Genomic DNA, 60,000 nt, shown 5'->3' on the forward strand with positions numbered 1-60,000 from the left:
AATCTCCCTTTTACTCATTTTAATCTCCCGGCGAATATGCCATAAAAACGATTAAGAAACTTTGGCTGGTACATCCATTTATCCGGATTTGTTGCTCAGGGCCGGATGTAGTCAGGTGATTGAGGTGGATGATTGAGGGGTCGATTAATCGCTCCCATAGGGTCCTGTGAAGCTGAGATTTAATGGGTCCATTTAGCAATAGTTGTAGTCTGTTGGTATGATACGTCCCTGAGGGGGAGGTGTGTGTGTCTGTGTGTGTGTGTGAGACGCACACGCACCCGGACACACACACACACACACACACACACACACACACACACACACACACACACACACACACACGCACGCACACACACACACACACACACACACACACACACACACACACACACACACACACACTCATTCATTTCTCCTCATTAGCGTAATATGAACCCCAAAATTCAATCTAGCGAATCGCTTGTTTTCCCGACTATCAGCGGGGCGGCTCTGGCTTTGGTCTGGGAGTGGTTAGAGAAGAGAGGTAAGGGGGGGATGCAGAAGAGAGGGGGGAGAGGGGAGAAGAGAGTGACTTGGAGCCATAGAGGGGAGAGGGAGTGTGTGTGTCCCCTCCCACCTCCCCCTATCTCCCATGTGACCTGAGTCTCCTCCTTGTGGTAACTCTTGAATTTATTTATACATTATTTCATTAATTCAACTTCTAAGGTGTTTAGACAAGTGGGAGTATTTCTGACCTTACTGGGCTGCCTGGGAGAAGTTGTGATGATTGTTGAGTTACCTGGGAGTACTTATGATGCTTGATGAGTTACCTGGGAGTATTTATGATGCTTGATGAGTCACTCGGGTCATTTCCTTCCCTTGTATCAGCTAATGAGTGGTTCAAGTGACCTGGAGAGGCAACCAGGCTTTCCCAGGTCACCAGATGGAAATGTTGTCAGAGATGACCTGAGTGTGCCCATTCCCCCCTTCAATCCCTCCCCCTTTCAACCCCTCCTTACCCCCCTTTTCCCCTCCATGGCTTGGTGAGGGGAGAAAATAGTTTAAGGGGAGATAGTGGCGCGTAGAGAAGGCGTATATATATATATATATATATATATATATATATATATATATATATATATATATATATATATATATATATATATATATATATATTCCACGTTGAGGGAGTGGACTTAAGGTATGGGAGAAGCAGTGGGGGTTATCAGGTCGTTGGTCGTTATAGGTCGTAGTCATCAGGTCTGATTGACCAGACCACGCACTAGAAGGTGAAGGGACGACGACGTTTCGGTCCGTCCTGGACCGTTCTCAAGTCGATTGTCCTTGAGAATAGTCCAGGACGGACCGAAACGTCGTCGTCCTCTCACCTTCTAGTGTGTGGTCTGGTTAAACTACTTCAGCCACGTTATTGTGACTCATCGCAGTCATCAGGGCCAGAAATCATCAAACATCTACGAAACTCATACATTTTTCTCCAATCATGGCGACTTGATTTACATATAGTAAACAGTTTATTATAAACAGTTATTATTGTTTTAAACAATCTCTGCTCCTCTACTACTCCTCCTCCTCCTTCCTGCCTCTCTTAGTATCCACACTCGGCCTCGGGGGCCTCGTAGCCTGGTGGATAGCGCGCAGGACTCGTAATTCTGTGGCGCGGGTTCGATTCCCGCACGAGGCAGAAACAAATGGGCAAAGTTTCTTTCACCCTAAGTGCCCCTGTTACCTAGCAGTAAATAGGTACCTGGGAGTTAGTCAGCTGTCACGGGCTGCTTCGTGGTGTGTGTGTGTGTGTGGTGTGGGGAAAAAAAAAAAGTAGTTAGTAAACAGTTGATTGACAGTTGAGAGGCGGGCCGAAAGAGCAAAGCTCAACCCCCGCAAAAACACAACTAGTAAACACAACTAGTAAACACACTTCGGTGCTTGATTGGGACAAGATGTACAGGTTTCGTAACTGGAAGCGTAAGTGTGATGCATCTTGCTATTATGTAAATCTTGTGTGATGAATCTTGAGACTGTCAATCACCAGAGATGCATTTATGACTATGATGTGACTCTTGACACATTCTCTCATGGCACGTGATATGACACGGGTGTCAAGCGTGCCAGGGCTGGGAGCCAGTGGGTGCCACAAGGGCTAACAAGCAGTCTGTGGTTCGAGGCACTATAGAGGTGTCTGTGTGTCATATTTATAAAATCATGATTTTTATCCCTATTTCCTATTTTTATCTCTGTTGCTCATTCCTTTTATTTTCTCCTTAATAAGAAAATGGAGAATATCTCCATTCTTCTCTCTCTCATCATTTCTTCCTTTAATCTCTACTTTCCCCTATCTCTCTTTCTCTCTCCCTCTCTCTTTCCCTCCCTCTCACTTTCCTTCACTCTCTCTCCCTATCCATCCCCATATTGCTCCCTCCCTCCCTATCTTCTTCCATCTCCCCCTTCTCGTCTGCCCTCCCTCCCTCACCCCCTCCCTCACCTCTCCCTCACCCCTCCCTCCCTACTGTTCCACGGGCACGTGACGCCTCAGCTCTCTGAAAGATGATCGTCGTCCCCTCAAATTTCCCCTCCCTGGGGACCCACTAATTGCCCTTGTCCAAACAATCGTCTAGTCTGGTCGCCTCACACGCCCCTCTCCCCCCCCCATGCCTCTTTCCCCTCACTTCCATCTACCCTCATACCCATCTACCCTCATACCCATCTATCCTCATTGAGATCTACCCCTCATGCCCCCCCCCCTTTTCCCTGACATTCATCTACTATCTTTGTTTTTTTCTACCATATTTTTTCCCCTCTTCTAAACTTGTATCCCCTTTTCCTTTCATTTTCCCTTGTACCTTCTTCACTACCGCCCCCTTCGAATTCTGCCCTCAGTCTGGTCCCCTTCTCTTTACTGTGTCTTCTGCTTTCTGCCCCTTCACATTCCCTCTCTCCATACCTTCCCCTCACCCTCTCTCACTTCCCTCAATCGCCTTCCTGCTCTCTCTCTCTCTCTCTCTCTCTCTCCCCTTCTTAACCCCTTTCACACATCATCGTCTCTCTTTATTCCCCCTCTTTTCGAATCTTATCACTCCTCCCCTTACACGACTATGTTCCCCTTGGTCTGTTCCCCTCAGTTTCTCACAGCCCTGGTGCTGCTGATAATAGGGAACCTCCGTGTGTGTGTGTGTGTGTGTGTGTGTGTGTGTGTGTGTGTGTGTGTGTGTGTGTGTGTGTGTGTGTGTGTGTGTGTGTGTGTGTGTCGGAGGGGTAGAGGGGTGTAGTGTGTGTGTACATGTCTACTCCTCTGCTCCTCTACTACTACTACTTCTCCTCCCTGCCCCTCTTAGTATCAACACAACCCCTCCCCCTCAGAAAAAAACCCTTCCCTCACTTTAAAAAAAAACCTCTTTAACATTTCTCCATCATCATGATAAATGCCCCAATTTTTGAGTGTTTAACTCCATTATGGGGCGGGCAATAACTCAGTTGGTCTTTCCTTCCCAGTCTCATGGTGATAAATCAGGAGCAGGACCTTGCTACAGGGTCGGCCTTGGGTCAGTATTGGTGGAGAGAGAGAGAGAGAGAGAGAGAGAGAGAGAGAGAGAGAGAGAGAGAGAGAGAGAGAGAGAGAGAGAGAGAGAGAGAGAGAGAGAGAGAGAGAGAGAGAGAGTTGAATCACTCATAATCATACAGTCAGCTGACCGGTTAACACAACAAAGATCGCAGTTTTCCTAAGAATCCGAAGAGAAATCCGGATTCAAGTCGGAGCGCCTCTGCACGAAGGGACCTGTTCGTGAGCGGCCGACTCCAGGAGCAGATTTAGTGCCATTGATCGAGTGAAAAACACAGAGAGAGAAGCCGGCAATCACCAGATGAAATGTTATACGAACCTAGTCTCTCTCTCTCTCTCTCTCTCTCTCTCTCTCTCTCTCTCTCTCTCTCTCTCTCTCTCTCTCTCTCTCTCTCTCTCTCTCTCTCTCTCTCTCTCGTGTGTGTGTTTGTGTTTCCCTAGTGTAGTTGTTTTTCCCTAGTGCAGTTGTTTTTCCCTAGTGTAATTGCCCCCTCCCCAGTTACACACACAGTGTGATTTTTTCCACACTCTGAAAAAGTTCAGAGGTATGCCACTAGGCTAGTCCCAGAACTAAAAGTTACGAGGAAATGCTGCGTGAAATGCACCTCACGACACTGGAAGACAGAGGAGTAAGGGGAGACATGATCACTACCTACAAAATTCTCAGAGGTATTGACAGGGTTGATAAGGATAAACTGTTTAACACGTGTGCTACGCGAACAAGGGGACACAGGTGGAGACTGAGTACCCACATGAGCCACAGGGACGTTAGAAAGAACTTTTTCAGTGTCAAAGTAGTTAACAGATGGAATGCATTAGGCAGTGATGTGGTGGAGGCTGACTCCATACACAGTTTCAAATGTAGATATGATAGAGCCCAGTAGGCTCATAAATCTGTACACCAGTTGAGAGGCGGGACCAAAAAGCCAGAGCTCAACCCCCGTAAGCACAACTAGGTGAGTATACACACTTAGGTGAGTATACACACTTATCCTGCACCCCCCCCCCCGCCACACACACACACACACACACACACACACACACACACACACACACACACACACACACACACACACACACACAGGCGGCACCCCACACAAGCGGATAAACTGAGGCCTCCCGCACAGCCTTCAATGGACATAGGGTGAATCCTCTATAAGAATTACGATGTTTACTGTAGTGATTTGTGACCCCCGTGATAGTACACCGCGGCAGAATAGAGCCGAACCACGGGGCGTAAAGGCCAAATATCTTGAATAAAAGGGCGAAAGGACAGCTGTACGTGAATAGACGAGGACTAGCTAGAGAAAACGGGGAGTTTGGATGTTAAAGGCTGGTGTGGGGGAGATAGATTACTGGTGGCAGCGGTGGGATTCGAGCGGCGGGATTGGAGCGATGGCGCAGGAAAGGAGATGGGTGGATTTAGTTATGTCCCCAACCTATTAATGTAACTTTAAGTCGTGGATATCACCAATAATATAACTACTACCACCACTAACACCACCCTCAGCACCACAATTCGATACAACCACCAGTACTACCACAGTCACTGGTACCACAACCACCACACTGACAGAACTGTGACAGGTGATCTATTACAGATATTGACGGGCTTATCCGTCCCCCAGCAACCTGTGTGTGTGTGTACCTGGCTGGAGAGGCTGACAGTGTTGAGTGTAAGCTCTTCAGGCCCGCCTCTTAGGCATTATCTCATTAACGCCATTCATTTTTCTTATTTTAAACTCGTTAGGAAGTGTTTCTGATTTTGGCCACTTTGTTGCATCTGGCCACTTTGTTGCATCCGGTCACTTTGTTGCATCCCAACTCACACGTATGAAGAGAAAGTGAGGATGTTTCCGTCGGACTTGAACCCTTATCAAGTCCTGGACCCCTTAACAAGTCCCGGACCCATAACAAGTCATCATCACTTGCCTGTCATTTCCGCGAGAGTGTGAGTCCGGTTATGAGCTTGAGCAGTGTAGTTGTCTTAAACCAATTCGCAGCTTGATATGAACGGTAGAGCGACGGTCTCGCTTCATGCAGGTCGGCGTTCAATCCCACGACCGTCCACAAGTTGTTGGGCACCATTCCTTTCCCCCGTCCCATCCCAAACCCTTATCCTGGCCCCTTCCAAGTGCTATATAGTCGTAATGGCATAGTGGTTTCTCATGATACTGCCCTTGCCATCCCAGGAATTATTAATTTACCTGCAGATGATCTCTAGAAGGGCGAACTGGCCAGTTGAAACGATAGTTTATCATCACTGTGGATGAGACTCGGAGGTGCACAAACAGACTGGACAGCGCGATAACTCACATCAATATGCAAGACACAGTGTGTAGAGAGATGACTTAATGGTCTTAAATATGGATACACGAAGGGGAAAAGGAAGAGTCCCCCCTCCTCTCTCTCTCTCTCTCTCTCTCTCTCTCTCTCTCTCTCTCTCTCTCTCTCTCTCTCTCTTACAGCCCCTATCTCCTGTTCTCCCTAACCTTCCGTTTTCTACGTGTTCGGACATGCACTCTGGTTCTTATGAAGGCTCATGCATATAAATGTTTAAACAGTGCTCATATTGTTGATCTTCTCTGTCTCTTTGACTCTGTGTGTCTCTGTGTCTCTCAGTCTTATTCTCTCTCTCTTTCTCTCTGTATCGTTGTTGGGGGGGTAGTTATGTGATGGTGATTTAGACACACAATGATGATTATTGCTCGTTTGGGAATTATTGTGCAGTATGAAATCCTGATAATTATGGTCGTTTTTATAGTGTCATGAAAATTGGGCAGCTCCCTATACGTACACACACACACACACACACACACACACACACACACACACACACACACACACACACACACACACAGAGTGTGTGTGTGTGTGATTTCAGTGTCAGAGTAGTTAGTAAATGGAATGCACTAGGAAGTGATGTGGTGGAGGCTGACTCCATACACAGTTTCAAATGTAGATATGATAGAGCCCAGTAGGCTCAGGAATCTGTACACCAGTTGATTGACGGTTGAGAGGCGGGCCAAAGAGCCAAAGCTCAACCCCCGCAAGCACAATTAGGTGAGTACACACACACACACACACTGCAGCGACTCAATCTATCAAATCTATCAATAAATTTACACCAATCCCAATGTAACAAATCAACCAATCCCAATGTAACAAATCAACCTGTCGGACGAATCAGTTAATAGACCACTCAAATCAACCAGTAAACTAAATTAATCACTAATTACATCACTACCATTTTCTAAACACCTTCCCATATATCTGATCTTAACTTCCAGCTCTGTTGTTTACTGAAAACATTTCTCAGTTTTTCTGAGAAATGTTTCTCATAAAAAAACTGACAAAGGTTTTCTGTTTTACATTAAACATTGTTTCTCAACATACCAATGGATGTTGAGATACAATGTTTATGTTTGCTTTTAGTTTTTCTAATTTATTAATTGAAAATACAATAATTTTGAATATTTCAGTCTAAAATAAGTTCTATTCACAGGAAATGTGATATATATAACATTAAAAATTAAATTTAAAACAAAATTAATTATCAGAATCAATAGAACAAATATGAATGAGAATACAAGGAAGTTTGGAATATCAATGAAAATAATATATAAAATACCCCAAAAAAACATATGAAAAAATCATTTTATGAGCTGTATTTTTTTTTCCACTCAGAACAATCTTTGGGAGCAACACACATCATCATCATCCATTAAACAATAGAACAGAGTCAGCCGCATCCTGGAATTAATATGTTGACGAAATGTTTCGTCAGGTCAGGAGCTGTGGTGGTGATAGTGATGAGGTCCAAGCACCACCGTTGGAATCACCATCACCACCACCTCTACCATCACTAGAATCACCACCACCACCACCTCTTCCATCACCAGAATCATCACCACCATCAAAAATCTGTCCCAAAATGTATAGGAAAAAATGTCCATGTTTACCAAAACTGGTCAAGTTGCTATTGAGTCCAACCAATCACAATATTCCGTCGCCCTAATTTCACGCACATGACACCCTTCTCGGCGTGTTTTCACCCCAAATTACCTGCGCCGCGTAAATAACAAAACATGGGTCAGGTCGGAAAGGTCAATACAGGTCAAAGGTAAATCAGTTTCCCATGGCTACAGGCAGAGGGCGAACGAGGCTTCCTATATGGCTTTAAAGAATCCGGTCACTATTCCCTTAAGCCAAACTGACACGGCTATCTCTCCCTGCCCTTTGACCTCGCCGTAACGAATGGTTCAAACGAGGTCAAGACCCCCTGTTTGACCCTCGGAATTTCACGCTCGATTTTCCAAATCCTTCGATAAGGTCGTTCAAGCGACTCGAATGGACCAAAGGAGATAACGACCTCTGTACACCATCATTTGACCTACAGAATTTCATGGTTTGATTCCATATACAGCGGCCAGGTGGAGGCTGTGAGATATTTGACTTTTAAAATAAATGAGTTTTGGAACATTACTCTGGCTTACTGCCAGACATCAATACGGGGACAAAGGCAATATTTATAAACTATTTCTAACTACCCAAACCCATATGACAAGCGATTCTTCAGGGATGACGTAGAAACAATTCATCTTTAAAAGGTTTCGGACACTAAATTGCCGAGAAAACGCGCTGCATATGAGCCAGATTCAATAACAATTCAGATGAACCCTAAACAGCTAACCACCGTCCAAGTGGTTAGGCACCATTCCTTTCCTTCGTCCCATCCCAAATCCTTATCCTGAATCCCTTCCAATTGTTATATAGTCGTAATGGCTCGGCACTCGCTCCTGATAGTTCCTTTCCCTTGACCAGCTAGCTAAGTAGACGTTCAACATAAGCATTAATGCGACAAAAAATGATGAGTTATGACTTAACTTAAAATCATAATGATTGAGAAACTACCAATCAAAACAAGAAAGGGCCCAATTACAGTCTTCACCACTAACAATCCTCCACTATACTGATCTAACCAAGAATAACAGTGCTACACAATTTTGAGCAAGTGTGATTTTGGCCTCAATCTTTTCCTTCAGTGTATACAAGGTCTTCTCTGATGTGCTGTTCAATCTCGTGTTTTCTAGATGGATGAGGTACATCCCTTGGAGGGGATATGTGGTGTGGAGTGTAGCACATCCTAGGATATGTCCGTGAGGTTTGTGTGCTGGACTGAGGTCAAGGAATGACACAGATTGAATAGTTATTGAAATAACATCTCCATCTTTGTTGAGTGTCTAGCCTATAATCAGCTCGCCAAAGATAGATGGCATTTATCCTATTTTATATAAATAACATTTTCTAAAACTTCTACATCTCGTTAGCTCTCTCTCTCTCTCTCTCCTTCCCCCCATACAATGATCTGCCTTACTACAACTTAACATTCAGAGTACAAATGAACACAATGAGAAATACGTTTCATACAATTTAGACCAGAGATATTGTCGATGGAAGGTATACGCTGGTAGTTGATTGTCTAAGTCACGTAAACAATCAATTCACGTGCTCCCTTTCCTATTCTGCGTGACAAGGATATTATATTTTGCGTTTTTGTGGAATGAGAAACCTCTCCCACATTTTGTCAGGTGAGACATGAGCCTTAAAACTATGATTCCATCTGGAAGGATTTATCATTGATTCTTTTACAGTATAATACTATTTGGGTTTTTTCTTAAGGTGAATTGGTTAATGACAAGTTTTTCAATTTGCATTATTTACAAGAGAATGTTTTTTTTATATATAAATTACACGGGCCAATTTTCAGTCTGATATTTAGATGAAAATACCAAATGGCCTTTATATATATATAGAGCTCACATGTAATGAGGCCAGCCAGGGAGCCAGGGACCCGGTCGGCCGAGCGGACAGCACGCTGGACTTGTGCTCCTGTGGTCCCGGGTTCGATCTCAAGCGCCGGCGAGAAACAATGGGCAGAGTTTCTTTCGACATATGCCCCTGTTACCTAGCAGTAAAATAGGTACCTGGGTGTTAGTCAGCTGTCACGGGCTGTTTCCTGGGAGTGGAGGCCTGGTCGAGGACCGGGTCGCGAGGACACTAAAAAGCCCCGAAATCATCTCAAGATAACCTCAAGAAGATAGCCACTGGATTCCTGTTAAACAGGATGGTTATAGTGGACACCTGATATACGCAGCTGATATACTCCTCATACTTACAGTGTGTAGTGTACTTAAACTTCCCTAACAACATTAATTAATAACAACAACTTATATAACAATTCAACTACTACTACTACTACTACTACTACTACTACTACTACTACTACTACTAATAATAATAATAATAATAATTCAATTTTTCTCTTCCTTTGACAGATAATAGGGACTGAGAAGAGGCAAGAACCTCCCTTTAAGACGGAAATCTTCAAAGTGAGAGAGAAACAATTTCCCTCGAAACAGGAAATTGATCCAGCAAGAGGGAAGACGCCATCTTGGTGCTGGTTGAAGGGGGGGAATGAGTGGGGAATGGAAGGGATTTACATGGGGGTAAGATGGGGGTAGCAGTGGAACATTGAAATTGAAATTGAAATAAGTTTATTTAGGTAAAATACACACAAAGGGATGAGGTAGCTCAAGCTATTCTCACCCCGTTCAGTACATCGTGTTAATACATACATAGACACACATCACAAACAAGAAACATATTACCAAACATTCCGAGAGATAAACATCTACATTTCCTTCCAAAGGAGAACGTGGGTGATTGGGGAATTGGGGGTGGGAGAGTCGTAGGGGTAGGAGGATTGTGAAGGAGATTTGAAGAGGGGTCACAGAATGAGATCAGCAATACTAAAATAACCGAAATATACAACGAAAGGAGACTAGACATAGCAGAAGTACTACACACAAAACACTTATGTCTTCATCAACAGCCAAGTCATACCTAAGTAGGAAACTCAATCTCAATGCCCAAAAGTGAAGTACAAGTTGACATCTACCTTTCTCATAGTTCTTATAGGTACTCAAAGAATAGAGTACCTATATAAGAGTACGAATTATATACCTAATTATAATATACCTAGGTATACGAGTATACCTATAGAGTATGAATTTGCTCTTCAGGAAATTACAAATATTTGTATAATATATATTATAATATTAGAAACAAAATCTCCTGAAACTTATGTTATCCCTTGCTATACTAAACAGATATCTTGACGATATCCTGATTTAAATTAAATGATCTTGGATAACCTGTACAGCAGGCAGCCTCAGCATGTGATCACATCATGGGTCAGGATCCTAAATAAAATTACAGGATAACAGGTGAGTTATCTTACCCCATGTAACGAAAACGCTTTTTCACCATATTATATCGATGGATATTACCTGACTTATCTATAGATACATCAAACGTGGGACCTCCGCTGGATGATATCTTCAAGAATTATGGATTTATCTAATAGAATATTTATAAGAGGGGCTAAAGGTTAGGCGTAAGATAACGAATAGAGCTTGGATGACGAGATGCAGATAACAGAGAAACGAAAGTTAATGTGGGGAACAATTTTGCATTACATGTATATGTATATAGGGGGGATACTACTTCTGGTTGTGTATGTAGGGTCTCTCGACCTCGAAGAAGAAGATATGCAGCACCCGTGGGAGCCTTGTGGGGCTCCAGCGTGATCTCTCATTTTCCTACCACCCGTTATGAATTTGTAATTATTTTAATCTTATTTTAAATTGTATTACACAGAATGGGTTACAGCGTTGGTTACAGACATTGTACAGAGTTAGTTGTCACAGGTTATCAAACTCCTCCAGCTGCTCAGATGGTGAACAGGAACCATGGTTGCAGTGTGCGTTTTCCCCCTCTGCATTGTATGGCTGCTTTAGGGTCTTCTGTTGTTTCGAAAAGCGTAGAACCCAAATCCTTCAAAAAATGAGGGGCACTTTTACCCCATGCGTGGAGTGTCTCTTGAGGCAATGGGGACAAAATTGTAATGGCGATCTAGTTCTCCTACCATTCTTCCAGGGGTTCATTGTAGTTCCGTCTGGGAGACAGACAGGCTCGTTAGAGTTACCGAGCATTTAGTGTGTACTCAGCTTGCGAGGGGTTGAGCTCTGGCTCTATGGTCCCGCCTCTCAACTGTCAATCAACTGGTGTACAGGTTCCTGAGTCTACTGGGCTCGTATCTACATTTGAAACTGTGTATGGAGTTAGTCTCCACCCCATTACTTCCTAATGCATTCCATTTGTCAACCACTCTGACACTAAAAAAGTTCTTTCTAATATCTCTGTGGCTCATTTGGGCACTCAGTTTCCACCTGTGTCCCCTAGTGCGTGTGCCCCTTGTATTAAATAACCTGTCTTTATCTACCTAATTTATCTATCTACTTTATCTACTTTGTGTGTGTGTGTGTGTGTGTGTGTGTGTGTGTGTGTGTGTGTGTGTGTGTGTGTGTGTGTGTGTGTGTGTGTGTGTGTGTGCCTTAGCAGAACACTTAGAAGTAATACTAATGAAACGCGTATCTAAAAAAACATACGATGAATAGTAGGAAGCGACGAAACCTAACACAAAATAAACGAAAAGATAAAGATAAGGAGTAGAAGAATGAGGAGGATAACGTGAAGTATTAGGAAGAATAAGAATAAGAAGAGAAGGATAAAGAGGAAGGAAGACAGAACAAAAGAGAGGAGTCTCAAGAGAAAAAAATTAATCCCCCCTAATATTGAGAGAGAGAGAGAGAGAGAGAGAGAGAGAGAGAGAGAGAGAGAGAGAGAGAGAGAGAGAGAGAGAGAGAGAGAGAGAGAGAGAGAGAGAGAGAGAGAGAGGGAAGAGGTGGAAAAGGTGTCTTTTATGGAGCTCCTAAGTACAAGGTTTAAAAATTCCAATTATGAGACCCTTGTATAGCCAGACTCAAACAGACGGGTTTACTGGAAACCATTATGGTCTACAGGGGAATATGATGTTGATCGTGAGGGTAATGGATTGGTAACACTAGCTCTCCCTCACACCCACCACCACCACCATCATCATCATCACTATACTCACACACCACCAGGGGTCACTATTCTCACCTCCACCACTGTATTCAACACACACCATCGACACTGTACTCACACACACACACACACAAACACTGTACACACACACACACCATATCAACACTATCATCACTATTCTTACACTACCACCATATTACTCACTATATAATACCCAGACAAGATAGAGAAATGTTTAAGTAATTTGCCCTCAATCAACTTAATAAAAATAGTCAAGAGTATTTATTTACAATAAAAAATATCACGACATTAATTTGTAAGTCCTTAAAAAAGAACTGAAGAAGGTTAACTCTAACTGCTTTGTTTCATAAGATAACTTTATTAATTACTAAAGACTACTAAAGATAAGCATATTACTTTACTACTTAATCATTAATTTGTCATCTATATATTAAGAATAGAACACTTTATGCAATCTGAGAAATGAGGAACATGGTGCATAATAGATGAGAGAGAGAGAGAGAGAGAGAGAGAGAGAGAGAGAGAGAGAGAGAGAGAGAGAGAGAGAGAGAGAGAGAGAGAGAGAGAGAGAGAGAGAGAGAGAGGTTATAACGCTATGTAATATGAGAGAGAATTATTGAGTACAAGTTAATTAATAATATGAAGTTTGGGGGAGTGTGTGTATGTACTTACCTACTTGTGCTTAAGGGGTGGGGTGGGGAGGGGGGATCGAACTTCGACTCTTTGGTCCCGCCTCTCAACTGTCAATTAACTGGTGAACAGGTTCCTGAGCCTATTGGGCTCGGTCATGTCTACATTTAAAACTGTGTATGGAGTCTGCCTCCACCACATCACTTCTTAATGCATTTCATTTGTTAACTAATCTGATTCGGAACAAAAATCTTGCCAATGTCTCTTTGACTCATTTGGGTAATTAGTTTCCGCCTGTTTGTCTTTGTATAATTACCACCCATGCTAAATGCTATCTTTATCTATCCTATCAATTATTCTGAGAATTTGGCATGTGGTAATCATGTTTCCTCTAACCCTTCTTTCTTGCAGCGACGTGAGGCTTAATTCATGTAGCATTTCCTTGTAACTCGTACCTCGTAGATCTGGAACTAGTTTGGTGGTGGTGTGTGTGTGTGTGTGTGTGTGTGTGTGTGTGTGTGTATTCACCTAGTTGTGCTTGCGGGGGTTGAGCTTTGCTCTTTCGGCCCGCCTCTCAACTGTCAATCAACTTGTTTACTAACTACTTTTTTTTTTTTTTCCACACCACACACACACACACACACACACCCCAGGAAGCAGCCCGTGACAGCTGACTAACTCCCAGGTACCTATTTTCTGCTAGGTAACAGGGGCATTTAGGGTGAAAGACACTTTGCCCATTTGTTTCTGCCTCGTGCGGGAATCGAACCCGCGCCACAGAATTACGAATCCTGCGCGCTATCCACCAGGCCCCTACGAGGCCCCTGTGTGTGTGTGTGTGTGTGTGTGTGTGTGTGTGTGTGTGTGTGTGTGTGTGTGTGTGTGTGTGTTAGGGGCGGTGGAAGGGGGTGGGAGTGGGGTAGGGAAGCCTGTGATATTTTGTATGCCTTCATGACTGCCAGTAATTAACTGTGCATACATGAGCACGCTTGCGGACTGCCTGCGGTGTGTGGTGGTTCTGTATTCCAGCCAGACGCGCATTAACTCTCTCTATGAGTCCCCCTCTCTCTTCTCTTCCCTTCCCTTTCTGCCTCTCTTCACCCTCTTCCATCCCACTCTCTCCCCATTTCTCTCTCCTCCCTTAAATACCTTCCCCTTTCCACTATCGACTATAGTCGACTTCGCTACAGAACTGAGAGTCGACTTCGCTACAGAACTGATAGTCGACTTCGCCACAGAACTGAGAGTCGACTTCGCCACAGAACTGATAGTCGACTTCGCTACAGAACTGGCTGCCCCTCATGGCTCATGGCTGCCTTAGGTCTGACCCCTTATCTCCAATCATCTTTTCTTCACTCTGTCTTCACTTTGACCCACTTACCATCGTTCTGTCTTCATTCTGACACACACACACCTACAATCACCTCTCTCTCTCTCTCTCTCTCTCTCTCTCTCTCTCTCTCTCTCTCTCTCTCTCTCTCTCTCTCTCTCTCTCTCTCTCTCTCTCTCTCTTGGGGCGACGCTCCCGAAAACCTACCAAGACAATGCTAAACCAACTTCCCGCCTGAGACTGACATCCTCTAACCTTAAAGTCGAAAAACTGCTTCTTATGTCTCGTGGAAAAGACCTTCTGGTACTGGGAGGCATTTGAATCGTGTTGATTTTTTGCATGCTATAGTTGGGGTCAATTTTCGACAAAGCTAAACTGGCGGGCTAATTACAATCGCCCTTGTTAATGCAAATTAAATCCATTGAGAGGATGGAAAAGAGGGGGGTGGAGGGGGGGTTGAAGAGGTGAAGGAGGAGGGGTGGGAGAGGAATGGAAGAGATGGGATAGGGAGGATGGGAAAGGAGGAAATAAGAGAACGGAATGAAGATGAAGGACCCTCGAACTATTTTTAACAGTGACTCGAAGAAGCTTAAACTAGGGTTAACCAGATTGTTGTGGATAGCTTCTTGTGAATTGTTCTTCAGCTGTTTTTGATCACAGACAGATATATATATATATATATATATATATATATATATATATATATATATATATATATATATATATATATATATATATATATATATATATATATATATCTTTCTCTCTGTCTCTCTCTCTCTTTCTCTCGCTCTGTCTCTCTCACAGAAAGTTTCTCAGAAGAAATAACATCCCCCTTCATTTTCCTCTAGTGAATAAGTTCCATTACATACTTCCCGAAGATCAATGTACCATTAAAGTTTAGTTTGTGCTTAATAGACCCTATTAGGAACAGCTTACTTCTTAATAGACACCATTAAAACCTGTCTGGAGGGGACTCGAGCCCATTAGACTGAAGTCCAAAGTTAACACAAGAAGGTTTTTTAACGTTAAATAGTTAAATGTAACAATTAAGCTGAGAAATAATTCCGTGGTCATTGAACCTTTATCTATTAATTATTTTCTCGTGTTAATGGGCTCCATTATGTTATTCGATGATTCAACGTGACTATTAGATCTTGCAGGAGAGCATTTAGAATCATTGAAATATTGTTAAAACGTTTTTGTCTTTAATGCACTAATAGTTACACATGACTAATAGATATAGCAGAGAGGGATCTAAATTCTGAGAGAGAGAGAGAGAGAGAGAGAGAGAGAGAGAGAGAGAGAGAGAGAGGGAGAGAGAGAGAGAGAGAGAGAGAGAGAGAGAGAGGGAGAGAGAGAGAGAGAGAGAGAGAGAGAGAGAGAGAGAGAGAGAGAGAGAGAGAGAGAGAGAGAGTAAGGTTTGACCTTTCTCACATCACTCTTACAGATATTCACCATCTCTCACACCTCCCTCACACTCTCTCTCTCTCTCTCTCTCTCTCTCTCTCTCTCTCTCTCTCTCTCTCTCTCTCACTTCCTGCCTACGATAGCCTGAAGGAAAGCTACGATACCTCTCAGTAATATCGTATATAATTTTGTCAGATCTCTTAAAATTACAACAAATATCGATAACAAGTTTCAGTCAAAGATTTAGGAAAGAAATAGTGAAGAGATTCTAATAATATTTAGGACAGCCTTGTTCGGGTGAGGAAGGGGTTCGTGGAGAGTGAAGGAAATGGGAGGGTAGGTAGGTTAGTGATGGGTAGGGTAAGTGGGTTGGGGAGGGTGCTGGGAGGGTAAGAGGGGGATGAGGGCGAGAAGGGAAGAGTGGGGGAGTGAGGTGGGGGTTGGAAAGAGGAAGAACACAACAGGGGGGTGACTATGTTAATGTCATTCCACTTAACCAAATGTGTAAGAATCGCCAGGTCGAAGTTGTTGATGGCTGAGTAGGCTTCCTGAACTTTCGACAACGGCTTACAACCTCTCCTATGCCTTCCTCTGCTATACCACCATCTGCTATTGAATCCCCTACCCTTGCAATGTCTTATTCTCTTTATTCTCACTATTTATTTAGATCTCTCCTTTCATCCCTTTCAACACATTGCTTTCCCATTTCTCTTTCCCCACCTTTCTTTCTCTCTCTCGTCATTTCACCTTCCATCCCCCAGGATGGGACAGGATGGGTATATGTTCCAGTCAACAGCTGGTGTGGGAGTACCGGTCAACAGCTGGTGTGGGAGTACCGGTCAACAGCTGGTGTGGGAGTACCGGTCAACAGCTGGTGTGGGAGTACCAGTCAACAGCTGGTGTGGGAGTACCGGTCAACAGCTGGTGTGGGAGTACCGGTCAACAGCTGGTGTGGGAGTACCGGTCAACAGCTGGTGTGGGAGTACCGGTCAACAGCTGGTGTGGGAGTACCGGTCAACAGCTGGTGTGGGAGTACCGGTAAACAGCTGGTGTGGGAGTACCAGTCAACAGCTGGTGTGGGAGTACCGGTCAACAGCTGGTGTGGGAGTACCGGTCAACAGCTGGTGTGGGAGTACCGGTCAACAGCTGGTGTGGGAGTACCGGTCAACAGCTGGTGTGGGAGTACCGGTCAACAGCTGGTGTGGGAGTACCGGTAAACAGCTGGTGTGGGAGTACCGGAATGAACCATAGGAGCGGGGCGGGGCGCCGTGGGGTGACCAGACGCTGTCATACTGCTGAGTGTGGTGATAGTGGTGATTGTGGTGGTGGTGATAGTGGTGATTGTAGTGGTGGTGGTGGTTACCCACAATACCGACTGCCTTGTTGTACCTGTTGCGTTCTAATTTAACTTTCCCAGGCCTCGAATTGACTCGTCTGGCCATGAACATTGTGGATGGAGGTGGCTTCTACAACTTGTTCTTTCAGTGCACTCTGCTTGTTGGCCACTCGTTCAGGGTTCGAGTATTTCCTTACATTCCTTTGATTTATTCCCGTTTCCAGCATCCACCAGCGTCCTTGAGGTTATCTTGAGGTTATCTTGAGGTTATCTTGAGGTTATCTTGAGATGATTTCGGGGCTTTTTAGTGTCCCCGCGGCCCGGTCCTCGACCAGGCCTCCACCCCCCAGGAAGCAGCCCGTCACAGCTGACTAACACCCAGGTACCTATTTTACTGCTAGGTAACAGGGGCATTCAGGGTGAAAGAAACTTTGCCCATTTGTTTCTGCCTCGTGCGGAAATCGAACCCGCGCCACAGAATTACGAGTCCTGCGCGCTATCCACCAGGCTACGAGGCCACCGTAGCCACCTATCTTGAGGTTATCTTGAGATGATTTCGGGGCTTTAGTGTCCCCGCGGCCCGGTCCTCGACCAGGCCTCCACCCCCAGGAAGCAGCCCGTGACAGCTGACTAACACCCAGGTACCTATTTTACTGCTAGGTAACAGGGGCATAGGGTGAAAGAAACTCTGCCCATTGTTTCTCGCCGGCGCCCGGGATCGAACCGAGGACCACAGGATCACAAGTCCAGCGTGCTGTCCGCTCGGCCGACCGGCTCCCCTGTTGTCCTACTTTCTCTTAATGTAAAAAAAAAGAGGCTGTCATTGTTCTCCTTCTCTATTTTCCTCAGTAACTTGTATGTTGTGAGCCCAACCATTTGGACTGGACGGTAGAGTGACGGTCTTGCTTCATTCAGGTCGGCGTTCAATCCCCGACTGTCCAAGTGGTTGGGCACCATTCCTTCCCTCCCTGTCCCATCCCAAGTCCTTATCCTGGCCTCTTCCAAGTGCTATATAGTCGTAATGGCTTGGCGCTTTCCAGCTAACAATTCCCTTATATGTTGTGATACATTTTTGTTAAATAGTTTGTAATGCTAAATGCTGCATATACCAGGATTGGACAAACACAGGCCGTATAGATTACGTTGAAATAGTGCCTATTTAGACATTTAAACGGTTTCTAATGGTTTCTATTTTCTGCCATGTACTGCCGCAGTTGCCTTGTTGATGTGTCTCTGGTGATAGTGGTGGAATTATGTCCGCTCTTATATATATTTGTCTCTTTCCGATCCCTATAGTTGCATTCCCCTTAAGTGTAGAATCTTCTTGGTCTCCTCTTCTTGTCACCTTCACTACCTTACAATAGATAGGATTGAACTCTAGCAGCCATTTCTCTGCCCACTCTTGGAATTGGCAAAGGTCTTCCTGCAGTCGTTCTTGGTTCTTTACATTGCATTTTCAGCTTTGAGTCGTCTGCTAACATTGGCATGTACGACCATTTCTCCTTCAGGTGGGTAGGTCGTTCACGTGAGTCAGGAATAGTTGTGGTGAAAGGAGCGAGCCTTTGAGGACTCCTTGATCGACACCTCCCTCACTCTTGACTGTCTCACCTGTTCTCTGTTGTGCCTCTCTAATATGCTTAGTTTTCTGTATGTTTCTTCTTTGATTCTTTAACGTCATCTCTATACCTTTATCTCACACCACCTCCTTATATACAAGAGTTTACATTCTTGTAAAGCCACTATTACGCGTAGCGTTTCGGGCAAGGTCCTTAACCCTAATTTCCCCGGAATACGACCCGCCGAATCGTTTAACAACCAGGTACCCATTCACTGCTGGGTGAACAGAGGCTACAGTTAAGGATTGGCGCCCGGTCAATCCTCCCCGGCCAGGATTCGAACCCAAGGCAAGGCGCTTGCGAAACGCCAGGCGAGTGTCTTACCACTGCGCCACGGAGACCCTTCTTGAGCGGAATGATCTGCTCGGTTGCAACTGCACAAGTTCGGGCTATGTGTTCCGGCATCTAGTTTGTTGTCCCCCCTTTCCCAATTCTCCTGGTATCAGACGCCTCTGAGATCACTTCTCAGAGACCTGGTTCGTCTCTTCACTATCCTCTAATCACCTCGTCTGTAATCTCTCTCGTTCCTCAGTTTGGGTCTTGGTCTGAGCCACCTTCCTCAGCCTGACTGGGAACTCCAGCTTAACAGCGCGGTAATCGCTGGCTTCCAGGGCCATCTCATCCTACCTATCCTCTCAACATCACCTCAATTTCGGGCAAACATCCAGTCCGGTGTTGCTGGTGAGTCATCTTCCCTTTCTGTTGCTTGCTCTCTTCTTCACTGTCATTCGTCACACTGTCACAGTCACTATCACATTCACTGTCCTTGTTACTCAGTCTATTTCTACTGTGATTAAAATTCCAAAAGTATTTGGATCCTTGCTTTCCATTCATTCTCAAAGTCCATTCATGATCCATTCTCAAGTCGATTGTGACAGGTTCAAGTCACAATCGACTTGAGAACGGTCCAGAACGGACCGAAACGTCGTCGTCCCTTCACCTTCAAGTGTGTGGTCTGGTCAACATAAATTTAGCCACGTTATTGTGACTCATCGCCTGCATCGACTCATCAATTCCATAATTTCCAGGAAGCATTCACCTCTTTTCCATTACTGATTCACAAATCTTCCATTACTGATTCACAAATCTTTTTCCAGCACTGATTTCCCTCTCTCCTCCACCACTGATTCACCTCTCTTTTCCAGCACTGATTCGCCTATCTCTTCCAGCATTGATTTGCCTCTGTCTCTTCCAGCATGACCTAAATCTTCCAGGTCCAGCTCGGAAGACCTCTCCCTGACACCTATACATACAAATGGACCACTGGCCAGAGTCTGGTCTCCACTTTCCATCCCAGTAAAGCGGACTCAGTATGCAAATTACTATTACTTGAAAGATCAATGGTTTAACTCACAAGAAATGGATATTTGAAGTGTCTTGTCGAAGTCTGTTAATTGTTAGTGAGGAGGTAGTGGTCATGGGTTTGTGTACATGTGCGAGGATATTGTAGAGAAGTGACGTATCTATTAGAAAATGTAGAGGCAATAGATGGGATTGACCTCCTATCTGGTATTGGTAGTGGTTATGTGGTGTTTGGTGGTGGTGGCAATCAAGGTGATGATCTGAGACGATGGTGGTTGTGGTAGTGGTGGTCTAAGACGGTGGTGGAGGTGGTAGTTGTGGTCCAAGACGGTGGTGAGGGGGGAAGATGATGGTAAGAACGACCTTGCTGGTGTAAAAGCATTATTACCACTGCTGTGTGCGGGGGAAAGGAGCTTAACAAGATGCAGATTGCTTCGACCTCGTTCTCTTGGGGGAACAAGCTAAGCCTTCATTTCACAGACGCCTGTTCCAAAAGTGATCTTGCATTTTGGTGGCTGTTTTTGTCTTTTTTGTGTTGTTTCTCAACCTTTGTTTGTTCTTTAAATTGCTTGCTTGTGTGTGTGTGCGTGTGTGTGTGTACTCACCTAGTTGTGTCTGCAGGGTCGAGCATTGACTGTTGGATCCCGAAGAGATCCAAGAGTGTATGTGTGTGTGTGTGTGTGTGTGTGTGTGTGTGTGTGTGTGTGTGTGTGTGTGTGTGTGTGTGTGTGTGTACTTTCCAAGATGTACTCACCTGGATGTGTTTACAGGGACGAACGCTTGCTCTTAAGCCCCGCCTTTCGACCATTAGCAGTTCAATGTATCAACTTCTTTTACTCGTCTTTTCCTATCATATTTATATTTAGAAATGTTTATAGAATTGCCCTCGATAACATCCTTATCAAATCCATCCGATATATTTAAAAGCTGAACACTGAAATAGTCCCTCGTGACAGCTCATTCATTTATGTTACCAGTTTCCATTGTGTTCAAATTGTTCTACTGTATTTCTCACTTTGAATATTATTTCCCTATCTACGTGGTCAGTTTCCCATTCATCCATTTCAGGAGCTATTCCCTTCCTCCCTCTGTTTTCTTACTGAATATTTCTTGACTACTTTCAGTTACAGTTCCCATTGGTTCTCCTCTCCTTCGTGTACACACCTGTATCATTACAGCAAAGTAAAACAGGATGAACAACCCAGCGGGTTTTCTTCCTATTGGGGAGTGTTGTACATGCTGCTATGGCGGTGTGTCCACTCACAGGATGAGTGGCGCTGCCCAATACTGTCACTATGGCGGTGTGTCCACTCACAGGATGAGTGACGCTGCCCAATACTGTCACTATGGCGGTGTGTCCACTCACAGGATGAGTGGCGCTGCCCAATACTGTCACTATGACGGTGTGTCCACTCACAGGATGAGTGGCGCTGCCCAATACTGTCACTATGGCGGTGTGTCCACTCACAGGATGAGTGGCGCTGCCCAATACTGTCACTATGGCGGTGTGTCCACTCACAGGATGAGTGGCGCTGCCCAATACTGTCACTATGGCGGTGTGTCCACTCACAGGATGAGTGGCGCTGCCCAATACTGTCACTATGGCGGTGTGTCCACTCACAGGATGAGTGGCGCTGCCCAATAAACTCGCCCCTCGGGGCAAAATTTAAAAATTTAACGTAAGTGAATACAACGAGAGAGAGAGAGAGAGAGAGAGAGAGAGAGAGAGAGAGAGAGAGAGAGAGAGAGAGAGAGAGAGAGAGAGAGAGAGAGAGAGAGAGAGAGAGAGAAAAAAATTGCACATCTATTTCTTCCTAATATCTGAACCAGACTCTTGCTAAGGTCCATTTTCTTGATATTACTCGAAACAAAATTGCTCCAGGCTTCTTCACGTCTCTCTTGGGTAAACAATTAATCCCCCAGGACTAGACCAGTCGCAACAGCGGGTGGCTTTCTTCTCGAGCTCTCATTGGCCGGCAAGCAATTTAGGAGACGAGGTGTGTGAGTGGGCTCGAATATAAGGGTCTGGTACGGCCAGCTTTCAAAGTCTTCACTAATAACTAGCTCCGTCCGCCCCTTCAACTAGGCCATTATCATCTTGTCTCAGGATTTCAGGAGAGAATTTGAGATATTTTGAGAAGGTGAGGGAACTATCATGGAGAAAGTGCCAAACCATTACGACTATATAGCACTTGGAACGAGGGTTAGGATTAGGATTTGGGATGGGACGGAGGGGAGGGGGTAGGAATGGTGCCCAACCACTTACGGACGGTCGGGGATTGAACGCCGACCTCCATGAAGCGAGACCGTCGCTCTACCGTCCAGCCCAAGTGGTTAGACAGGTATTTTGAGAATTCATTAAAAAAGAAATGCTCTTCGGGATAATAAAAGCTGTCTGACGGTCTGCCTGTCTTCCATTGACTTCAAATGACAAATTCTGAATGGTGTCCAAGACTTAATTTCCACAGTTAAGCCTTTAAGTCTGAGTAAATAATTAGAGATATTCGCCAGAGAACTTTTCGAGTTGGTTCGCTAACCTCCGTTAGTTTCACTTGAGAACTTTACATAGATTCGCTAACAAGAATTAACATCAGTGAGGCGAAAATTGTTTTTTTTCGTTTTAAGCGAGTTTTCACGATTGGTGATAGAAATTTTCAGAGTCCAGTTTGGGTGAAAACTCAGATTTTGACGAAAATTCGAATTAGCGTGACAAGTGGGTGCCCCAGGGGGATGTATTCGTTATAATTGCGGGCTATTAACGTCGTCCATGTTTAAATGAAAAAATGTAAATGAAAAATTGTAAATGAAAGTTGTAAACGAAAAATTAGAATTTTCAGCGTTTAAGCGAATTTGCACAAGAGACATTACCCTCGGCCCCGTTACACTCTGTGAGGAACCCTGAGGTCATCTATGAGGTGCCCTGAGGTCATCTATGAGGTGCCCTGAGGTCATCTATGAGGAGCCCTGAGGTCATCTATGAGGTGCCCTGAGGTCATCTATGAGATGCCCTGAGGTCATCTATGAGGAGCCCTGATGTCATCTATGAGGAGCCCTGATGTCATCTATGAGGAGCCCTGAGGTCATCTATGAGATGCCCTGAGGTCATCTATGAGGAGCCCTGAGGTCATCTATGAGGAGCCCTGAGGTCATCTATGAGATGCCCTGAGGTCATCTATGAATGGCTGGTTCGTGAGGAGCGAAAATGGTTCTTGCAAGATAATTTTCTTGCTGTGTGTGTGTGTGTGTGTGTGTGTGTGTGTGTGTGTGTGTGTGTGTGTGTGTGTGTGTGTGTGTGTGTGTGTGTGTGTGTGTGTGTGTGTGTGAGACAACAAACACACCAACAACAACAACAACAACCCACAAATAAAGGACATAGAAATAAAACGAAATACATACATCCAGTCACTGCCCCTCCCCCCCCCCCTCACCCCACACCCCGAACCCCGTCTCGAAAATGGTGCTCTAGTGTTACCTCTCCCCTGACACCCCCTACCCATCCCTGGGATCCCTGAAAGCTTGGGTAACACCCCTGAGGGACTGTAGAAATCTGTAAATATAGCCTTCACAGGAGTAACTCTGAGGGGTTGAACCTCTGCAATGATATCATTTATCTCGCAGACAGACAGACAGACAGACAGACAGACAGACAGACAGATAAGCAGACAGGCCCACCAGTAGACATGCAGAAAAAAATGTAATAACTTAATGGAGTAGTCACATTTGTAATGATTCCTGTCTAAGGAGATTAACTGTGGCACTAATCTAAAACCCTCGATTTTCTGCCTTTGAGGTAATGACGTAGGTGATGTGTGGGATGTGAGGGTGATGTGTGAGGGTGATGTGTGAGGGTGATATGAGGGGTGTATAAGGGTGTGAGGGGTGTCTCAGTGTATATATATATACACAGAGAAACAGGGATATACACATCTCTCAATATAAACATTCAAGTTATAGATGTCTTATACTAAACATTCTTGAATCTACATATTTTTTGGCTTAAGATCCTTGTCAATGATGACTCTCAGGGACCTCATTTGCATTCAGATGTTGCAATTTCAACATTGACCACCTGAAACAGCCTTTCACTTGTGCGCATCTAGACGTATTCTTGTCCTGATAATGTCTCTCAACCTGACATCATTCCCAGCCTCAGCAATCAAGCCGTAGCAAAAGGGGGCTGCATCTACTTTTTGTTCCATCTCAAACGTAATCGGGGACAATTTCACTAGGTAGAAGCTGTTTGAAGCGGTGCGTCCAATTCTATAGTTAGATTACATATAATAGCTCCGGGAATTGTGGTCTATAATTTCTGATTAGAATTGTATAATTCAGTAATTGTATCCGTGTTTTGCTGCGTCAGGTTTGTGTCTCTGTATTGTGTTTTGGGTTCATGGGTATGTCCTCTCTCACACACACACACACACACACACACACACACACACACACACACACACACACACACACACACACACACACACACACACACATACACACACAGGAACCTGTACACCTGTTGATTGACGGTTGAGAGGCGGGACCAAAGAGCCAGAGCTCAACCCCCGCAAGCACAACTAGGTGAGTACAACTAGGTGAGTACACACACACAAACACACACACACACACACACACACACACACACACACACACACACACACGGCTCAGGAATCTGTACACCAGTTGATTGACGGTTGAGAGGCGGGACCAAAGAGCCAGAGCTCAACCCCCGCAAGCACAATTAGGTAAGTACAATTAGGTAAGTACACACACACTCTCTCCACGCGATGGAGTAGTTTCAAAGCGTTATATGACAAAGAGTGCTGGGAAGACGGGACACCACGAGCGTAGCTCTCATCCTGTAACTACATTTAGGTAATTACACACACACACACACACACACACACACACACACACACTGCTTATATTACTGGTGCTTCAGACAAGGTTTAAAAGCTCAGTTTAGGGTAGCAGTTCGGTTGTCACGACCAGCCTAGCTCCTCTTCCGTGTGGCGCGCTGGAGAACTCTACGACCTGCCACTCACACGGCGGGTTCGCTCCCCAAAGTACAGTTTATTATTATTATTAACATCTTTATTGACAAAATTAATTACAATTTTGCCTAATCTCAGGATTTCGATTAAGTCTTATTAAAGTGAGGATAATGCTGGTATTTCTCGGATCGTTATTATTTTTATTATAATTATTAGAGAGAGAGAGAGAGAGAGAGAGAGAGAGAGAGAGAGAGAGAGAGAGAGAGAGAGAGAGAGAGAGAGAGAGAGAGAGAGAGAGAGAGAGGGAGAGAGAGAGAGAGAGAGAGAGAGAGAGAGAGAGAGAGAGAGAGAGAGAGAGAGAGAGAGAGAGAGAGAGAGAGGGAGGGAGGGAGAGAGAGAGAGAGAGAGAGAGAGAGAGAGAGAGAGAGAGAGAGAGAGAGAGAGAGAGAGAGAGAGAGAGAGAGAGGGAGGGAGGGAGAGAGAGAGAGAGAGAGAGAGAGAGAGAGAGAGAGAGAGAGAGAGAGAGAGAGAGAGAGAGAGAGAGAGAGAGAGAGAGAGAGAGAGAGAGATTGTTATGGCTATTTATGATTTAATGTAAAGAATTACGTTCTTTTGGTTAATAAACCAGTGATACACTACATTCAGATTCATATCCTTACACCTGACACCTCTGTTCACCTAGCAGTAAATATAGGTACCTGGGAGCTTGGAAACATTAGCGGATTGCATCCTGGAGAGTGTCAGAAGGTTTAAACTAGGGGGATGGAAGAGGAACTTAATTAGCCGAGCAGGTTACTAAATGTGAACTAAAAAAAAAAGTATTAATAACCCAACCACTTGGACTGATCGGTAGAGTGGTCGCTTAGCTTCTTGCAGAGTCGGGGGTTCGATCCCAGATGGTCCAAGTGGTTGAGTACCCTTCCTTTCCTCTGCCTTAATGTTTAGTTGAGAATTTACCTTGCACAAGAGATTCCTCCATGAGCGAGGTGCAGCCGTAGACACTTCCTGGAATAGAGAAATCCTTTTGGTTATATTATTACTTGTGAAGATGAAGCAATGCATGTGTTTGTCACTCAGAATATGTCGAGTATGTGTGTATGTGTATGATCACGCTGTATTAAACGATTGTTTGTGATGTGTGGTGTGTGTGTGCAAGTGTATATAAACAGGGTTACCTTGAGGTGCTTCCGGGGCTTAGTGTCCCCGCGGCCCGGTCGTCGACCAGGCCTCCTGGTTGCTTGAGAACCAATTGAGAGTTGAGGGCGAGAACCAGCTTGAACTGCCTCATCCTGTTGTGGGTATTTATGTCTCAAATTTATTTAATTTTCAATAGTCAAAGGTACACTCACCAGTACTCAAAGGTACACTCACTAGTACTCAAAGGTTCAGTCACCAGTACTCAAAGGTACACTCACCAGTACTCAAAGGTACACTCACTAGTACTCAAAGGTTCAGTCACCAGTACTCAAAGGTACACTCACCAGTACTCAAAGGTACACTCACTAGTACTCAAAGGTTCACTCACCAGTACTCAAAGGTACACTCACCAGTACTCAAAGGTACACTCACTAGTACTCAAAGGTTCAGTCACCAGTACTCAAAGGTACACTCACCAGTACTCAAAGGTACACTCACTAGTACTCAAAGGTTCACTCACCAGTACTCAAAGGTAGACTCACCAGTACTCAAAGGTAGACTCACCAGTACTCAAAGGTAGACTCACCAGTACTCAAAGGTAGACTCACCAGTACTCAAAGGTACACTCACCAGTACTCAAAGGTAGACTCACCAGTACTCAAAGGTAGACTCACCAGTACTCAAAGGTAGACTCACCAGTACTCAAAGGTACACTCACCAGTACTCAAAGGTAGACTCACCAGTACTCAAAACATACTCACTGGTACTGAAGGGAATCCTTACTATGCATTTCGGAATTTTCTAGTGTCAGGAAATACCTTCCAGAAATCATTGCAAAAAAGAAACTACTTTATATACATATATATATATATATATATATATATATATATATATATATATATATATATATATATATATATATATATATATTGCCCTAAATTATGAAATCCAAAACAGGATAATTAGGTCGTATTAACTACTAAAGGCGTATTAACACAATCGACTTGAGAATGGTCCAGGACGGACCGAAACGTCGTCGTCCCTTCACTATCTACTGTGTGGTCTGGTCAACTAACTACTAAAGTCCCGGTTAACGAGCGTGCTCACCTAATAACCCCTGCAGGGGTTACGTTACAGCTTCTGGGCCCCGGCCAGTCGCCTGTTCATCTCTGGTCGTTCTGCTGTTGTTGAAACTGAATACTTTGTCAGCTTCTCTCAGAATAGTGAATGTCTGCAGCGTATCACCTTTCTCTCTTCTTCAGCGCTGAGAGGTCGAGCATATCTTCTTCAACACTGTGTAGATGAGCAGCTCTTCACCATCGCTAAGAGATCAAGCATCTCTTTCCTTGGGCTCTGAGGTGGAACATTTGTTCTTCAGGGCTTTGAGATCGAGCCCAGCGCTGCCCTTGAGCTGTGAGGTAGAGTTTCTCACCTCCATTGCTGTGAGTTCATCCCCGACACATCGAAGTCCAGATCTTTCAGCTCTGGGAACACCAAATTGTGTTTGTAGTTGATAGGAACGCCTGAAAAGCCTCCAGTATAGAGTCCTGTGAGGAACCCCGGCCATCTTTATTCCGGAATGAGAATAACTCGGTCGATGACCGGGCCGCGGGGTCGCTAAGCCCCGGAATCACCTCGAGGTAATTCTACGTTTGTAACATAGCTGACTGTGTCACGTGTTTACCCTCAGCGCTGCTGTGTAACGCAGCCTTGGTAACTCGTTAATACTAATTAAATTACATGCTAAAGATATGTACTATAGAGGACTTACATGTATCTGCTAATGATCAATAATTTGAGTTTTATTTGACTTATTGGCGCCTTATGATAATATTTAATTCTTAACTTTGAATTGTTTTATACAATATTATATATATATATACATATATATATATATATATATATATATATATATATATATATATATATATATATATATATATATATATATATATATGTCGTACCTAATAGCCAGAACGCACTTCTCAGCCTACTATGCAAGGCCCGATTTGCCTTATAAGCCAAGTTTTTCTGAATTAATATATTTTCTCTACATTTTTTCTTATGAAATGATAAAGCTACCCATTTCATTATGTATGAGGTCAATTTTTTTATTGGAGTTAAAATTAACGTAGATATATGACCGAACCTAACCAACCCTACCTAACCTAACCTAAGCTATCTCTATAGGTTAGGTTAGGTTATGTAGCCGAAAAAGTTAGGCTAGGTTAGGTTAGGTAGTCGAAAAACAATTAATTCATGAAAACTTGGCTTATTAGGCAAATCGGGCCTTGCATAGTAGGCTGAGAAGTGCGTTCTGGCTACTAGGTACGACATATATATATATAACTTCTGGTGTGTGAGTTTTCAGTTGCATATATGCCTGGAGACCGTTCAGGCTTGTTCGCATATATATATATATATATATATATATATATATATATATATATATATATATATATACATATATATATATATATATATATATATATATGTCGTACCTAATAGCCAGAACGCACTTCTCAGCCTACTATGCAGGGCCCGATTTGCCTAATAAGCCAAGTTTTCATGAATTATTATATTTTCTCAAATTTTTTTCTTATGAAATGATAAAGCTACCCATTTCATTATATATGAGGTAAATTTTTTTTTATTGGAGTTAAAATTAACGTAGATATATGGCCGAACCTAACCAACCCTACCTAACCTAACCTAACCTATCTTTAAAGGTTAGGTTAGGTTAGGTAGCCGAAAATGTTAGGTTAGGTTAGGTTAGGTAGGTTAGGTTGTCGAAAAAACATTAATTCATGAAAACTTGGCTTATTAGGCAAATCGGGCCTTGCATATTAGGCTGAGAAGTGCGTTCTGGCTATTAGGTACGACATATATATATATATATATATATATATATATATATATATATATATATATATATATATATTTATACATATATATAACAATTTCCTGTCATAGATTACTTTCTGTGTTACCTTTACATGTCATGAAGTAATTAAGTGTTCATGACCGTCACCCTGAAGCCTGCATCATACTTCTTCACTTTAATTACGTCTTGTGCAAATTACTAGGCAGCCCCCTCTACGGGTCTCTGATGACATTCTACTTTCGTTTTCTTTAGGATAATCGGCCATTTGTATTCTTCATCTCTGGCACTGAGACACAGCAGGGAAAAATTTTAATATAATTGCCGTGTGGCGGGGGGGAGTGGAGGAGGATGTTGACAGCGAGAATTAACACATGATATTTGTCGGTATCAAGGTTTCATTATGAACCCGGGACTCAATCAGCGGTACAGCTCTATTACCTGGTTCCCGAAGCGGCGCCCCCGAGCCGCATCGTCTGCTGCAGCCAATCAGAAGGGAGGAAGCGGGCGCGGCCTCGCCAGGCTGAATTCCGCTGATTGGTTGGTTGAGTTGCGGGCGGGACTCAGGCGGGGCTTCTGTCAGTCATATGGCGGCTTTGGTGGCGGTGGGCGGGGTTTGAGCGGGTGGAGGGCGGGGCTTGTGAGCTGGGGTGAGGACGAGGGGCGGGAGTCAGTATATAAGCCAAGGAGGAGGTAGTAAGATGTCCGAGTGACAGCGGGCTGTCAGAACCGAGAGTAAGGACGTGTTGCGTGTTTGACACGCGAGTCTCCTGACGCAGGACGACGCCCAGGACTGTGGAGCCCCTTCAGGAGATCACCGACGCAGAGTGTAGTGCCCGAGTGCGTAATGGCCCTGGAGCTCGAGCGCCAGCAACAAGTAGCTATAGCCACGTCGAGTCCACTGATATCTCCAGCCTTAGTCATGGGCGCCCCTGCCCCTGTCAGCCCGGCGTTGCCGCCCACGCCGCCCTTACACGACACCCGTAGCCCACCCCCTTCCACCCACGACGCCCGTAGTCCGCCCCCGCCCTCGCCGAGACCTCCGCACGAGTCTAAAATGCCACATTCCCCGCCGCCCACAGCCCCGGGGCACAGACCGCTGCCGTTCACTATCGAAAACATCCTTCGGCCGGATTTCGGCGTCACGCGCCTTCCGGAGCGGCCGACCATCCGCACGCCGGAGCTCATGTTGCGGACGCCGCCCAAGACACCCGAAGCACCCGTTGACCTGAGCCAGAAGCCCCCGGGGTCACGGCCGCACCATTACAAAGCTGGCGGGAACAAGTACCCTGATAATCCAGAGGCTCTGGCCAATCCAAAGGTGCCCGCCGAAGACTCCAATAACTGGCCGGCGTGGGTCTATTGCACCAGATACTCCGACCGGCCTTCTTCAGGTGAGTCTTTCCTTCACAACTTAAAAAAAAATTCTATTGTACCTCCGCCAATCCATATAGATAGAACCACGTGTTCAAAAATTGTCACACACTAGCCTAGATGTTTCTCATAATTTCCTATCCTAATCCAAGCCATATCCGGAAGCCTATACAAGTGCTTCTCTGTCGGCTAGCAATTCCGATCTTCCATCGCTGCCCTTACACTAACTCCCCCCATCCAATCCCCCTCGACAGTACACAAACTACCCCATTCGAGCCTTTATTTAAAACAACCCAATAACCCTATAGCTCTGACTCTCCCCCTTGAAACACCTTACAGGTATAGCAACCGCTGCCTACCACACCTATATAAACACCTGCAGGTATTCTTAACACTAGCTATTCCAAACCTGCTGCTACAGGTATTGAAGAAACGCCCCCCTCCCTCTTCCCCTTTCCCCCCCCCATATAGCAGGGGTCTACACAGAGTGAAAAGTAGTCCTGAGAGAAGCCAATTAACACACTCCACTAAAACCATTATATCAAAACAAAACAAAAATACACATATATATTACATAAAGTTTTATACATACATATGAATATTTAATATAACTGATAATTATATATGAAAGAGGCAAGACCAAATATAATATCATGACATATAAGTAACCCAAAAATATTTAGATATTTATATATATAAATAACATAGGGGTAAGAGTACCCTATACCCTACATATATATATATATATAAATTAAAGCATGTGTATTTATATGTGTTATGCGTGTGTGTGTGTAAATATCCGTCATGAAAGCCTCCGTTAATTGCAGGTAGAGGTGAGGTAGCCGCGTCAATCAGCAAGTATTAGTGAACGTTATTTTACTCGTTTCCTTTTAAGACTGCGTTGGTTCTCCATTATCCTGGGCTTTACCCTTAGCTGGCTGTTATCCAGGGCCTTACCCTAAGCTCCCCATTATCCAGGGCCTTACCCTCAGCTGGCTATTATCCAGGGCCTTACCCTCAGCTGGCTATTATCCAGGGCCTTACCCTCAGCTGGCTATTATCCAGGGCCTTACCCTCAGCTCCCCATTATCCAGGGCTTTACCCTCAGCTCCCCATTATCCAGGGCCTTACCCTCAGCTGGCTATTATCCAGGGCCTTACCCTCAGCTGGCTATTATCCAGGGCCTTACCCTAAGCTACCCATTATCCAGGGCCTTACCCTAAGCTCCCCATTATCCAGGGCCTTACCCTAAGCTACCCATTATCCAGGGCCTTACCCTAAGCTACCCATTATCCAGGGCCTTACCCTAAGCTACCCATTATCCAGGGCCTTACCCCTCAGTTTACTATCAATAATTATGACATGTAATTATTTTATTGCTGTCAATAATTTCGTTATTAATATCTGACTGGTAATTATTAGTGTTTATTTTCTTCTTCTTTATTATTTGTATATATATGACTATAATTAATATTATTGTGTTATAATAATTATAATATTATTAAGATAATTAATATTATTATTATAATTCAATAATATTTTATTATTATAGTTTAATTATACTAATTATTTCAATATATGATAATATTAGTTTTATTAATATTATTTATATTTTTGTAATAATTAGTAATAATTGTACTTTCACTATTTCTTCTTATCTTTGTTTTTATATTCGTTTTGTGTTCCTGTTATTATTTAATTATTATTATTATTAATTATTTTTGTAATTTTATTATTATTATTATTATTTGAAAGAGATTATCTAGAATTCATTTTTTATTGATCAAATTTTTAATTTATTTATTCGGGTTAATTATATTTTCAAGGACGTTACCATTTGCGTCAATCTATGAAACAAAGACTTTTAATTGGGTCAAATTCGCGACTGTTCGGTCAGGTCAAAGGTCAGGTTTCTGGGAGCACGCGACAAGGTCACTACCGTTGGGTCAGGTCAATGGTCATAATAATCACATAACAGTGTACCGCTGTTCACTCGAGCTGTTGCTTCTCTCGCCAAGTTTACCTTTCGCGAAAGTACTAATTAAAGTCTTAATATTTGACTCCATATCCGCTCGCTAACGACAGTTCTGGTAGATGTAAACTAACAATTACGCTTATAAACAGTCATTAACGAAGGATACTGCAAACTCTGGTAAACAAAAATGGATTAATTTAGGTGATTTCGTGAGGGTTTATTGTTTAGGGGTTCGAGGTTGCTGCCTTCCCACAGTAGCTGGGGTTCGACACCCCCTCCCACCCCACAAAGAACGTGATTCCTCCCTTCCCACCAACACCCCTTCTCCAACACATTCCCAGAATTAATTCCTTGGTATAAGTTGGAGTGGAAAGTCAATTTTCCTCTTGATTTAACCCGGCGTTTTGGTTGGGGTGGGAGGGGAGGGGGGGAAGGGGGAAAGGGATGGGGGAGAGGTGGAACCCTTTCCATCTGGTCTTTCCACACCACTCCAGCTCACCTCCACGCCTTCCCTTCCTTGAGTCAAGTCTGCGGTGAATCTTGGCGCTGATTCTGCAGGTTCCACGTAACTCCATAGTGGTTACCTGTTACCTCCACCAAGCCTGTTATACACACACGTCCTCCCCCAAGCCTGCTAAACACACACACACGCCCTCCTCCAAGCCTGCTATACACACACACGTCCTCCCCCAAGCCTGCTATACACACATACCCACCTCCAAACCTGCTATACACACACACACACAAGGAGCCATATCCACACATATTTCATTAATCCTGCAAAGGATCATCTCCTCTATCCACCTAAATATCCCATTATCCAGCCACGCTCTCGCTCATCCACCGAGATATCCCGCCCCCATCCACCCAGCATCAACCATCCACCCACAACATTCAGCTATCCCCATTCATCAGAAACATTCATTCCATGCTTCCTTTATATATATATATATATATATATATATATATATATATATATATATATATATATATAATATATATATATATATATATATATATATATATATATATATATATATATATATATATAATATATATATATATATATATATATATATATATATATATATATATATATATATATATATATATATATATATGACACACAAACACGTCTTCCCAATGCAGTTACCATACTCATATATAACTGTTCAAACAATAAAATAAAATGATTACAATAAAATAAGTGTTATATTATTATTTATGAACAAAGGTGAGCAAATGGCGAACACAAAGCTTTTCCTCAACACCTCTGGAAAGGCAGCTTGAAAACTTAGATTATGAACTGTTTTAAGTTGTTGTAAAGACTTGTTCTAGCTTACTAACTCGCAGTAGCGATCTGGAGAAACTTGAATGTTTCAGTAATTTATCGATATATAATATAATTTCTGTTGTATAATAATTTGTCATGCATTTTATAATCTAGAGAGAGAGAGAGAGAGAGAGAGAGAGAGAGAGAGAGAGAGAGAGAGAGAGAGAGAGAGAGAGAGAGAGAGAGAGAGAGAGAGAGAGAGAGAGAGAGTCGCAGCATTCTTCCAAAATAACACAGGAATCCTGATTTCATTGAAATTCTTTGAGGCGGTCCAAGTCAATTACATTTTCTTTTCGAGTGGGTGACCCGCGGGTGGATGCCGACCCGAAACTGAGATGGGGGAGAGGGTAGAGAAAGACGGAAGGGAGGAAAAGGGAAGGGGGGAGGGAAGAGACAATAAGAAAGGGAGAGGGAAGATAGACAGAACCAAAAAAGGTGTGGAAAGAAACATCTTGGAAAAAAGAATGAGGAAGGTCTTGGGAGTTGGGTTGGTTTAGGAGGTCAGAGGATGGGAAGGCTCGAGACGGACCTTCTCCTGGTCTTGGTCAACCTGCAAGGGCATCGAATTCCACTCCAGTGACTCTGGCCCCGATCGCAGAGTGGCACAGAATCTCTTTTGGAAATGTTACCGTTGATGTGTCGTGTGTGTGTCTCTGTGTTCTGTGTTTTATGTGTGTGTGTGTTTGTGTGCTTATGTGTGTGTGTGTGTGTGTGTGTGTGTGTGTGTGTGTTTATGTGCTTGTGTGTTGTGTGTTTGTGTGTGTGTGTGTTGTGTGTTTGTGTGTGTGTGTTTTTGTGTTTATGTGTGTGTGTGTGTGTGTGTGTGTGTGTGTGTGTGTGTGTGTGTGTGTGTGTGTGTGTGTCTGCACCTCTCTCTCCCTTTCTCGTTTTCCCTCTCTCTCCTTCTCTCCAAATCTCTCTTTCTCTTTCCTCCTTGCTATCTTCTTCTCCCTCTCTTTCCCTCTATCTCCTCTCTCTGCTCTTTCCCCTCTATCTCCTTCTCTCTCTCCTCTTTCCCTCTCTCCCTCTCTCTCTCTCCTCTTCCAGCTTGTGTAAATCTCAACAAATACAGCCTCTAGGCAATGGAATGCCGTAACAGGCTAACTACTTCGACAACAATGAACGAGCGATTGTCACTTGTTTCCCCCCAGGGCGTCAGGGGCTCCCCTCTCTCCTTTCCCCTTCTTTCCCCTCTTGATTTTATCAGTCCTGCAGTCAATCGGGCTTCACCGAGGCAACCTTCGGAAGCTGTTATGGGTAAAATACGTACGTTAACCCATCGAGAATTCCGACTTTAATTAACCAAGTGGCTTAGCCTCTTCTTGCCTTCCTCTTCTGTAGCAGTTTGGTTTGGTAGGGTCAATATAGTCGGTGGTTGTAGGAGTGAGGTGAGGGTAGGAGAGGCATATGCCGGGGTGAGGGGTGAGGGGTGAGGAGTGAGGGGTGAGAGGTCTGAGGGGGAGGCGCAGATTGGGATATTAGTCAGGCGCGTTGTTATTTTTTTCCCCTCCGTGGCGGTGGTGAAAAATTCATTGTATTAAGAGCATGAGGAAGTCATTTGACTGTTGGAGGACGCTGAAGGATGGTGTTGGGCGCAATAGGGACAACCCTGAAGCAAAGGGGGGCAATGGGTTGCTTTAGAGAGCTGAAGCACGACCATTATTACTTAAATACCTTCAGTAAAGTTTAATTACTCGGGTCAAATGATGATATAGTATCAAAGAAGGACTCAGTCACAACACACACAACACACAAATGGGCAGATTTTCTTTCACACGATGCTTCTCTTCACCTAGAAATGGTCGGGAGTCAGCTAACCTTAGACAGGCGGGGCCCAAGAACTAACAGCTCGATCCTGCAAGTACAAATAGGAAATACAAATCACACACACACACACACACACACACACACACACACACAAGCACACACACACACACACACACACACACACACACACACACACACACACACACACACACACACACACACACACACACACAAGCACACGCACACACACACACACGCACATTTATGAATTTATTTTATTTATATAATTCAATTAATAATTATACGCGTAATATGCCCAGCATTATATTTTTGTCAATAATATAATTACTGAATCATTTTCCGTAGTATATCATAATAAATGAAATAACTATAATGACGATATCATTATAATAATGTCGTCGCATGAACATTACTACAATGACAATAATAATAATAAAAAAAATAATACAATTTTTATAACTGTGACAACTAAATTAATTAATTCGCCCATAAATCTACAAAACAATCCAAGTTATTATTATTATTTCGCGAATTTAATGGCGATTCCGGTTGACTTAAGCTATTGGGCGCAGACACCGGACCAAGGGCCAGATGCACGAAGCAGTTACGCAAGCACTTACGAACCTGTACAACTTTTCTCCTTCTTTGGCGGCTTTGTTTACAATTATTAAACAGTTAATGAGCTCCGAAGCACCAGGAGGCTTTTTATAACAATAACAACAGTTGATTGGCAAGTTTTCACGCTTGTAAACTGTTTAATAAATGTAACCAAAGCCGGTTAAGATTGAGGAAAGATGTACACGTTCGTAAGTGCTTACGGAAATGCGTCGTGAATCTGGTTCCAATAGTCTAGTTGGTATAGCGTGTTCCGTAGTCTAAGGGAGGAGCTGATAGTCAAGCGTCTAACGGGACTATAGTAGTCTAGTGATAGTCTGTTGCTCCGACTACTCATCATGCGCCATTCTCGACTCGAAAAAATATTCAGAACTGACCAATACAATCATTTACTTCACACAATAAAATACAAACAATCCCCCGTGAAACAATCTCTCACACACACACCATTCCCTTAATTGTTTCAGTGATTGTTTCTTTTTTCCCCTCCACGCTCAGGTTAATTCCCTGACTCTTATTGCAAGACTGTACAGTTTACCTGTGTCTGTTTGACGGGTCGAGTTTGGCTTCACGCGCGCATAATAACTCGACTTGATTTGTTTGACAACGGAAATTGGGAGAAAAACGAAAGAGGGGGTTAAGCTTTTACTGTTACTTGAGTCTGTCTGTCTCCCTGCCAATTACTACATAAAAAATACTAATATTAATACAATTATGACCAGACCACACACTAGACGGTGAAGGGACGACGACGACGTTTCGGTCCGTCCTGGATCACAATCGACTTGAGAATGGTCCAGGACGGACCGAAACGTCGTCGTCGTCCCTTCACCTTCTAGTGTGTGGTCTGGTCAACATACTTCAGCCCCGTTATTGTGACTCATCGCCTGCTTAATACAATTAATAATAAAAAAAATAAAAATATATTATTATTAATAATAATACAATTTAGTACTAATGTTTTCATACAGATATGAATTATTTTTCCGAATTTATATTAACCTTATTTGATTATTAATGCTAACAATAGTTTAGAATAAAAATTAACAAATAAAAATTATAATAAAATCTATTTTAATAACAATAATGAAATATATATATAATAATAATTATAATATAAAAAAATAATTATAATATAATAAGAAATAATAATTATAATATGATAAAAAAATTATAATAAGAAATAATAAAATATCAAATAGTATTAACACTAAATAATAATAATTATATAATAAAATTTTAATTAATAATATATATATTAAGTAATAATAAATAAATAATATATTAAATAATTCTAAAAATATTAAGCAATAAAAATATAACATTAATGATATAAATAAAGATTAAATAATAAACAGATAAAAATAACTTTAGCAAAACTATTTATAACCATTTAATACAAATAATAACATTAAACAACAATTATAGATCAAATAAATAATTAATAACTAATCACAAAATAATTATAATTTGAAATATCAACAAAAACCTTTTCTGGAAAACATTTTTTTTTTCTTTTATTAATGGAATATGATCAATACAACTGTTTGCGCACTAATTTTGCCACTGTGCTCATGTGGGTTAATTATCTGAGAAGCGATCTTAGCACCGTGAATAAATGCGTAATTATTTTTGATCTTGCAAATGCGCGTTTATGTGAATTGCTGACTGCGCATTGATGATGCAACAGTGCGCAAGTTCGGGATTGGTTGTGTATTAATTTAATCACAGTGCATATGTGTGTAGCTGCTTCGTGTATGTCTGACTTCAGTGCGTATGTGCGTAATTACTTGTGTACTAATTTGGCTACAGTGTATCTGTATGTAATTGTTCTTGTCATTTATTGCTCATTTTGAGCCTTTATATACATATATATATATATATATATATATATATATATATATATATATATATATATATATATATATATATATATATATATATATATATATATATATATGACAATGTCAGACCACGGAGGAAAAATGAAACAGGAATTTCCTTAAGTACTTTCGTATATTAAATACATCTTCAGAAGGTGAAGAAGGTCACCTTCTGAAGGTCTTCAGAAGGTCACCTTCTGAAGATGTATTTAATATACGAAAGTACTTAAGGAAATTCCTGTTTCATTTTTCCTCCGTGGTCTGACATTGTCACATTCTTAATCACGTGTTTATTTTCGTGATATACACACACACACATATATATATATATATATATATATATATATATATATATATATATATATATATATATATATATATATATATATATATATATATATATATATATTCAGAAATTAGTTCACGTGTACTTTAATTCTGATGTCTCCTGTCCATTTCTTCTCATTTTACCTTTCCTTACCCATTATCTGGTCCCTCTTTCATTCTTCTTCCCTTCCCCCTTCCCCATTCCTAGTTACGAATTCTCTTTGCATTTCTCCCATTTCTTGCTCCCTCTCCTTCCCTCCATTTCTCTTCATCGTGCTCTTCCTATATTCCATCTCTTCCTACCCCCCCCCCTATTCCTCTTTCGCTTGCCCATTCATCATCTTTTCCATTGTCTGCTTTGTTGTTTATTATTATTCACACTCTTTCCATCTTTCCCTCTTTCCTTCTTTCCTTCTTTCCTCTTTCCCATTCTTCTCTCTCATTGTTCCCTCCCATTTCCGCCTGTTCTCTGCCACATCGTCGCGTTAGTCAAATTATTAATAAAAATGGACTTTATATATTTAATTATCAGCCCAAGATAGCTTCTAATTACTCGTCCCGACCAGCGTCGTTATCGACCCTGGTAAATCACCTCTAAGTTGGCGGCCAATTTGGCGTTCGGACCAGTTGGCGTTCGGATCAGTTTGGCGTTCGGAACAGTTGGCTATTATCTGCGAAGGCGATTTTCTTGTTTTGTCCAGCAATTAGCCACTGTTTTATCCCGAGTTTGCATGCAAGGCGCTGATTGGCTACCTTCTCGTTGCTGATGAGTGCTGATTGGATGATTTACGTTGGGTGGGGACCTCCGGGGATGTGATTGGTTTGCTTTTGAGTACTTTTGAATGGCTCTTTGGGGGATGATTGGTTGATATAAGATGGCTGGGGGCTTCGAAGTGCTGATTGGGTGATTATTGGTCGTTTCTGAAAGCTGATTGGGGGTAAACGTTGGTGATTTCAAAGTGCTGATTGGCAGTGACTCAAAACACCTCTCGGTCGGTTCTAAAATGCCATCAGATAACTCTTCTATTTGGTGATAATTTGTAATTCTCAATGATTTGATAACATGATGATCACTTCATCGTCTTCAGACGCTAACAAGCCACGCTAATCTAACTATTCACTGCTAACATTCACTAACAATCTTCAGACACCTAATCAACTCTGGTTAATGTTTTGGTGATTGTAGAAAGCTGTAAACAATGACCATCTTTTAATGTAGACAAAAGTTTAAGTAAATGTAATTTATATCATTGCATTTAATGAAGAAATAGTCTATTTTTATTTATAGAACGAGACTATGTGTCTACTCAGGCGCTTTCATATATAAGCCGGTTATATTAACATATATCACTGACGACGATATAACAAGATATACGTCAGAACTAGATCTAAACTAATTAAAATAACAACAATAATTATATTTGCTAACAACATATAATTAGTGCAAATAATGATATTATATAATAAGTACATAATTTTACTAATAATAACAACAGCAATAATAACCCATAAGGAGAATTAACAATAAGGGTGAAAGTAACAATAATTTTTAACATATATATAATATATATTATGTATATATATATATATATATATATATATATATATATATATATATATATATATATATATATATATATATATATATATATATATATGACAATGTCAGACCACGGACATTGTCACTCCTTCTGAAGATGTATTAATATACGAAAGTACTTAAGGAAATTCCTGTTTCATTTTTCCTCCGTGGTCTGACACTGTCACATTTTTAATCACGTGTTTATTTTCGTGATATACACACACACACACACACACACACACACACACACACACACACACACACACATATATATATATATATATATATATATATATATATATATATATATATATATATATATATATATATATATATAGTGTATATATGTATGTAGAGAGAGAGAGAGAGAGAGAGAGAGAGAGAGAGAGAGAGAGAGAGAGAGAGAGAGAGAGAGAGAGAGAGAGATATTAAGCGCACTATAAAGAGAAAAGCGAAAATGCTTGGGCCCGCCCGGAGTCTATAGGTGTTAGGATACTCACCGCTAAAGCGGGTTTCATCGTCTGCTCTCTTTCAGAGTTCTGCTCTATCCGACTGCTCTCTGCGCAGCTCTTTATCCCATCGTCTGCTATTTCTTCCCTCCTTTACTTTCTCCCCCTAAATGTTCTACTTTCTCCTTTCCTTTTCCCTACAAGGTTCACCTTTTCTCTTCATCTACCTGCTTTCCCTTTCCGTCTGCTGTCTTTCTCATCTATATTTCTGTCGTCTCTCATTTCTCCCTAGTTTGCTTTCTCTTCCTCCCTTTCTTTTGTCTGCTTTATCCTACATTTGTCGTCCACTCTAGCCCCTTTCATCCAGGAGGTCGTCTTGTTCTATCCCTCCTTCTCTCTTATCCACCTCCTCTTCCTCTATTTTCGCTGATTTTATTCTCTCCTTGTACGTACCTTCTTTACCTTTTATATGTCCTTTTTTCATTTTTATCATCGTCTGTTTGTTACTGTTTTGTGTTACTCTTCCGTTTATCAGATGTTTTCTTTCTAGTTTTTGTCTGTCTCTCCCCTTTCTCCTTGTTATCAATTACCATATCCTTCAGTCCAATTTCTTTCCTTATTCTTGAATGTGTCTCTCCTGTTATCTTACCTTGCTCTCCTTCTTCCTGTCCTTTCACACCAACCTCGTTCATTCCTTACCCCTCTCACACCTCTTCCATGGCTCTCCCTGTCCTCTCCCGCACAGTGTTGGGAGGGGGCAGCAGCAGGCTGTGGAGGTCTCAACACCCCAGCGAACCTCGACCCCTTGATTAAAACCGGCAGTTAAGCGGTACGAAGCCAGGCCGAGCAGCAAAATGAGCCTTGTCCCCAATAAAGCACATGTTTTCGAGGGTAATAAAGAGGGAGAGTGAGAGGGAGAGTGGGAGGGAGAGTGGGAGGGAGAGTGGGAGGGAGAGTGAGAGGGGGGGATTCAGTGTTAAGATGTGATGTGGAGAGTGAGGCTGGTACATGCTCGTAAGGGGAAGGGTATGATTTGTCTTTTTTAGGGTTTAAGTTTGCAAGGGTTGGGGATGGGGGTGCTACCGAGGAATGAGATGGGTGGTGGTGCGGGGTTTTGGAGGTACTTATGGGGTTTTGGGTTTACACTATGGGCTGGGGTGCGAGCAGCCGCGTCCAACAGCCTGGTTGATCAGTCCGGCAACCAGGAGGCCTGGTCGACGACCGGGCCGCGGGGACGCTAAGCCCCGGAAGCACCTCAAGGTAACCTCAAGGTGGTATTGTGTGTGGGTAGCGTTAGTGAAGAACGGTGAAGTGGTGAAACTTGGGGGCGTTAGTGTAGTGGAATTGGCTCAAGTGGCCTCAGATTCAACAGCTTTATTCGCAACTACCTTATACACATCATTACAATAACGAATTGGACTAAGTAGTTATATACAGCAGCCTAAATCACACTTATATTTCCTCATAGTGATAGCTTTAGTGCCTTAAAAGTTAAGGCTTTGTAGTGGTGGTAACTGGTGGTAGAAGTCTAGCTAGTAGGTCAGTTATTAGGGGTTCTGAGGAAGATAATAGTGGTGTTAGTGGTGGTTCAAATATATATATATATATATATATATATATATATATATATATATATATATATATATATATATATATATATATATATATATATATATATATATATATATATATATATATATACATATATCACCAGCCCAAAACCCGACACCTTCCGTACTCATCTTTCACAAAAACACAAACAAATAAATGCCGCAATCATGCGCTAACTACCAAACGGCTGTAATGCCCAATTAATCCAACTGGTGTAGGCAATTAGTTGTGATTATCTTGGTCTGAAAGTATATACTAAATGTCTTCGGGTGAAAATTATAGCAGTCTCCTGAGCACACAGTGATAACATATATAGTAATCATAGTGTGTCTTTACTATGTTAGTATTAGCTTGCGTTATCGTATAGGATTATAGATGTTACAATTATTTAGATATCCGGATTATATTTGTCATACATAATGGGAATCGCTGGCAGTAATATTTAATTCACAGTGGAACAGTTTATTCAGCGATTTCCAGAGTGTAATTATATATATATATATATATATATATATATATATATATATATATATATATATATATATATATATATATATTTCTTGTGTTGATTGCAATTATATGTATCAAGTATAATCTCCATTTGTAATTATTGTTATTGTGTGTTCAACATTATACCAACCTCCTGCAATAAGCGCGCGCGCGCACACGCACACACACACACACACACACACACACACACACACACACACACACACACACACACACACACACACACACATGGGTATGAGATACGAGGAGAGACTACGAGAACTAAGCCTCACGTCTCTGGAAGACAGAAGAGTTAGGAGAGACATGATCACCTCATACAAGATTCTCCGAGAAATTTGTAAGGCAGATAAAGACAATTTATTTACCACGCCGTAGCGGACATGTCGCTAGTGCAAACCTAAAGGAGCCTTAGAGATATTAGAAAGCACTTGTTTTAGTGTCAGAGTAGTATAACAAAGGGAATGCATTAGGTAGTGATGTGGTGGAGGCTGACTCCCTACACAGTTTCAAATGTAGTTATGATAAAGCCCAATAGGTTCAGAAATCCATACAAGGTCTGTTATGCACTCTGTGCTGTGGTTGCTGTGCACTGCTTCTTTTGTCAATGCTTGAATTTTTTCCCTTGCTTGTATTCACTTATGTCAGTACTGGACTTTTTCATGAAAGTAGTTTTATCAACTATCATTGTTTAATGGGTTTAAAGGGAGCCGGTCGGCCGAGCGGACAGCACGCTGGACTTGTGATCCTGTGGTCCTGGGTTCGATCCCAGGCGCCGGCGAGAAACAATGGGCAGAGTTTCTTTCACCCTATGCCCCTGTTACCTAGCAGTTAAATAGGTATCTTGGTGTTAGTCAGCTGTCACGGGCTGCTTCCTGGGGGTGGAGGCCTGGTCGAGGACCGGGCCGCGGGGACACTAAAAAGCCCCGAAATCATCTCAAGATAACCTCAAGATAGGAATGACACTTTTTCTGGGAGAGTCCCAGAAAAATTGACAGTTGAGAAGCGGGACCAAAGAGCCCCAGCTCAACCCCCTGGTGAGTACACGCTGCTCCACCACTGATTGTACGAATATATTTGATATTGGCACTGAGTGGCACCCTGATCGCCCTGCCCATCCGATCACCACACCACCTACTGCGCTGACGCATCGAAACCCAAAGAATTTCCTGAACTGTTTCAGATGTCATAACCCGCCAAATACACACCGAAACTACGACGTTGGTACAACGTTCGAACAACTTTCAACACCTCCTAACCAGTTATAACAACCAATATAACAAGTTGTAACAACGTTCTAATACGTCATAAACACGTTAAGCCAAGTTGTAACAACTTTATTACAAGTTGTAACAAGCGGAAAATAGAGACAGTTACGGTTTGTGTTTCCAGGGAACCCGCCACTCAATCCGGCCTTCGTGAAAACTTAAGTTTTCTATAAAACAATCTCAAATGAGTTTTGCTGGCTAAATGTCTTTGTATTGTTAATAGAGGAAATGGTACGTGTTTACAAGAATGTGAAAGTGGTATGATTGTTGCTCTGGACGCGATTGTGATCGTGAGAGCAGATATTTCGTGTCGTACAATCATCAGTATTATTACGATTGTCGTGGTCGTTGCTCTGTCGTGTCTCTTGCTGCTTCTCTCATCTCTATCTCTCTCTCATCTCTCTCTCATCTCACTTTCTTGTCTCCATCACACTCCGCAGCCTCTCTCTCTGTCGATGATGCTTGGCTCCTCTGTGGAACGCTGCTTCCTCCAGCAATATCATTCCTTCCCCACTAACCCATACTTACCCATCAATCTCTGCCTACCAATCAATCTCTGGCTACCAATCAATCTTTGTTTCACCCCACCAATACTTCCCTCACCCCTCCAATTCCCGTCTCTCCATCAATCCCAACTTTGCTCTATTCAATCCGTGTTTCCCTTCTTCCTCCCATCAAGCCACCCCTTCCCCCTTCAATCCCTATCTCCCTATTCCTTCTCCTCTCGCTAGAAAACTTTTCAACCCCAGGGAATTAATTCTTGCAGGGGCTATGAGGATCTGATAATTGACTGGGGCGTCTGTGAAGCGGTTTAGACTGACAAATGACCTCCACACGCTTGGAGTCAGGTCAGGTCAAGCCCCTGTTTAGGGTGGGGGGGGGGGGGGAGCAGAGCGATCAGGGGAAGAAAGGAAGGAAGGGGGGTTGGACACGCCCTGAAAATAGGGAGTAAGTCACTGCCAACAAGGTGAGAATCAGAGTAGGGGAAAAATAATTGGGGAATGAGAGTAAAAGAGGGGAAGGAAAGAGGGAGGAAAAGAAGGAGAGAGATGGAAGTGGAAGAGAAGAAACAGGTCAAGGGAACAAAAAACAAAAATTTGTTTAGTTGTTTCATTCACCAAGCTGACACAATAATTACCGGATTGGGCTCAGACACGATAACTACCCCCCGATTTTATATATATATATATAATACTCAAAGTGTGTTTAGGTCGTGTTCGCGTGTGTGTGTTTGTCTGTTCCCCTTATTTGTTGGATAATTTATTTGTTGTATTTGATGTCTGCGGTCCCCAGCTAGGAATAAAATAATCTATTATGGGAAAAATCTATTATGGGAAATAAAATCTATTATGGGAAAAATCTATTATGGGAAATAAAATTTCCCATAATAGATGGGAAAAATGTTAACTGTCTTTATCCATGCATCAGTAGAGTTCTGCTTCTATATTATGCACCCCATACCCATCCAGTGGGGGGATGGTGTTAAGGGGTTACAGAGGCACATAATGGGGGGCTCAGGACCTGAACCCCATTAGTTCGTTTAGCTAAGCAGGTGACAATCTTTTGACGCTTCACAACTGTTAATTTGAACCTGTTGTTGTTGGGTTTGTTAATATTTTTTGCTGTATTTGTTGTAGTTGTTGTTGTTTTTTACTGTTGGTGTTGTTTACATTCTGTAGTGAGTCCTGAATTTTATTATTATTACCATAATTTTTATATAATTATTGTTTTATTTATATATTAGTGTCATTATTATTATTATTAATAGTAGTACATTCATTACAATTATTATTAATTTTTAATTGTCATAATTTTAAATTATAGATAATTATCATAATTTTTCACCAAATATCATTTCACATTCTCTCTCTCTCTCTCTCTCTCTCTCTCTCTCTCTCTCGTCTGGGTGAACATTTACCACCAGACGGATTACTATTAGTGTGTACTAAAGGATTTACGGCCTGACTGCCTTCTATTGGCTGACTATGGCAGTCAGCTGACCAACAAACTCAGGGATTATCGTGATAAATGAACTGGGGATCCCTTCTTCTCTCTCTCTCTCTCTCTCTCTCTCTCTCTCTCTCTCTCTCTCTCTCTCTCTCTTTCTCTCTCTCTTTCTCTCTCTCTTTCTCTCTGTTTCTCCCTCTCTCGCTGCCTAGCCATGATCTTTCTCTTCTTTGAGCTATTCCTATTTCCTTACTACATAATTTTCCTCCTTTTCATTTCCCATCTTCGTTCCTCTCATTACTTCTCCTATTTGATTCCTCACCTATCCCAAGTCGCCCTCTATCTCTCCTCCACAATTGTCCCTGGTTCCTTCTGCTCCTCTGTAGTTCCCCGTTCCACCCCTCCTCTACTTTCCCCCTTCCTTCTCCCCCTTTTTCTTCTCTCCAGTTCCCCCTCGCTTCCCTTTCTCACCAGTGTAGTAATGGTTTAATGAAATTCTTGCCGTTGCTTAGCATTTGCATAGCGTCTGGAGAGTTTAGGTTTTCATTAAGTCTTTGAATGCATGTCTAGTGATGGTGAGTGTCGTGTTCTTTCTTTCTTTCTTTCTTTCTTTCTTTCTTTCTTTCTTTCTTTCTTTCTTTCTTTCTTTCTTTCTTTCTTTCTTGAGAGAGAGAGAGAGAGAGAGAGAGAGAGAGAGAGAGAGAGAGAGAGAGAGAGAGAGAGAGAGAGAGAGAGAGAGAGAGAGAGAGAGAGAGAGAGAGCGCAGAGACACCGTGGTTTAGTTAGACGTGAGGAGAAACAGGAATGAAAACAGAATAAGAGGAAGAGACAGAGAAAGGAAAAAAAAAGGTTAAGAGAAGAATAATGATAATGCAAGAGAAGGAAAACAAGAAAACATTCACATGACTAAATCTAGACAATGTTTAATGATCTATTGGCCACGATAGTCAGTTTTCTTTTTCCAGCCACAATCTTAAACATTCTTTTTCCAGCCACGATCCTAAACATTCTTTTTCCAGCCACGATCCTAAACATTCTTTTTCCAGCCACGATCCTAAACATTCTTTTTCCAGCCACGATCCTAAACATTCTTTTTCCAGCTACGATCCTAAACATTCTTTTTCCAGCCACGATCCTAAATATTCTTTTTCCAGCCACGATCCTAAACATTCTTTTTCCAGCCACGATCCTAAACATTCTTTTTCCAGCCACGATCCTAAACATTCTTTTTCCAGCCACGATCCTAAACATTCTTTTTCCAGCCACGATCCTAAACATTCTTTTTCCAGCTACAATCCTAAACATTCTTTTTCCAGCTACGATCCTAAACATTCTTTTTCCAGCCACAATCCTAAACATTCTTTTTCCAGCCACGATCCTAAACATTCTTTTTCCAGCCACGATCCTAAACATTCTTTTTCCAGCCACGATCCTAAACATTCTTTTTCCAGCCACAATCCTAAACATTCTTTTTCCAGCAACGATCCTAAACATTCTTTTTCCAGCCACGATCCTAAACATTCTTTTTCCAGCCACGATCCTAAACATTCTTTTTCCAGCCACGATCCTAAACATTCTTTTTCCAGCCACGATCCTAAACATTCTTTTTCCAGCCACGATCCTAAACATTGTTTTTCCAGCCACGATCCTAAACATTCTTTTTCCAGCCACGATCCTAAACATTGTCTATCCAATAATGACACAAATAATATTTTGTGTCACCACACGAAACATTTCCTTTTCAGTTACAATAGGCGTAAAAATATTGCTTACCAGTTACAAGAGCCCAACAAAGAATTAATTCCTTATTAATATCGGCCTTCTAAACATTATCTTTCTAGTTACACTAGACCTACTGAACCTTTCTATTAACAACTGGTCTTCAGAAGACTGGATTTTTATCAAAATAGGCCTACAACACATTACTAGGTACCGTAGGTCTACGCAAAGCTGGCCCACCGTTCAAAATATGGCCTATTCAGTCACGTCCCTTAAACGCTTGTATATGAAGAGCCATACAAGTGTGAGAGTTATTTAGTATTTTCATTAAAATCACTTAGAAAATTATACAACGTCATGGTCAACCGGGAAAAAAATATTTTCTTATTTTTTCTTATAGACAATTTGCTGTTTTATCCAATTCTGAAAATCAAGCTAAATATACATACACAATATATATATATATATATATATATATATATATATATATATATATATATATATATATATATATATATATATATATATATGTTCACCGTTATAGGACCTTGCACACATTCCGTTTTCTTGTCTAGACGCAAGTGGAGAAGGGACACTTAAGGTAAGAAAAGGGTGAGAGGGAGATATGAGGGCTGGGGAGGGGAGACGGAATGAGGTAATAGTGAGGGGGGGGGGGGAGAGGAGAGAGAAAGAGAGGGGTGTGTGAGTGGGGGTGAGAAAGGGGGAGAGGAGGAGGTGGGGTAGAGAGGCAATTTTATTAGCGCCCCCCGAATGTAAAAATGTCCCCGCGTGGCGTCACGGGCGCCATAAATCAAGAGAGGAACGGAGCCTGATACTCCGCTGCGGAGCGTTATCAGGGAGGAACTCATTTTTAGCCCGGTGCTGGGCCGGCGTGATAAGCGCCTCCAGCCCCGGTAATGGTCCCAGATCCTGCTTGCTATAATTTGCTCATCCCATCTGAGCCGCTGGGGCGGACGGGGGAGGTGGAGAGAGCCCCTCTTTGCTAAGGAGGAGGAGGAGGTGGGGTCCTGTTCCTCGAGGTCCCCCCCCCCCCCCACGAGTGTGAGGTGGGGGGGGGGGGTAAGAGCCCCCTCTCCACCATGTATAGCGTGAGGTGGAATAAATTGTCCAGTGATGATCTGGTGCTACCTCATACGAGCGGGAAAATGAGAGTGAGAGAGAGACAGAGGCGGAAAGAGTGGAGAAAAAATGTAAATAAATGCACTTGAAGAACGTTATGCGCAGTTTGGCAGACGCAGGACGGTAGACGGGTGCGTCAAGATGCTTGCGTATGGCTGGGGGTTATTAAGGGATTCTTGGTACTAATTATGATAACTGATTAACGTTGAATGAGATTGGTCAGTTGCTGCCTGGGTCACGAGGAATCTTTCTATTGTCTGATGTCTTGTGTGTTTCTTGGAACCCGGCCTCCACCCTCACTAAAACACAGCCAGGGGCCCCCACCCTCACCACAACACAGCCAGGGGCCCCCACCCTCACCACAACACAGCCAGGGGCCCCCACCCTCACCACAACACAGCCAGGGGCCCCCACCCTCACTATAACACAGCCAGGGGCCCCCACCCTCACCACAACACAGCCAAGCCACCACCCACACCACAACACAGCCAAGCCACCACCCACACCACAACACAGCCAGGGGCCCCCACCCTCACCACAACACAGCCAGGGGCCCCCACCCTCACCACAACACAGCCAGGGGCCCCCACCCTCACCACAACACAGCCAGGGGCCCCCACCCTCACCACAACACAGCCAGGGGCCCCCACCCTCACCACAACACAGCCAGGGGCCCCCACCCTCACCACAACACAGCCAGGGGCCCCCACCCTCCCCACATCATAAAACCAAAGCAGTTTAAAGACAATTAGAGACCCGGCACCCACGTCCTCGTAGCGAGTCTCCCACAAAGACAACACACATACAATAATCCCTGCACATCCCTGTCGGCCATCACGGCAACAGACCTCAAAACCGCTGTCCGGACGATTGAAATACGTTATTGATAGTGGAGCGTACGAGGAATATTAATACCGGGATGAGTGGCAAAGTATGCCCGCAGCTGACGTGCCCAGAGCTGACGTGCCCAGAGCTGACGTGCCTAGAGCTGACAGTCTTCGTTTTTTTGTGTTTCATCTGAGCTGTTGACAACGCGTGTGTGTGTGTGTGTGTGGTTGGTGGTCAGTGGCTGTCAATACACAGCAGACAGCCACGTCCACTTCCTCCTGGATTAGACTGAACCCAAATGATGCCAATGGTGTCTGACGGGTCATCAAGTGGGATTCGATCCGCTTTAGACCATTTTTTTTTCTTTGTATTATCTTCTTCAGCCGCTGATCTGACACACACTAGTCACAAACCGTGAAAAGATTCAGGCGTTAAAAGGAGTGTTTGATGCGGTGTAAGTTGAGTGACTACTGATCAGACGGGATTCGATCCGATGCGAATGTGTCTCCGTTGTTCCATCACTGTAACACTATCACCTTGAAGTTGTGTTACTGTAACTAGGACTAAAGAGAGGTACAGTAAAGTACTCATTAATGAACCGCGCATCACTCGTTCTATCTGCCTTCTTTTCCTACTCCAACTTCTGGATTTATAAGAACTTTGATATAGAAGGAAATTAAAATAGCGTTATAAATCTTTATATATATATATATATATATATATATATATATATATATATATATATATATATATATATAATTTTATTATTATTACCAATATAAATATTATATTACTATATAAATATTATCATTATTATTTCCTATAAAATTATTATCTTCATAACTTTGCACAAAGACATTAACGCGATATAAATAATTATTTGTACCACTATATAATTATTATCAGCTGTGTAATAATTATCACCTACATAACAGATTACTATATTACATTAGAGTAAAATAATAGTAGTAACCTTAAACTCAATTTACTGTGAGCTGCTTGAAGCGTTCCCCGACTAACGTCTCTCTCTCCCTCCACAGGTCCCCGCTCCAGACGGATCAAACGCCGCGACCGCAATCCTGAAGAGAAGCGCCCCCGAACTGCCTTTACTTCGGAGCAGCTGGCCAAGCTGAAGAAGGAGTTCGAGGACAACAAATACCTGACGGAGAAGCGGCGACAGGACCTGGCCCGGGAGCTAGGTCTCAACGAATCCCAGATTAAAATTTGGTTTCAGAACAAGCGCGCCAAGATCAAGAAGGCGAGTGGACAGAAGACGGGCCTTGCCGTCCATCTGATGGCTCAGGGACTGTACAATCACTCCACTGTACCTGTAGAGGAAGATGATCCCTACCTCTGCTAGGGACGCGATATGCAACATGCAAATGAGGTTGAAATCCTGAGCTCCTGCTGCTGCTGCTGCTGTGCTGCTGGATGGCAGCGTCCTGGGATGTCCGCGTAGCTGCGGTCGGCCCCGCACGCGGTCTTTCGTCAGGGCACAAGCGATTAGTTGGATAAAAGATGACACATCGAGATATCGCAAGAGATCAAGAGTGTTCCGGAGCCCCGCGCGGCGCTCACCGGTGTCGGGGGTCTCTTTGTGTGTACTGAATAGCAGTGTGTCGTGACGCCGCGAGGACACACAAAGCCACGAGGACACACGAAGGCGCGAAAAGGCCGTGGCACCCGCACCTATTCCCCCAGCGAAGCCTTCAGAGCTTCACAATGGCCTCCTAGACTACCCCAATACCCACGCAAGTGGCGTCGCGAGAAGTTGTGGGCGCCGCAGACCCCAGACGCGACATGTATCATATAAGGGTTCTCGCGGGACGTGTAACATATAAGGGTTCTCGCGGGACGTGTAACATATAAGGGTTCTCGCGGACGGCCCTAACAACCCTCGTACTGTGGATCGCCTCGTCTCTTCACGCTCCTAACTAGGGTTCAGACATCCCCCAAAGCCTCTGAAAGGTTCATCTTGTACTGTTTACAAACGATCCGTATAAGCATCATTCTTCAATCTTATTTTGGGAATTTTTATTCTTTTAGAGAAAAGAAAACGTCTCTTCGGGGTCTTTCCACTACTCTTTTTGTTTAAAGGAGCGGGGAAAAATACTTAAATATATATATGAAAAATATTTTTATCTCAACACTTGCTTTGGCGTATAAGAAAGTGTTTGATTGTTCATTGTCCCGATCTGGGTGGTTATTGTTCATCATCCCCGCCTGGGTGGAGTCATCATTCACTATCCCCGCCTGGGAGGAGTCATCATTCACTATCCCCGCCTGGGTGGAGTCATCATTCATCATCCCCGCCTGGGTGGAGTCATCATTCATCATCCCCGCCTGGGTGGAGTCATCATTCACTATCCCCGCCTGGGTGGAGTCATTATTCACTATCCCCGCCTGGGTGGAGTCATTATTCACTATCCCCGCCTGGGTGGAGTCATCATTCATCATCCCCGCCTGGGTGGAGTCATCATTCACTATCCCCGCCTGGGTGGAGTCATCATTCACTATCCCCGCCTGGGTGGAGTCATCATTCACTATCCCCGCCTGGGTGGAGTCATTATTCACTATCCCCGCCTGGGTGGAGTCATTATTCACTATCCCCGCCTGGGTGGAGTCATCATTCATCATCCCCGCCTGGGTGGAGTCATCATTCACTATCCCCGCCTGGGTGGAGTCATCATTCATCATCCCCGCCTGGGTGGAGTCATCATTCATCATCCCCGCCTGGGTAGAGTCATTGTAAGCATCACTATTCACATTCCCACTATGAAGACTCGCCATTCCAACACCAACACTCCATTATTTCCGTTAGAGGGAGTCCTCTCAGCCATTCCCTAGGACCTTCCGCTGGTCTCTGTACAGCATCCCGGAGGATAGGGTCCTAGACTGTGCCCTATCCTCCACCACCACAGGATAGGGTCCTTTTTTTAATCTATGGACTCGGATGGGCCCTATCCTGCACATCATCCTCTCCCTCCCATCCCACCGGATAGGGCCCTGTGTTTTTCACTCTATGGGCTCGGGTGGGCCCCTAACCAACACCCGCACTGGATAGGGTCCTGCCTGTTTCATTCCACGAGCCTCAACCTGTCTCTCATTCCACTTTAGTGTGCCCTTCAGCGCGCAAAGGAAACGTCAATCGCTAAAATTGGACTGAGTTTTGTTTCACGTAGCTGAACTTCTTCTGAAGAGTACAAATTAGATTATAATTTACTACGTCAGTAATAGAGCTCACGTGCTATAGTGTTCCGTGTTCCCTACACTTACCTCGTTCACGCGGTGTTCAGCATACAGGATACGATGTTCGCATCAAGTCACTTGTATAAAATGTATATTTATCAGATGTTTATATGTTGTAAATACCAGTTTAAATTATTTATATGTCTGTGTTGTAAAATAAACCATTTTTTTTTCTCTCTAGTTTTTTATTATTTTAATGTAAATTCCTCCTATTATATGCAGGCGATGAGTCACAATAACGTGGCTGAAGTATGTTGACCAGACCACACACTAGAAGTTGAAGGGACGACGACGTTTCGGTCCGTCCTGGACCATTCTCAAGTCGATTCTCAATCGACTTGAGAATGGTCCAGGACGGACCGAAACGTCGCCGTCCCTTCAACTTCTAGTGTGTGGTCTGGTCAACACCTTCTATTATAATTGCAAGGTATAATTAAAATGATATTCGTGTAAACTATTGCAAGGATATATAAGAACATGTGAACATAAGAATGAAGATAACTGCAGAAGGCCTATTGACCCATTCGAGGCAGCTCCTATTTATATCCACCCAATCTCATTCATATATATATCTAACCCTTCGCTTGAAACAATCAAGGGGGCCCTACTTCCATTACGTTACGCGGTAATTGGTTCCACAAATCAACAATCCTGTTACCGAACCAGTATTTACCCAGGTCTTTCATAAATCTAAACTTATCCAATTTACACCCATTGTTCCGTGTTCTGTCACGAAACAATATCTGGTGAGGAGTGTAGCCCCATTTCTCTAAGAGTTTGTTGAGTACTGAGAGAAAGTACTGAACTAAATTTCTCCTGTCACTAAGTCACTGCGTGACTTAAGTGACTAAGTGTGACTTAAGTGACTAAGTCACTACGTGACTTAGTGGTCAGTCAGCAAGCTATCGTGGTGGCCTTAATAACACTCCAGGGGTCTTAAGTCCAACACAGGTGTTATAAGGACTTGAGTCCAACACAGAACCAATTTGCAAATAATTATGAGCATTAAATTAAAAGTTACAAGGCTGTGAGTCATGGTTAGCAGCTCGTATGACTGAAAGACGAAGTGTCAGTATTGAGACTTGATTGATGAGTTACATGCATGTGACAGCTGAAAAAGTCCCACACGCTTGTCCCAGGAGCGTGTGGGACTTTTGGCCTAGCTTCAATCAATCCCCAACCGTTCACAAGTGGTTGGGTACCATTCCTTCCCCCCTTCCCCCCACCGTCCAATCCCAAATCCTTATCCTGCCCCTTCCAAGTGCTATATAGTCGTAATGGCTTGACGCATTCCCCTGATAATCTTCTCCTGGGACACCCAAAAATATGCTAACGGGACCCCCAATGACTGAAACTATTCAACAAACGAAATCACATTCACACCCGAATCGACATCGAGGCTCGAACCCTGGATGTATGTCACCATTCAGCCAATGCATCAAGCCCCTTTTTGAAATTCTTGTCAGTAAAACTATGAACTGAAATGGAGTTTAAAATTTGATCTTTTAATATATCAGCTGTATCAATAAAGCATATTCTTAATGGTAAAGATACAATGAATTGAGAATGTACACGGCAGGCTTTATTGACATGGAAGATTCAAAACACAGGAACGACTTAGCGTTACAGACAGGGAACGACTCAGCGTAACAGACAGGGAGCGACTCAGCGTAACAGACAGGGAACGACTCAGCGTAACAGACAGGGAACGATTCAGCGTAACAGACAGGGAACGATTCAGCGTAACAGACAGGGAACGATTCAGCGTAACAGACAGGGAACGACTCAGCGTAACAGACAGGGAACGACTCGGCGTAACAGACAGGGAACGATTCAGCGTAACAGACAGGGAGCGACTCAGCGTAACAGACAGGGAACGACTCAGCGTAACAGGGAACGACTCAGCGTAACAGGGAACGACTCAGCGTAACAGGGAACGACTCAGCGTAACAGGGAACGACTCAGCGTGACAGACAGGAAACGACTCAGCATTACAAACAGGGAACGATTCAGCGTAACAGGGAACGACTCAGCGTAACAGACAGGGAAGGACCCAACAACTACTGAGACAACTGCTCCGCACTGTATTCTGTTTCTACATGTCTCTCTTTTTTCTGTGTCTGTCTCTCTGTCTCTTTGTGTCTGTCGTATTGCAAGATTCATCGAGGGGGGGTTGCTTCGGAATAATGTTAAGTGGCACTCTTTTAATGTATGCTAACTACTGTAAAAGTTGACTGAGATTAGTCTGAATGGTCTGGCCTCCAGCCTCAGACAAACAGACATTCTAAGAGAGAGAGAGAGAGAGAGAGAGAGAGAGAGAGAGAGAGAGAGAGAGAGAGAGAGAGAGAGAGAGAGAGAGAGAGAGAGAGAGAGACAGAGAGAGAGAGAGAATATTTGCTTTGGATATTGTTCCCATTGGATAGTACTTTTTTCTCTATGTGCACTAAGCACTGACGTGCAGTTTGACTTAGTAATTACCCGAGAAGTTTGGTTAGGGGGATTGAAACGTGTTCCCTGACAAATCACGTAATATGAGGCCCCCTCACACGATCACCCAACCACCACTGTCTCTGGCTTCGTCTCGCTAACGAGCTACAAAGGCCAAAATGCGAACCCCTTTTTTCGTGGTTTTGGTAACGCCGACCTGCATGAAGCGAGACCGTCGTTCTACTTAGAGAACGAGAGAAAGAAATAGGGAGATACAGAACGTAAACCTATTTTTTAAACGAATAAAATTATATCAATAAATGATTTGACGAATAAAAAAACATGAAAGCCAATTACTTTTCCCATTTACTAAGTCAAAGACGCTTCGCCTCACAGTAGCTGAAGCAGACCTTATAATCACCAGTCAAGTCCCGTTGGTCAGGGATTATAAACATAGCCCCCTTGTGTGGTCTCAAGAGAATCGACTTGAGAATGATCCAGGACGGACCGAAACGTCGTCGTCCCTTCACATTCTAGTGTGTGGTCTTGTCAACACAGCCCCCACGTACCGTACCTTGTACCGTTGAAGAAGGACAGACACATGCAGTACCGTCAAGGAGAGGAACATAGCGTACCGCTGACAGCGTAGATGTGTCGTGTACCGCCCCTCACGTACCGTCAATCAGGGAGAATCTGCATGTTTTAAAATCAGCTAATTTGACTGTGGTGTGACGGACGGCGCCTCCCACATAACAAGGTATTGACATAAGACACAAAAACGTCGCTGGTTTCTTATAGTGTGTGGAAAAGGGGGAAAGGAGAGAGAGAGAGACAGTCTGAAACAGACAGACGGAAAACAGACAAAAAACACAATGAAAAAATCGAAAAAAAGCAAGAGAGATAGAAAGTTATTTTCTCCCCCCACTCTAAGCTCCCATCCGCAAGGAACAAAAGGCCCCCAAACCTCCATTTTTCCATTCTCAAAAGAGGCGATATTTTGCAACTTTTGCAAGAATCAAAACTCTTGAGAATTTTTCCCCCCCTTCGGTTATTTCTCAATCCTGTGAGTTGGGTGTCTCGGTTATCCGGACACTCCGATTGTGTTTTGATATAAGTAAGATGTTTGGTCCGTGTAAGATGGTCATACCGTCCATCTCTGAGCGTCTCTCTTCGACAGTCTTGGTTTTAGGGCAAGTCTGGGGAAGTAAGGGAAGTCTGGGGAAGAAAGAGAGAGAGAGGAGAGGATGAAGGAAGAGGTAAAGGGAAAGTGAGAGGAGAGAAAATGAGAGGGAGAGAAAGAGGGAAGGTGAGGGGGAGGGAATTATCATGGGAATGAACTCCTCTTGTAAGTGAATGGTTATTGAATCTAAGTGACACTGAAGATACTTCAAGTTCTCCTGATGAATACACGTGAAGAACTTGCAAGAGATATGAGGACCAGGAGCTGGAATATGAGGACAAGGAGCTGGGATATGATGACAATGAGCTGGGGTATGATGACAAGGAACTAGGATATAATGACAAGGAGCTGGGATATGAGGACCAGGAGCTGGGATATGATGAGAAGGAGCTGGGATATGAGGACCAGGAGCTGGGATATGAGGACAATGAGCTGGGGTACGATGACAAGGAACTAGGATATGAGGACAAGGTGCTGGGATATGAGGACCAGGAGCTGGGATATGAAGGCAACTAGCTGGGATATGATGACAAGGAGCTGGGATATGGGACCGGAGTTTAGGAACAGTAACTAACCCTTTAAACCATCGGGGATCGAACTCTGACACTGTAAGATATATGTACAGGACTTTCAGGAGGATCAATGACGAGAAAAAGTACAGTTCTTGCTTGCGAACACTAAGTATAACTATAGTGAAACAAGCTCATAGAGTTAACAGAAACACATCACAACGGCGAATACAAATGGACCCGCAAAAGGGAGTTTCGACTCAGAAAAGGAAGCATGTATCATAGGCTTCGTTACTGCTGGAGCATTTGACACGAATGTGTGTGTGTGTGTGTGTGTGTGTGTGTGTGTGTGTGTGTGTGTGTGTGTGTGTGTGTGTGTGTGTGTACTTACCTAATTGTGCTTGCGGGGGTTGAGCTCTGGCTCTTTGGTCCCGCCTCTCAACCCTCAATCAACAGGTGTACAGGTTCCTGAGCCTATTGGGCTCTATCATATCTACACATGATTCATATCTACACATATCATATCTACACACACTCACACACATATGTGTGTGTGTGTGAGTGTGTGTGTGTGTGTGTGTGTGTGTGTGTGTGTGTGTGTGTGTGTGTGTGTGTGTCTGTGTGTGTGTGTGTGTGTGTGTGTGTGTGTGTGTGTGTGTGTGTGTGTGTGTGTGTGTGTGTACTGAGTTATATGAGCTTACAGGGTCGAGCTTTTCGACAACCATTAGTTCAATGTAGTAACTCTTTTCACTCCTATTTTTTTCTTATCATATTTACATTTCAAGATGTTTATCAAAATGTCTTAGACAACCACCTCCTTCTCTAGTTATTTCCACTTATTTACGACTCTTATACTCAAAAAGTTTCATTCTGAGATCTGTAACTCATCTGTGTTTCCTTGTTTCCAATTATGTGCTTTCGTTCTTCTCTTCTCTAATTTGAACATTGCTTCAGTATAGATTGATGAAAAGCTTTCTTCAAGAAGTATGTGAAGAATGCTGCAGGAAAGTTTCACGTTAACGTAATGTTATGCATCACGGTCAGTAAGACAATCTAACATGCTGTCCGGGCACCGAGGCCGCAGAGTCTGGTAGGGGCATAGTGGCTTGTTTCCGCTGTTTCACTGAACGAATAATGGTGTAGGATAGTTGTGGCGAGTTAATGGGAGAGTTGGCGTGGGTTTCGAACTGGTGTTTATGTGGCACTGGTGTAAATATGGCACCGGGGTTGGGGGGTGGTGGAACTGCTTGGAAATTGGTGTCTGTCACTGGCATAGACGAAGCCAATTTCCGAAACAAAATTACCAACTCGGGCGTTTCCAGGATTGGCACTGTCACTGCAACGGGTGTCAGGGGCGGCATGAGTGATGAGGGAGTGCCGTGAGTGACCGCCCCCCCCCCCCTCACCATCCCCCCCCCCCCTCACCATCCCCCCTCCCTCTCACCCCTACGGGATAAAAACACTTATTTCCTCTCTCCTCCCTCTAAATCTTCCCTCCCCAATTCCTCCCTTCCTCTCCCTTTACCACTCATCACATCCCCTTCCATCCCCCCTCTTCCTCATCCGCCCCCCTCCCATCCCCCCTCTTCCTCATCCGCCCCCCTCCCCTCCCCCCTCTTCCTCATCCGCCCCCCTTCCACTTCCTCACCCTTTCCCCGCCCTCAATTCCTACCCACAGAATCCATACGAGCAAACACAACACAACAAACATAAGTTTGGGGGCGTTAGGGAGACCTCAATGGCCGCCGGTCTCACCTCAGGGAATAAATTAGACATTTGGTTGAATTTCAGGTGTCGAAGGGGGAGGAGGGGGGGTGGTACCAGCGGGGGTAGAGGAAGATGTATCGCCTTCGGAGTCTGTCATTCAGATGGGGGGAGCCTGAGAACCGTGGAAATCTCGTCGTCAAGCGAACGGACGCCGGAGGAAGGTTGCAGTATTGCTCAGGATCACCGACGTCTGTGATTTTCATTAAAATCCATGTTGGTTGGTTTGCGATTGCGAGCAAATTGAGCTTGGATTAGTAACATGCTGAGCACGCATGCTGAAGCTCCGTGAAACAACGTGTACTCACCTAGTTGTACTCATCTATTTGTGCTTGCGAGGGTTGAGCTGTCTCTCTTTGGTCCCGCCTCTCAACCGTCAACGTTTATGGGGTACTGTGTCAAAGGTTTTCCGACAGTTCAAAAAAATGCAGTCTGCCCATCCTTCTGTTTCTTGCTTAATCTTTGTCACCTGATCGTAGAATTCTATTAAGCCTGTAAGTCAAGATTTACCCTCCCTGAACCCATGTTGATGGGTTGTCACGAAGTTTCTTCTCCCCAGATGTGTTACTAGGTTTTTTCTCGCGATCTTTTCCATCACCTTGCACGGTACACAAGTTAAGGCATGTAGTTCAGTGCCTCTTGTCTGTTACCCTTTTTGTATATTGGTACTACATTAGTCGTCTTCCATATTTCTGGTAGGTCTCCCGTTTCCAGTGACCTACTATACACTATGGAGAGTGGTAAGCAAAGTGCTCCTGCACACTCTTTCAATACCAATGTTGAGATTCCGTCCGGCCCAACAGCTTTTCTCACATCCAAGAAGCTCCAAGGTGCTTCTTGACCTCATCACTTGTAATTTCAAACCCTTCCAAGGTCGCCTGGTTTGCTGCCACCTCTCCTAGCGCCGTGACCTCTCCTTGTTCTATTGTAAAGACCTCCTGGAACCTTTTGTTGAGTTCTTCACACACCTCTTTGTCATTCTCTGTGTACCTGTCCTCACCCATCCTAAGTTTCATCACCTGTTCCTTCACTGTTGTCTTCCTCCTGATGTGACTGTGTAGTAGCTTTGGTACGGTCTTGGCTTTATTAGCTATATCCTTTTCATACCCTTTCTCAGCTGCTCTTCTCACGCTGACATACTCGTTCCTGGTTCTCTGGTATCTCTCTCTACTTTCAGGTGTTCTGTTATTACGGACGTTCCTCCATGCCCTGTTGTTCAGCTCCTTTGCTTTCATACATTTCCTATTAAACCACGGATTCTTCCTTTGCTTCTCTGTTTTTTCCTGTCGGGCTGGGACAAACCTGCTCACAGCCTCCTGACACTTTTGGGTGACATAGTCCATCATGT

General features: G+C 43.4%; 2 protein-coding genes across 2 annotated transcripts; one reads left to right on the top strand and one right to left on the bottom strand.

Moving 5' to 3' along the window:
- The first annotated feature begins 29,866 nt into the window (after positions 1 to 29,866).
- On the top strand, positions 29,867 to 52,946 carry LOC123756553 (homeobox protein engrailed-1-B). The gene is made up of 2 exons (XM_069331176.1): positions 29,867 to 30,571; positions 50,564 to 52,946. Exons 1-2 carry the CDS (start codon positions 30,025 to 30,027, stop codon positions 50,881 to 50,883), a joined length of 867 nt encoding a protein of 288 aa, XP_069187277.1. The 5' UTR covers positions 29,867 to 30,024; the 3' UTR covers positions 50,884 to 52,946.
- On the bottom strand, positions 51,615 to 52,313 carry LOC138368337 (uncharacterized protein in mobD 3'region-like). The gene has a single exon (XM_069330864.1). It carries the CDS (start codon positions 52,311 to 52,313, stop codon positions 51,615 to 51,617), a length of 699 nt encoding a protein of 232 aa, XP_069186965.1.
- Positions 52,947 to 60,000: the final 7,054 nt, after the last annotated feature.

The sequence above is a fragment of the Procambarus clarkii genome, chromosome 25 (assembly GCF_040958095.1).
Source record: "Procambarus clarkii isolate CNS0578487 chromosome 25, FALCON_Pclarkii_2.0, whole genome shotgun sequence".
Classification (NCBI taxonomy): domain Eukaryota; kingdom Metazoa; phylum Arthropoda; class Malacostraca; order Decapoda; family Cambaridae; genus Procambarus; species Procambarus clarkii.

Bases quoted from the DNA above. Each gene is read 5' to 3' on its own strand.
- LOC123756553 (XM_069331176.1), top strand. From the start codon at position 30,025: ATGGCCCTGGAGCTCGAGCGCCAGCAACAAGTAGCTATAGCCACGTCG. The intron at 30,572-50,563 runs GTGAGTCTTTCC...CTCCCTCCACAG, and splicing joins CTCCGACCGGCCTTCTTCAG to GTCCCCGCTCCAGACGGATC.
- LOC138368337 (XM_069330864.1), bottom strand. From the start codon at position 52,313: ATGGCGAGTCTTCATAGTGGGAATGTGAATAGTGATGCTTACAATGAC.